We start from the raw sequence: 72,089 nt of genomic DNA on the forward strand, positions 1-72,089 counted from the left end.
GTTGCCCGCATATTGCTGAAATAATTTTAACCCACTTCTTGCAAACCTCTTTACAAGCCCCCCCCTAACAGTTTTCTTTGAATAATAATATATAAACCGGATTCCCTCCCTCGTTTATATTATATATATTACCGCACTATGAATCCCCAAACCTTTGAACCCTACCCATTTTTTAAAATATAAAAGATAAGAACCATATTTTAAGGTTATTAATTTAATATACTATATATATACAGCAGATACGCCCATTTTTTTTGTCATAAAAATGCCCGTCCCAAGGAGTATATAAATAGCTTCATAGTAAAAATATTTAAATTTAAATAAAATTTAATATTTTTATACCTCTTTTAACTTATTTGAAACTGTAAACAAACCAGTGTTTCCAAAAAAAACTTTTTGATGGATTTTTAAAATTTTTAAAATCTAAACTTTTACTTTTTAAGCAAATTATACGTATAATTCAAAATCTCATGCAAAAACTGATGGAAAAAAAAGTGACGACTTATCATACTGCTGAAATGTTGTAAGAATCTTTGTTTTATGTTTCGATATTACATCAAAACGATTTAGATATATAAAGTATATATATATACTTTGAATCCTATTTTCCTTAAGATTCATTAAAAAAATCGATATCTTTCTGATTGATGAGAAGGGCAGAAATCAAATACATGTAAGGATCCCTCACTCTATCTTTTAAAGTGATGTAAATTGCAGAATTTCACAATAATATTTACAAGATTTTCCAATAAAATTATGGCCAAACTGTTAATAGTTCCGTGTATAGTTTAAGCTTAATCAGGGTATTTTCAGGTGTGATTCATGGGGGGGGGGTATCCTCAGATTCTTCTCTTTGCCAGCCTTTCGACGCGTTAAATATAAATTGTAAAGGTATCAATTTTAAAACAAACTCAAATTTACCAAGTGGGGGTTTCTAGTCACCCATTCACTAATCCAAATTACTATTTCCCACGTCAATAATTTATGGAAAAAATTATAACGATAGCTTTTATAAAATCTGTAAAGTCACTTTCACCACCTATATGTTGGACAATGTGTAATAACTTGCATGAAACTTTAATAATTATAGAATTTTGATTTTTAATTTATGATATATAAACTGAACTTACCCATAATAATTTTATGAGAATGATGTATAAGCCACCGTTAAGTAAATGCTTCCTCATTTTTTTTTCGTTTGTATAATTTGTAAATTTATAATAATTGAGATTTAAAGAATAAGTCAGAAGATTGCTTTTTAGGAGGAGTTGGCGAAATGATAATTCATTGGTCTGTTTATAAATTTGTCTTTATAATTTTGGTATATTTCATTATTGATGATTTTATAAAAAATTTTATGATCATTTCCTCTTAAATTAAGTGGTTGGATGATTGGACTCACTCTTTCTTTAAAATACGTCAAAAAGAAATTCCCTTTTCCCAAAAAGGATAAATATATTTTTTAAAAAATTTTTACGACTTATAAAAATAAAAATTTTTTGATCTTAGTATTTCTTTTGTCGCTAATGAATCTAGCAATCAAAATAAATTATAAAAATTTAAAATATTTTATTTTATTTTTTAAAATTTTTTTTTATGATTTTATGTAATAACGAAAGTAATTATTTAAAAAAAAAGGGAAAGCAAGTCATACAGCAATGAGATTAAGAGTAAAAAAAAGGAGAAGAGAAATAATAAATAAATTTATCTATTTTATTTTTTTCAAAAGAAATTAATATTTTAAATTTTAAAAATATACTTTTATTTTATTTTTTTAAAATAAATTATGTAAGTTTATGATGATTATGATGGCATTAAGGGAATAGGAAAAAAGTCAATAAATAAAAATAAATATTAGAAATTAATTTATTTCCCATTATTTCATTTTAGACAATCCTTTACTGCAACAAATCATAATATTTTTTTTATTTTAAATATTTAAAATAATTAAAAATATTATTTTATTTTTTTTTAAAAAAAAGTATATAATATTCAATGGTATTACAAAATTTAATTTATATAATATAAATAAAGTAAAATAAATAAAGCTTTAAAAGGTAAATTTATTATGTGAATAGAGGCATGTATATATAATATTATTTTCAAAATATATAAAACCTGCAGGGTACCATCTGCAGGGCCGGCCCGGCCCGAATTAAAATAAATTTTTCGGCCCTGCCCGTGTACCCGAGCCGGACTTAGGACGGGACTAGGCCTGCTAATGTATATTATGGAAACCTTGAAAATTCTAAAACTCAGGAATTTATTATTAATTTTTATGAAGCGCACTGGTTCTAAATATTTATTATTTGTCAAACCCGAGCCCTGCCTGACATTCTTTAAAGAAAAATTAAGGCCATTCGAGCTTGAACGTTGGACTGACTCGAAGAGCACTACTATATATACCTCATTTTAGTACATAGTGTCACCTTTTCAATTATATTAAGAGGAGTAAAAATAATATACCATGTTACTGAAAAAATGGCACTATTATGTATGACTATAAAAAAAATTAAGCCATTTCCTTGTATAAAAAATTTTCCAATTTTACGGGCAATTTTTAAATAACGAAAAATAAATAAATAAATTAATTAAGATAAATAAGAGATCTGAAATTCTCTGACCCTTAGGCCGGGTATGTCTTATTTTTTTATTTAGGTCTTACGGCGCAAAAAAAATGACCGGAAATCATGGATGTCCATAAGTTTATTGCCTTTAATGGAAACTGGTTATTTTTCCATAGGATATATTTTTGGATTCTAAAAAATCGGGCCCGACAACTTTAGTAAAATAAAAATGGGAACCGAGTAAAACCTGAACAATTATGAATGGGCCGGATGAAAACTAAATTTTAACCAGGCTGGGCTGAAAATTTGGCCATTTGCAGACCTCTAATACATATTAAGAGTAGTTTAAAAGTTCAAAATTTTTGAAATTCACAGAGTAAATATTCTATACATCCTTTTTATCGCAATCGCACAGAGGCTGAAGCCCCCTGGAAACTTTGGAAAACCTTATTTAAAAAAAAAATTTGCATGCAAATTTTATTTTTAAAGTTACCTATTTCTATATACTAATTTTCGAATATGTACAAAATATGAGCCCTACTGAAGTTAATATAGGTTTGCGTACGCCACAACTGCCCATGCTAGAAGTCATATAAGGTAAAAAAAAAATTTATAATTTAAAAATAGAGCTTTATAAATCTTCACATCAGGAATGGAAAAGTCGTGATTCCATTAAAATTTATTAATATGTAAAAAATATAAAAAATTAATTTTTAAAATTTAAATTAGGTGTGATTTTAAGAGTTCCAAAAAAAAACCACAGATTTGTTTGTTCCTCCCAGGTTCAGAGCAATAACCATTACCATTATGTACCACCGGATCTTATTTATTCGCTTTCTGCAGCTTTTGTCAACATGGCATTCTCCGACTTTTTAAAATATATTCCAATATCAGCTCTAACATTTGATCCCCTCAAAAATTAAACTTTAACTCTTTCTTATTATTTCTATTTTCACTTTCCTTTTTTTTTCATTTCATTTCTTTATTAAATTATTTTTGAAAATAATTTTTCAAGTGTCCCGTTTTTTTTTGTGAACCGTTATAATAAAATATATATATTAAATAGAAAAAGAAGAAGAAAAGGGGGGAAAAAAAATATTTTAATAAATAAATGCAATAAATCCTAAATAATAATAATAAATATTTATATTATAGTTACTACTATACGTATTAAAATAGATAGACTATAATAAAAAAAAAAATTTTTTTAAATATTTATTACTGACAATTTCTAGGAAGTACATCGAACCTTTTCACTTATTTTATATTTATATTTAAATTATCACATACAATGGATCAAACTTTAAATTATATCTTTCCTTTTTTTATTATAACTTCATCCCCATAATTTAAATTTTATTTTTAAATATTGTAATATAAAAAAATAAAATTATTTTTATTTAACATTTATTTATCTATTTAAATAAATTATATATAAATAAAATAATATTATTTTACAATTATGATATAGGTATACAATAATTATTAAATTTTTTTTTTAGGCAAACCGAAGAGGAATGTCCGTAAAAAAAAAATTGGCTAACATCAAAATCCCATAATATTTTTTAGGTTGAAAGTGCTTTTGAAGAAGGTCAAGCGCGATATTGAAAGAAAAACTTGAATAGCATTTTTTTATTTTATAGTGTGGGGGGCTAATGTCCGTAATATTATTCTTTTTCTTTAATTTATATATCAGATCAGTTAAAATCAAAATCTTCATTTATTTTTTTTTAGGTGAAAGTACTTTTGACGAGGGTCAAACGTGTAATTGGAAGGACATTCGACTCCTTTTTTTTTATCAAACATTACTTTTTCTTCCATAAATACACATATATAATTATTGCAGGTGCGATAACAATTTTTTCCTTTCTCTTTTTTCTCCATTTATTTTATACACTCTTTAAAAAACAGTAATTAATTTTTTTATTTTGTTATCTTCCAATTTTTTTTAAAATAAAAATCCACTTGTACTATACTTTTAGAAAATCCTTTTCATATCTCTTTTTTTTCACAAATAGAAACGGTATTTTTTTTAAAAAGAATAAGCGTTTTATTTAAGTTTACGTAATCATCACTTTTGCGAATCCATGCGATGATTTATATAAAGACTTTTTTTTAATAAAAATAATAATTTAAGATTGAAGAGTGACGAAAAATGGAGTTAAACAGAAAAGGAGTATATAATTTATAATATATTATGGTGCTCACATAATTATAATGTAGATTAGTAAGAAAGAAAAGAAATAAATAAATAAAAGGTTTAGACTGCAGGAAAAACTAATCATTATAGTTGTATTATCGATTCTCAGTCCAGTCGGTCGAATAGTTCATTATTCATTTTATTTATAAATACGACATTTCATTCATGACTCTCAAGACTCCACGTGAGCTTATGATATTGAACCTCTCTTTCCCTACTTTGGTGACTATTAATTATAAAACAAATACTTACATACTTGCTTACTTTGTATGTTTACTAAAAGAGTTCTCCTTGAGATTTTTATGATGCAATTGATCGTACCACCTCCCCCCCCCCAATATCGAGCCCTTACTAGCTAGAGGTCTGCATTGGGCGGGGTGGGCGGGTAAAAAAAATTTCGAGAATGGGCAGGCGGGCGTGTTAAAATTTGAAACTATGGGCCGGCGGGTTAAGAAATTTAAACAATGGGCGGGCGGGTTAAGGAAGTTTGAAATTTTTGTTCAAAAACAAACTAAAAAAAATAATTGTTTAAATGATCTATAACAATATTTCTTTTTTTTTATTGTACCAATCGTTTTTTTTAAGTGAAGAACATTTACCTAACTATATTATGTAATAAACACAACAATAAAACTTTTTTATTAGAATAAATAAACGTTTTTGTCTATTAAAAATTTCCTTTTATGGGAATGTAATAAAACTTTTCTAGTGCTTCTTCCGAACGCGGATTTAGCATTGCTAGAAGATTTTTAGAACGAAGAAGAACGTGTTTGAATCCAGAAAATGTCGATTCATTATTATTTTTGCATTATAATTACATATAATATTAATTTTACATTTATATTTTTTTTCCATAAATATTAAATTTGATCAAATAAATTGTCCATAATTTACATTGATTATTTTTATACTTATATTAATTTCCTAAATTATAAACTTTTTGTAGAGGTGTGATGCTGAAATATTATTATTAGATGCTTAAAAAAATGAAAGAATGACCATAATTAAATTTTATAAGCGGGCTTGGGTTAAAATTTTTTTATAAATATTGGGCGGGCGGGTAAAAAGTATGGGGTGGCGGGTATATATTTTTTTAAAAACTATGGGCGGGCGGGTTATGTTTTTTTAAAACATTGAATGGGCGGGCTTTTGGTCAAAAAACCCGCCCAATGCAGACCTCTACTCCAAGCCAATCATATAATTATTAAACCTTACATAAATACTCTTAAATTGATCCTTTTTTTGTGGAAAAAATATGCTTTCCATTATATCCAAAATATTTGTTTTCAAATTTTTCAAGTAAAATTTCTAATGATACTTTTCTTTTGTTAATCAATCAAACTTCATTTACACCATTTTATTAACTTTTCTTCTTATGACACTAGGAAAGTATAAGTGACTCCAAAATTTAAAAGAAAATTAATAATACAATCTAATGAGTAGACGCAATATAAGATTAGGTGCTGGAAAATATTATTTTTGGTGGATTTAGCAAAAAAATGATTACAGCATTTATCTCAATATAGAAACCATGGGTAGTGGAGGTCAACATCCGGTTCTATAGGTCTTAGACACGGACCATACCTATTGAGGGACAGATCGTTTCTTTGGGAACGACAGTCCGAATCGGCCTTTTTAATTTTTACGGTCCTTACTTTTATTACTAGGCGAGACCGGGGTAAAACGATTGGTATTATGCATTTTTACCATAATATTTTGAAACATTAACAAAATAGAACAAATTATATATTTAAATAGTTAAATACCTCATCAATATAAAAAAAGACATAGCTCTCTACCTATAATACTTTAGTAGCTGTGATTAATTATGTGAAGTGTGCACGTCGTTTTTACCTCATACCCAGGGTAAAGTAGCTAAGTATCAGGGTAAAGTGGTGAAAATAAAATTGAACATAATTATGTTGTTTAATTAAACAAAGTATTGCAATTTTGACTATTCAACATTTTTAGTATAAACTAATCAATGCAATGGATGTAAAAAATTATATCAAAAATAGCACATTTTGAATGTGACCATTTTTAGGTACATAGTATATTTCAATTATTCTTCCCCTTTGCCACTATTCATAAAATTTCATTCCAAATAACATATACACTATTTATTAATGTTTATTTTTGCACAAAAGTATCTTTTTATATGGTGTAGACGTTAGTATATAAAAATTATCTTTTTACAGCTTAAATCAGACGGAGCATTTTAATCGTTTTACCCATACCAACTTTTACAAACTTCTGTTAAATTTTATTTTATAGCCATCGATTTAAGGAACACGTATACAAAAAATTCTGAGCCTTAATATATTTTGCTAAATACGAATATAACTAGAGGGTGATTTTTATAATTTTTGGGTAAAAAACGGTTTTTTAGCAAAATATGTCAAACCGGAAAAGTTTTTCAAAAAGATAAACATAGGTAAGAAATTAGATATAAAAATACATCTTCACACCAAATTTCGTCTTTAAACTCAAGGGTTGAAAAGTTATTTGCCTTGACATTGTTACCCCGTCAATCGCTTTACCCCGGTCTCCCCTATTTAAGTTTGCCTTTACTATTCAATAAATATAATTTTTCATACCTAATTTTTTTGTATATTTCAATTTATGTTATTTTTTCTAAAGGAGTTATTTTAGTTTTTGTAAATTTTTTATTTATTTTTATTTTGCACTTATAAAACTAAATTTGTCAAAGATGCATTTTACATATTGTCCCAATGAACAATAATTCGGTCCTGAACCGTTTTTTTATTTAGGACCACTGATCCTTTTTTAAAGACCGTGGTCCGGTCCGAGTGCATTAATCCCGTCTTAAGATCGGATCGTGATCTTCTCTAGTTCTGAGTAGAGTATATTGTTCCCCTAAGAGGACAACCCTATTATAATAATTCTCCCATATTTGAAGAAAATTAATAAGTGTATTATTACATAATTAGATTTTGCAAGGTTTGTACTAATATTAATTCATATCTGATTAAATTTAATCCCTTCTCTAACTATGGTTGGTTTTAATTTATTATATATACATAATAATAATACTATACATGTTATATTATTTAAAAAAAATGTACGATATAATAATTTTTTAAACCTTCAAATATAGTTAGGACATTAAATGTAATATTATCAATCAAGACAATCATATCTACAAAGTTAGTTCCATGAATATAAAGATATTATAATCATCAAAAAAAATTGGGGGCAAATAAGCTTTATTAAATTATGTTTAGGGGTAATGTAACAATTATAAACTAAAAATATCAAAAAAAAAATTAATAGAATCAATATTTTATTTTTTGACATTTATACCAAAAAAATACATATTATATATAGTATATAAAATATCCTTATTAATTTTTCATTCATTTTACACAAAACATAATATTAGGATAGGAAGACCAAAGGTGAATTCAACTTTCTTAAAATAAATGTATAATGCGAAAAATTAATTGCAGATATCGATGGGTTAACTAACCTCATAAATATGACATTTAAATTGTCGCAAAAATTATTATAAATATAAATATTAAAGGATATTAATATACATATTACTATTACATGATAATATACATCATTTGTTATGTAAATATTAATAAGTATAAGTGAAAAGATCGAGATTATCTTATTCATGATTGATACTTACTTATATATTACTTACATTTATTTCTTCTTGTCATTTTAAAGTATTTTCTTTATATTTAAAAAAAATATTATGTTTACATTATAATGAATTTATAATTATTATGAAAGAAATTACATCTTAATTTATAAATTTATTTTAAATATTTTTGCCTTATCTAAATCATAAAAAAAAATATATTAAGATGACGGAAATTCTATTAGTTATACTGAACCCGGATATTAATCAAAATTCGTTATTGTGAAAACCGAATTTTAAAATCCGGTCTAAAGTAAAATATAAGATATTATCCTTAGTTAAAATTATTGTGAAATCCTCGTTATTGTTAAAATTTACGTTAATTTTACAAACTACCCACATCAGTCTTATTGGGTGTTTTTTGAATGTATTTTTATAAAAATATTAGATAACGTCGTAAAGTTTCTTCTTATATATACAGAAAAAATTATTATTTGGAGTGATGGGTGTGTAGATTTTTTCTTTTTCTCCTTGAAAAGGTTAAGAAGGCTAATGTTAAATCAGATGATTAATATAATATAAAGAATGGGTGTTATTTTTTTTAATATTACGTCATATAACCCCCCCCCCCACCCCCTAATAATTTTTAGTATATTTTTTTATAGTGAACTATCAGAGACTTGCAAGCCCGGCCCTGGCCATAATTCGATTTTTAAATAAACCCAGGCAGGGCCTAAAAAATTTTTTTTTAAAAAAATACCCGGGCCGGACCGTATATTTTAAAACCAAATATTTTTAATCGCCATTATTATCTACAAGTGTTATAAATAAATATAATATATTTTAAAAAAGTTCGGGCCGAGCCTGAAAATATAAATCTCGGGCCGGGCCGAAAAAATTTTTCTAAAAATGATCCGAGCTGGGTCGGGTCGTGCAAATGGCATCTCTGCAGGTCTCTCCTATATATTGAACATAGTGTTATTAAATAGTAGGGTCTGAACAATCGCTCGTATTGATTCGAATACCGAATTCGATTTAAGTTGGGTTCCGTTTTAACGATTAAACCCGAGTTGGGGCGTTTTACTCGATACTCGTCCACGTAATCTTTCTCCATAAACAGATGCTTAGAATTTAAAGCAAAAAAAGAGATCGATTTAAACTAGGGATATGGAACGGAATGTTCCGGAACTTTGAATAAATTTATAAAAAAGAAACAGGAACTTGTATTCCGGAATCTTCCCGGAACATTTCGGTTATATATAAATTTCTTGTTTATTTCTATAATTAAAAAAATAAAATTTTTTGATCCATCTTAAGGTGCATAATATATTAAATTCTCTTTATTTTCTAAATCCTTACAATTGGTACACCCTAAAAAAGCTTTGTCCGATGAAGATTGTAAAACTGTAGAAAAATGGTGGCCTCATTAAAGACGTTAAAGGAAGTAAGCTTAATGTTCCAAAAAGAGTGTATTTTTATATGTCAATGGACCAAATAGCTTCAAAAATGAATTCCCTATTATCACAAAACTTATTCAGCTCTCAATAAAAGGGAAAAAATGCTAATAAATTAATTAATCATCTCTGCCTTATATCTAGATTCTAAGTTTAAATATTTTTAGAACGAAGAGGAAAAGTTATAAATCATTTATTGGCATGGGAACATATTGAAAATGTTAAGGATGAAGATTTAAATATAATAAGTTCAGATAAATCTTCTGAAGAAGGACAAGAATATCAGGATTTAGAAGTGTTTCTAAGATCCAAGGATAAAAATGAAAAACATGACAAAATTTACAAACAAGATGATATTCTATCAATTATAAAAAAAATTCGAGCATTTACAAGAATACTGGGAATCCAATAAAATAAAAAATTTCTCCTGTATGAATTGACCTAAATCATATTAGCAATTCCATATGTAGCCAGGTAACTGTTAAACATTGTTTTTCGACACTCAAATTTATACTAACAACATCACAAAGAACCAATATAAATGATAATCTTTTAGAAAATATATTAAATATTGATTCATTTAATGATTAAATAAGGAATAATTAAAATGTGTAGATTTAAAAAATATATTTAGCGATATTTCTAGGAACGTTACGAAAGGTGGAACGGAACTATTTTTTGACAGGAACTGAAACGGAACGGGGGGGGGGATTCCCTTGTTGGGTCCCTGATTTAAACTATAATCCATAATAGTTTGCCCCTATTTATTCATACTACAACAAGAGTTTCTTTGGACACAAATTTTTTTGTTTTATTTGATCCATTTTTTTCGCGCTGAGGGTTAGGATAATATTATAGGTCTATTCATTTTAGATGGTAAAAATATGAAATGGATATAATATATTTAAATACTTCTAGTTCCCAGAGAAACCATAATATTGGTGGTTTGGGTAGTTGTTTGGAAATTAACTAAATAATGATTTATTTTATAAAACCAATTTTATATATCTCTCTTTTTTTAATCCTACTATGACAGAGGTTATTTTCAAAAAACAGGTAATCTAACCAAGATTCTGCTGCGCTTTAGTCTCTCATTCCAAATTTCTAACTCTCTGAAATAGAGATGTCAAAAAAACGATCCATTTTTTGAATGCGTCAACCTACTACAAGCCATTAATGCGATGATAAAGGCGCCCCTCGCAAATTCCAGATCCCGATCGTCAGTGAGTAATTATCGCTAATGACAATGCAAGATTTATAGCTGGAAGCTCTGAGAGCCCACCTATCTATCCACCATATCTGATTCAGATATCAAGCGCTTTCCCGTTGATCCTTTAAACTTAAAACAAGAATAAAAAAACGATGTCTCAAGCAGGGATTTAACCCGAACCTGAACCATTAAACCGGTATTTTTTATCGAACTTGAACCGAACCTAAACCAATAAAAGATTGCTAAAATACCTGTGAACTGATTCTAACCACATGATTATTTGCTTATAAAATAGTTTGAAAGTTATTACTAGTATATAGCTAAAATCTAATTTTTATTCAAATTGTTTTGAAGATTATTATTAATAAATTATGATTGATAAGTGTCAGCCACATTTTTTATTACCACTTTAAAACATTCTTAAACCTAAAATACCTAGAGATAAATTGAATCCAATGTATAATTAATTTACGTATAGTTATTATATATGAACATCAAAATGTAATATTACTGAGTTCACAACTATGAAGGGGTACCACGGAGCAAATCTTGAGCATCACTAAAAAAGAAACCACCCTTTAGAACTCAATAAAATCAAAATATCACACCTTTTAGAGGTTCGAACTGAACCGATATTTTAATTTTTTAGGAACCGAACCTGAACCTTAAATCGTTAGTTTTAACTAAACTTGAACCTAAACCGAACCAAGGTTAGGATTCATGGTTTCAAATAGAGGAAACATCTTTGAACCAAATGCCCAGCCACCCAAAAAGACATAAATGATAAAAAAAATTCTTAGGAAAAATTGTAGTAAAAATAAACCTAAAAAGATATGGTGGTAGCTGACATGACACTATCATAAGCTTATACCAACCCCGATATCATATGAAAAACTCTCCCCTAATAAGTAAGTTAACTAGATAATACTACTATATTAAGGTAAAGTATGATAAATGTCTAATAACAGATAAAGGGAATTGTTTTATGATTGTGAAGGACAAAAAATATTGGAGACAATTTTGAAAAAAAAAAGGAAGTGATATCTACTAGTGATCTACATTGGGCCTAATTTTTTTTAAGCCCGGCCCGATTCTGTACAAATTTTTATATTTGTCCCTAATTAAAAATAAAAATTATTTGTCCACAAGGCTCGGCCCGAATTTATTTAAATATAGAAATGAACAGTTTTACATTTTTACACTTGAACTTAATCTAGTTTTTGATAATTCTATAAACAAATGAAAAATAAAATAATATTGACACCCAATGCAAAAATTTTAAAATATAATCAATTTTATTTTAAAATTTAAACCCGACCCAGGGCGGCCCGAAATTTTTAAAAGAAATATTAAGCACTACCCAGTTCGAACCAATATTTTTGAAAAAAATAGCATTATCCGACCCGAAGCCCATTCTGGCACACTTTAGCCGATCTTTTATATACATCAAATACTTTATTTATATTCCTTATAAAATCTCATCGGATGATGTTTTTTAGTGGAATTTAAAAAAAACCTAAACTTGAAGATTTTATCCCTTTTTTTATTATATTAATTTAACTTATTTTTCAAGATTGTGAGATGTAATAGTGCCTTTCAAAATTAAAATGTAATATTTTTGCATGTAAAAATATAATAAAGCTAATCAAATTAAATTATAATCCAATATTATTTTAAACTTTGATTTTAAAAAGATATAGTATATTATTTATGATTTCAAATAAAAAAAATAGTTATTAATATTTTTCACACGCTTAAAAGTTAAGAAGAAAAAAACGAAAAAAGAAGAAAATATGTTATTTATTACATCAAGACTTTCCACTTCAACATTTTGGTGAGATAGCAAAATAAAAAAATAAAACAAACAATCATTATTGAAAGGAAAATAAATATTGAGAGTTTCCATTGATGTGCTTATATTTTTTCATTCTTTGATCCATCTTTTTATATCTCATTTTTAATTTTGGGAAACTAATAAATCAAAATTATTAATAAAATTTGGATAGATATTTATATCATTTTAATATTAAATTACTGAAAAAATGGCAGGTATATTATAATATCTAAGATGTTTATAAATTATGAGCTTTTAGCAAATTTTAAAAAAGTATTTCATTTATAACCCATCCTTTTCGCTTTGAAAGACCTTACCTTATTTTTATCAGAAACGTTATTCTAGCATAGTTATGGAGTATCTCTCCTCAGACAATCTCTTGAGGTAAACTTTTGGATTATGGTTTCAATTAAAAACAAATTACCGTTACAACAGCTGATTTATTTATATTTCCATTCGTCTATTTATAATTTATGTAACTTATCAAATTTGATTGGTTAATCAAAAATAATTAAAAAAATATTTTAAACCTATAAAATTCCTAGTGCAGGTACTTCTATAAACGGTGGAATCGGTTTCAACAAAATCATGTCTTTTGCTTTGACAAAACAATGAGTCAATAAAACATAGCCTCTAATTAAGTAAACACCTAAGAATATGACTTAAGTCTACCGGCCCGGGTCGGGCCTAAAATTTTTTTAAAAACCCGAACCGGGCCTGAAAATTTATTTTAAAAAAATACTCGGGCCAAGCAGTAATTTTTAAATTGTCATTGTTAGCTATATAAATTAAAAATAAATAAAACATATTTTTAAAAAAGCCAAGCCATGCAAATGGTACCTCTGCAGGTCTCTGCTAACATGAATTTTTGTTTTTATAAAGATTTTTTTTTAGAAAACATTTACGATTCTAGATCAAAGGTTTTGTCCTAGCAATTTTTTTTAAACTATCAATTACTTTATTTTATTTAAAAATATATAATATATATTCAGTAATATAAATAAAAATTGCGTAAAATAAGGGAGTTTTTTAAAAAAATAGCCTTAAATCGCGTTTTTAGTTTATGATTATTCTATTAATAGTCGCTGCTTAAAATAATGGAATTATACTATCAAACGTTTGTTTTCTATTCATAAATATAAAATTATTATTATTCCTATGTATTATATGTGTATATTTTTACCAACCAAACGCCATGGTTAAGGTTTTTTTTAAACACTGATTAGATAAATTAAAGTTTATCAACCTTTCTTAGATAAAAATTATAAAATATTTATATCGTTTTAAATTTAATTTTCAGTCCAAATTGATAACCACACCATACAAGTTAATAAAGAAAAATTGAGCCATTATATTATAAATCTATAAGGTATACAAGTGTTCTTTGTATAAATATTTTAATTTTCTAACGAAATTGTTGTTTATCAATTATATAATTTATTTTTTCATTAAAAATTTTTTTTTTAAATTATCTACAGAAAAATTGAAATGTGACAAATACACGGGCATGTCAGATAAATATTATTTCGTTTAGGTCATCGAGACCCCTCTTGAAACTTTTGGTCCACAAGTCACAGATCTAATAAAAAAACTGGGTAGAGTAATTTCGGTGGTGAAAACAGAAGGCTTCTGCCTTCGTTAGAGACTTGCAATACAGGTCATTAAATCAAATTTCCGTTATCTTATATTCCTCTTGATTTTCTGTTATTCTGATTTCTCCATATAATAAATTGTATTAATTTTTTTATCACAATTTTACCCTTACTATATTTTGTTTTATTCGTCTATTTTCACTTTTAAATTCTTGTTAATATATAATTTCTATATATAGATAGTTTTGCCATATTTGTTAAATTTACAATTAAATAAATAAGAGAAGAAAATCGTATCATTTATATTTTAAAATTAAGAAATTATTAAATATAATATTAACATTTGACCTAAGTGTAAACCAAGTGGGGGAGGGGGGGGGGGTAGACAATTCGATATGACCAACTTTCTCCTTTAAAAAAAGAAAGAAATTTACCCTTAATTAGACCAAAACGAATGAAATCGTACACTCTAAATCTACAATATATGCATATTGGGATAAAAAAAAATATTTTTATAAATTATTGTAATAACGTAAATTAGCGCACTCAAGTGGATTTGTTTTGGCAGCTCGTTCGGATAAGGAATTATGTACACATGTAATGTTTTATAAATTATTATATCTTCATAATCATGAATTTTTTAAAAATAGACTTTAATTATTTTAATATATTTTTTAAAGTAACTAGAATCCCAACTCCATCCTAAGACCAAAATTCGAAACCCATTGATCGTATTTATAAATGAAATTCTTCAAAATTTTATTACAATTCATTTATCAACATGATTGGGTTTTAAGACGTTACAAAGAGGTTAATCTTTGTTTTCGCAGCATTGATTTCCAAAGTTTTCTATCGAATACTTTCTGAAACGTTGAAATTGTTAGTTTAAATATATATTTTTTTCAACTAAGTCCAGTTTTGTTCAGATCTTCCTAACTTTACTTTTATTTAATTTTAGCAATCCTCTCTCCTCCATAATAATATCTGAAGTTTAGTGATGTGGAAGACTTCGGGAAAATATTTAGATTTCCTTTTTCAGCCATTTTATTACAACAAAAATTATAATTAGCCCGCAAAAAGTGACCCCACTTACCTAAAAAAGGGAAAATGTATATTTCAGGTATAAAACCAAAGATGTATACCCTGGTGGCGAAATATACAAATTATGATATAAAAATAATAATTTTACATTCATTTTTGAATATTCGCCGCGAATTCGCGCTAACTGTGAACTCAGGGTTAGATCGTCTTAATCCTAAAAATAAAGCATTCTATTCAGAAAAGCAGCTGTGGATGCTGTGTCCTGACTTGTCTTTTTAATTCTGAATAATGTTTTTCAGATTTAAAATAAAATAAGAATAAGTACACATTTAAGCGTATTTCAAAAATATTATCATCTTATGTCAAAAATGAGAAAAAAATCACCGGAAAAAACCCTTGGAAAAAAACCTCCAGGAAAAAAAACCCGAATTTTTTTTCGAATTTACTTAAGACCTAATAATATCGGTATATTTTTATTTGGATTTAATAAGGTATAGACAAATTAGTATTTTAGAAAAAAATATTATAAAAATAAAATTTATTAATAAATTTTTTTAGGCCCCAGTTCATTACTTGAAGATTACTCATATACCCTCCATAAAAAATGCTTAAACAAGAAAAAATGCTGATGTTCAAATTGGTACTGGGGAAAAAAATATCCCATTAAAATAACCCATGTATTACTTATTTTCGTAAAAATTATTTGCTATAGTAATAAATACAATATCAAGTAGACTAAATTTGACAAAATTTGCAATAAGATCTGTTTATTTTATTGATAAATCATTATTATGTATATACAAATTTAATAATTTAGAATAATAATTATATGGGTTGACATAGAATATTGAAGAAAATCGCCCTCATAAAATCTGGATGGCTTGGCCCCCATAACGGTATTCCTCGCAAAGTTTCTTTAGCCGAATCTGGGTATTGTAACTCTGCGATTTTATTTTCGGTGTCCAACTACCTACACGCCATCGTTCAAGTTTGGTTTCCGGCATTAACCTCGCATTTCATTTTTTTAATCAATACCCAGATTGATGGGTGTTTATTCCCAACCAGATTAGAAAAACGATGATTCCAACCTTCGCATTGATTAAACGTGCGTTCTTCGTCGGATAGTGCTCTCATTCACGTTCCAAGTTTCTGGAGGAAATCGAGGCCCAATTCGACGTGTCTGGGATTGAGAATTGCTTCTTGTGACCTCCCTTGATACTCCATTGATGTAATTTTTATTGAAATATTCAAGAATATCCTTACCATTACTCGGAGTAACCGATCTAAGGAATGCCATTGCATTGCCCATATCACATAAAGGAACAAAAGCTAAGTAGTCCATTATGCCACAAAAGAAGCTTAGGGCTTCATCGGTTCTGTATTGGCTTTCCAGACCTAGCTTTTGAATTTTTCTATCGGTACTATGACACAAATGGTAAAAGCATCCTTTGATTATGATGTGATTACTTAATTGAATAGCATATTAATAATCATACCAATGACAGTTTAAACCGCGCTCATAGCAGACTTTTCGAAATCCATGTATATATATGGATCAGGAAATAAATTCCGTTCTTAAATTTAGACATTATTACTTCGAATATTTTTTCGTAAGTATTTTGTGTTTTTTTTTGAGTTTAATAGCTGTTAATGAATGTCATTCACTTATAAAATTATTTATCAAAATTAGTTATAGCTGGGTTATACTAAAAAAAATTAAGTGAAAATTGAGAAAATATCAGAAAAAGATTAACAATGTCTCAAAGCAAAAATGGGAAGAAAAATATAAATTGAGAAAAAAATTTAAGAAAAATTGACAAGAAATTTTTTTTAAAAAATAACGATTTTCTGTTTTTTAAATTTTTTTTTCCATGGGATTTTTTTTCTATTACCGTCAAATATCATTTTTTTTAAAAAATGGCGCCTACGCTGCTTTTGTAAATAAAATTCAGAAATGAGAACAAAAATTAAGTCGCGCAAGCTGTTGGACATCTTTTCCAAAAATAAACTCTTGATAGACAGCCCCCCCCCCATTACTAAAAATATGTTTTGGGTAGAGCCATAGCTGTGTAGAAATTAGCGGGACTCAATTCGACTCAGTTCGTAAAAATAAAATTTTGCACAAGTTGTTGGATCCGTTCATATAAAATAATTTTGTGAAGGAAATAATTATAAATATAAATTCATCTAATTTTCGATTTTTTTTTTCAAACGAAATTTCAAATTTTTTAGATCGGGAACCTGGTTGTGCTGAATAGTAATCGTGATTCGGTTAATTCATCGCTGCGTAGTTTACAAATGCAATTAAATGATGGGTTTAATTTATAACGACTGAGCGATGAGATGAAACGAGTTACATCGCTATGATGAAATTTGAAAATCACATGAGGCGATGCAATTCCCTTGAGCGAAACACGCTTACTATAAACGAGACCTAAGTAGCTGCTACATAATAAATTTATGATCGATGTATTTACATTTTTGGTTATTCTTTATTTAACTGGTCAATGCAATATAATAGATATAATAATGATTCATTTAATAATTCTTGTATAATGTGATCAAAAAATAATAAAATTTCACTATTTTCAGATAATTATATGTGAGATAATTCTATTAAATAAAACAATATAAAATAAGTTTATTTGAAAAAAAAATAAAAATTCATAAATTTAAAATATGATAAATAATACTAAAAAAAAGTATCACAGGTTTTTATAATAAATAGCATAATTTTTTTTAAATATAAGTAATAATTTGTTATGAAGATTGCATAAATCTTAAAATATAATTCTAAAATAAATTTTTATAAATATAATTTTGATATATTAAATATTAATACTAAATATCACTTCAGTTGATTAGAGCGTCAATTAGAAAAAAATATTTTCTTGATAGGTGAAGACTAAAATTCGTTTTAATAAATGGGATGAATGTTATAATAAAATTAATATATATATAATTTAGAAATAATTCCTCAAAAATTTTGAAGCAGTTTATATTATATAAGATATCAAAGATCTTAAGTGTGCTAAATATTGACATAATTTTCTATTAAAAGAATGGGATAAAAAAAGGATAAAAACAAATCACAACAACAACCAATTTTCTTCCTTTGTTAAGATTGGAAGCGATTTTTCTCTCTTTTGAGCAAATATCATTTCACCGGTTTGCGGTTCTCCTTTTGAATATCGAAAAGGAGCCCTTCCATAAATTATCGAACCCCGTTTTATGACGTAATTAATCAGCTGATCGTGATTACCCAATTGATATATCAGATGTTTCCAACTTTTCCAAATAATGTAAATGAATATAAATGGCTAATAGAGGAGGGTTTAATAGTTAAAAGGTAATGTAGATTAATTCGTGATTTATAAGATAATGTTTGGATAGGATTAAGTGGGATTAAAACGGCTAAAGCTCAGACCACCATATCCGATTACTCTATCTCTTTCTTTCCTACTTTTTTCCTTTCATTCGTTCTCTTTTGATGACTAGCTATAAAAAAATTCATTACATTTTAAAATAATCATAGAAACAAGTTTTTATTTAAAAGACACTCACTCCGAACAATCTAGTACGAGTAAATCTCCCATTTTATCCCTTTCTAGGGAACCATAATCTTGCGACATATTCAAGGAAGCTGCCGCGTTTAAGGTGGAAGCGACTAATGATTCTTCTAGCGTCATACCCATCGTTACGACCGCCGTGTACATAGCTATAGGCTTATATATAAATTTTTTATTATTAGATTATAAAGAAACTATATCTTAAGAGATATATTTATTATTAAATAAATAATTATTTTGGACCACCCCATGTTAGGCCACTTATGTTTAAATATTCCTCCATAAAGCGGATTAATGGAGAAGCTATGATTAGAATCCATCATAGGAAATAATATATCGCAAGTTTTTACAAGCCTTTATCAAGATAGGGCCTTATATAGCAGAATTAATTTTTTTTTTTTAAAACGAATGTTTTACATAGGCGCAAGGAAAGAGCAGGCCAGAGCTTCTAAATCCTTTATAAAAAATATATAACGGACAGAAAGTTTCATAAGATTTTTGTGCGTAAAGGCCTCAAGATATATCTATGATTTATAATCAAATTTTAATTTTAACCATATTTTTATGGGTAGAAAGATTTGTGAAAAAGTTTTACGAAGCAATAATATATAATAAGATTTTTTTATAACCATTGAATAACAATGGGATGAAGGATTAAAATCCGTGCCTAATGCAACGGGCACATCGTTTTGAATCAACTGTCTAGCAGGTGGCTTATTTTTATCCGTTATTCCCAATATAAATTTAGTTAAGGGTAAAAGAACGGCCACGAACTTGCAATCTTTAGCTAGAACTTCTATACCTTTTTAAAAAAAAATAAATAATATAAAATAATTTAAATCTGTCCAGTATAATATATTAGTGTATTTTTATATTCAAACAGAAAAGTAAGATTTTAGAAAATCTTCAAATCATTATGGTTAGTAAATATTACATATAAATGCGAAAATTATTTAAAAAAAATATTCATGTTGTAATCGATAGATATATTTAAGATATAAATGATAATCATTTAAATAATTAATAATTATATGTCGTCAGTAGTGTCGTTAAAAATTCAAGTTCTTACGACTTGAGACTCGAGTCGTAGAAAACGGCTCCGACTCAAGTCGATCAAGGAGCCGACTCACTTAGTCGGCTCGTGTATTCGACTCGTTGGGTCTGCTCAATTGTTTTATTTTTTTATAAAATCTGGTAAATTGCTAAATTTTGGGAAAATGATTAATGTGAACAAAATTATAATAAGAATATTTTGTTTTAGTTTTTCGTATTTTTTTGACGTAAATGGGCTAAAATAAGCATTGCTAACATGTTTAAATAAAATTTTAGTGAAGATGTACAGTAGAAAAGTGACAATTGACATAATCGTTGTTTTTAAAGTTTTTCCAATTTTTTTTGACGTAAATGGGTAAAAAGAGGATTGCTAACATGTTTAAATAAAAATTTAGTCAAGATGTACAGTAGAAAAGTAACAATTGTCATAATCGTTGTTTTTAAAGTTTTTCGAATTTTTTTGACGTAAATGGGCTAAAATAAGCATTGCTAACATGTTTAAATAAAATTTTAGTGAAGATGTACCCTAGATACAGGGTTTTAATAGCCTTAATTCGATGATAAGCCTATCTAACGTTCTATAAATTTTATCTATAAATAGAATGGCCATTCCAATTGTAGGGGATTTTTCTGTACATATTTCGCATGTAATTTTATAAAATGGATATAAAAATATTTCGAGATGCTTCAAAAATTCACAATCATCAATAGTTAAATTAAAATTTTCTTCTCCAAAAATTTTCTTCCCCAAATCCTTGATAGCCTGGATGTGCTATATAAAATAAAATATTATCGAACATTAAATATTATTATAATACTTTATTAATACTAGATAACATTATGAATTTGCTATTCCATCTAGTTACCACATCCATTGGAATTCGTGTACCACATAACTTTTATAAATTCTTGCATCCATTTCGGACTTTTATGTAATTTTCTTACAAATTTTTCTACCATACCTTGCTCTTTCGAAAAGAAATCTATCCCTTCCTTCACAATAATGTTTATAACATGCGCAAGGCATCTATGACTATTAATGCCCTTTTTATATTTTGATTGAAAATTTCATTTATTAAATCTAGGGCAACTATTATATTGGAGCCATTGTCATGTGTGATGGCTAAAAAAAAATTTCTATTTTAAAGTTTTCAATTGATTCTATAATTAGCTTACAAATATCTTCACCTTTGTGAGGGTAGGGAAACTCTAGAATATCTAGCAAAAAAATTTTTAATATCCAGAATTCGTCAATAAAATGTACGGTAATTGCACAATATGATATGGAACTTTGTGACCATATATCCGTGGTTAGAGAAACTAATCCCGTGACATTTCTTAAAATTTTAATTATGCCATCTTTGGCGCTTAAGAATATATTCGATAAATACCTTTTTGCAGTTTGGCGACAAACTATCTTTTATATTTTTATTTGGATATTTGAAAATATCTTTAAAGGTTCGCTCTCCAAAATATTGAAAGATATATTATTCTTTATAAGGCATCTTAATACTAATTTATTCATATAAAGATTTTCGGTATCAGATAGTTTCCTGGCTCCGAACAATGAATCAGGAATTGCAATAAAATTGGTGAATAAAGCTTCAGGATGCATAGACTTCATATGCCTTCGTAAATTTGCTAAAAATATTTATATAAGTAATTAGATAAATATAAAATCTGAATGGGGAGAAAAAAATGAAATTTTTAAAATATTAAAGATAAAGATGGCAGATAAATCTATTCTGATTTAATTAGACCTGTACCCCGCCGTTAATTTTATATACGCTGGAACAGCCGCCGATTTCATTCAAGCTCTAATTTTTTGTTTTTTAAATATCTATTTAATTTATAAAATAAATTTAAAATATAATGGGGCGAAAACAAGGATTCGAACCCGAACCTCGAGGAGAAAACCCGCTAACCAAACCTGGGCAAAAATTTTGCAGGGTTAGCATCCCTGGGCGATAATGTTTTTGCCGCAAAGATTTAATGTCATTTGATATAAACATTAAAGGAATAACTGATTTTCTAAAGTTTTAAAATTTAAATAAAATGATTATTAAAAAATTAATTGTCTAAGAAATATAAGATAATTATTTCTCGTCAGAATAGAAATTACATAAATGTAAATTGGTGTGAGACAGGAAATAGTTGAAAAAATGAATTAAACCATATAAACAATGTGTTAAAAAAGAGCGCCTAAATAAATTATAAAAAAATGTAATTCATTAAAAAAAACTTTTTAAATAAATTTCGTGCCACCGTCGCCGACAATTTAGTAGGCGGTGGCAAAATCCGCACGTCGCAGAACGCCGATGAAAAAATTATAAATCGCCGCGGTAGATTGCAACATCGGCGCTGCAATTCATGATTCATTGTTCGGAGCCAGAAAACTATCTGATACCGAAAATCTTTATATGAATAAATTAGTATTAAGATGCCTTATAAAGAATAATATATCTTTTAATATTTTGGAGAGCGAAACCTTTAAAGAGATTTTCAAATATGCAAATAAAAATATAAAGATAGTTTGTCGCCAAACTGCAAAAAGGTATTTATCGAATATATTCTTAAGTGCCAAAGATGGCATAATTAAAATTTTAAGAAATGTCACGGGATTAGTTTCTCTAACCACGGATATATGGTCACAAAATTCCATATCATATTGTGCGATTACCGTACATTTTATTGACGAATTCTGGATATTAAAAATTTTTTTGCTAGATATTCTAGAGTTTCCTTACCCTCACAAAGGTGAAGATATTTGTAAGCTAATTATAGAATCAATTGAAAACTTTAAAATAGAAATTTTTTTTTTAGCCATCACACATGACAATGGCTCCAATATAATAGTTGCCCTAGATTTAATAAATGAAATTTTCAATCAAAATATAAAAAGGGCATTAATAGTCATAGATGCCTTGCGCATGTTATAAACATTATTGTGAAGGAAGGGATAGATTTCTTTTCGAAAGAGCAAGGTATGGTAGAAAAATTTGTAAGAAAATTACATAAAAGTCCGAAATGGATGCAAGAATTTATAAAAGTTATGGGTACACGAATTCCAATGGATGTGGTAACTAGATGGAATAGCAAATTCATAATGTTATCTAGTATTAATAAAGTATTATAATAATATTTAATGTTCGATAATATTTTATTTTATATAGCACATCCAGGCTATCAAGGATTTGGGGAAGAAAATTTTTGGAGAAGAAAATTTTAATTTAACTATTGATGATTGTGAATTTTTGAAGCATCTCGAAATATTTTTATATCCATTTTATAAAATTACATGCGAAATATGTACAGAAAAATCCCCTACAATTGGAATGGCCATTCTATCTATAGATAAAATTTATAGAACGTTAGATAGGCTTATCATCAAATTAAGGCTATTAAAATGGCCTCGATGAAGATGCTAGATAATGCACTATATATATATCGCATATGACGAAATTTGAAAGTAGGTTTTTTCTACCGAGTTTTATTAATACAATTGGATACTATGAAAGATTGAAGAATTTATTTTAGTACGTATCAAGCACCTTCTTCTCAGCAATACCATTTCGAGGAGACCGAATCTAATTTGATGTCGGTAAATATTTTGAATGAGTTGAGAAGGTAAATATAGAAATTAATCCTAATTATTTATATATAATCATTCATATTTTAATTTAGAGATGCCTATATTGTGCCTGATCCTGCTTTAGAAGAGATTGAGGATTATTTGGCGGATCTAGTGGCAAAGACAACAGTGGATGTTCTTATCTGGTGGTCTGGAAATGCCAAGAGATTTCCAAAATTATCGAATATGGCTAGAGATTATTTAGGGCAACAAACAACATCTGTTGCCAGCGAAAGAGTATTTTCTAAAGCTGCCGATACCTTGACGAACAAACGAAATAGAATGTCCTCTTCAACTCTTAAACAATGCCTCTCGCTAAATTCATGGGACATAAATATATTAAATTTAAAAATAGAATAATTTTTTAGCATATTTTATTTATAGATTATTATAATTGAAAGTGTAGGTTTTTTATAAATAAAGGTTATATATAGTAAAAAAAATGCGTCCTTATTTATTTTTTTTTAAAATTTATAAATTAGTTTTATCAGAGTCAGATATAAAATAGATGTTTTAACTAAATGGTCTTTAATAAACAAAATTATATGTACTAGGATTTTGTAAAGAACTAAACTAGCAAAAATAATTATCAAAAATGAGAAGAAAAAATAGATAAATGCTCAAAAAAATATAGATCAAAAATGAGCAGATTGAAAAGGTTAAAAATGTATGCAAAAGATTAAAATGTATAAATCATAAAAAGAATATTATATATGTATGTATGATGAAAAAAAACGTAAATTGTTAAAAAAAATGGACCTAAATTTATAAATTGAAGAAAAATAAATTGAGAGAAGATATAGTAAGAAAAATAAAAGTAAAGAAAATCGCAAAAGGTTAGAAATGAATTGAAAGATACAGTAAGAAAAAAAACGTAAAGAAATCGCAAAAATTTAGAAATAAATTAAAAAGGAATAACTAAAATTTTAAGAAAAATTGACAAGAAATTAAAAAAATATTATGATTTTCTTATTTTGAATGGGAAACCCTGTATCTAGGGTACATCTTCACTAAAATTTTATTTAAACATGTTAGCAATGCTTATTTTAGCCCATTTTCGTCAAAAAAATTCAAAAACTTTAAAAACAACGATTATGACAATTGTCACTTTTCTACTGTACATCTTCACTAAATTTTATTTAAACATGTTAGCAATGCTTATTTTAGCCCATTTACGTCAAAAAAATTCGAAAAACTTTTAAATCAACGATTATGACAATTGTCAATTATCTAGGGTACATCTTCACTAAATTTTTATTTAAACATGTTAGCAATACTTATTTTAACCCATTTATGCCTAAAAAATATGAAAAACTAAAACAACATATTCTCATTATAATTTTGTTCACATTAATCATTTTCCCAAAATTTAGCAATTTACCAGATTTTATAAAAATATAAAAAAATTGAGCAGACCCAACGAGTCGAATACACGAGCCGACCAATGCGGCTCATTTAGTCGACTCGAGTCAAAGTGGTTTTATCGACTAGAAACTAGGCTCGAGTCGCAGATAAGTCGACTCGGCTTAGCCGTTTAACAACACTAGTCGTCAGTCATAATATTTTTTACAAGATGAAAACAAAGACTGATAATGGATGGATTAAAAACGCAAAATAAAATATTTGTTATGAAATACAAAAGAAAAACCATCATTGATTTATAAATTACATAGACTTGAAGATATATTCTGAAAATATGTTGAAGACTAGAAAATAATAAAACATTTGGAGTAAATAGTTGTAACACTTCAAATGAGATTATATCAGAAACTATGTTTGAATATACCTTCTTGGCTGAGCTCCTCCAAATGAGAAATGGAATAGTAACGTTGGTCCACCGAATATACGTTACAACTGTGAGCGTCTCGTCTTAGCATATCCACTAACTTGTATAAGTGACAGAGAATGATGTTTTATTAAAAAATAATAATTAACTATTAACTCTATATTCACAGATTTAAAAAAAAATTACCTAGTAGGAAATAAAACATACTATTTTAAAATCTAGGAATAAGTTAGCAATATCGGAAAAAAAATATACCAATGACTTGGCGAGATCACACGCCGGAAAGATTTCAAGATATCATAGATCAGAAACATAGTATTAACTATACTAATTTAGATAATGAGAGTGATGAGAATATTATTATAAGCGAAAGAGTCCTTAGCTGAAGTCATAACAAAAGTTTAAAACGGAAACCGCCATAGTATAAACCCGGGAACTTTTAAAAGTTTACGGAAAAATATAAAAACGAGAGTAATTAATACATTAAAAATAATACGCAAAATCCATTATTAGAAGGTTTATTTATTGTTTAAATTTCATTTTGATTTTACTTTTTAACTTTAAAATCGGAAACCGGAACTAACAGCGTCCAATCTAAGATTCAGAAACTAGAACTCACATTTCAAAATTTTAGGAACACTGGAATCCCATGAACCGTGCCAATTTTAGGAAACAGAAACCAGAACTCACTTTTTAAAATTTTAAAAAACAGGAACCATTCAGACTCTGGTTATAAAGGTTAGAGAATGAAGAGAATATTAAAATTGGATGTCCAAAGATGTTAGCAAAAATAAAATAAAATAAGAATTTGGATCGTCAAGATTCTGGTTGGAAAATAGATTCTGGATAGTTTGACCCACAAGGGAAGTGGAGAAGGAATTATATATTAAAAAAGGTTTTCGGTGAACGATGTGAATTAGAGATCTGCAAAAGTAGGCCCTGCCTGAAAGGGCTTCGGGTCTAATATTTTTTAAGAAAATTCGGGCGGGTCGGGCCTTAGAAAATTTTTAAAATAAATTTATCAATTTTATGTTGAATTTTTATGTAAAATAAAAATATGTGATATTATTTAATTTTATTTTTGAATGTAGTATTTTAATTTTAATTTTAATAAAATATCAAAACAAAAATTTTTTAAAAAAATACTTTATAAGATCCAATAGGCGTCAATTCATCCCCATGAACGTTAATATTGAACCCGGCCCTTCTAGCAGCTTTCAGGATTTTGAACGAATTTTCGACATCGAAATAGCCCGTTTCGCAAAAAACGTCCACATTTTGAAGAGATATTTTATTTTCTAGGTAAGCGTCTAACAGAAATGGTATATGGGAGTCCGCTATTTCTTGGGCAAAAGTCGTAACGTTGGTGTTACTGTGAAAATATATTTAGATTTTACAATATAGCACGATTTATCCCAACTTTGATAACTGAAGAAGGGGGGGGGGGTTGAAATGGTATTTGAAAGTTTCAAAACCTTGGTACGGCGTGAGCTCCTAGATAGGTGATGGAAAGTGTGAGAGGCAATTCGTCGTTGGCTCGTTTAAGTATAGTCAAAAGTCTCATTTCTTGCTCCAATCCTAACCCATATCCGCTAAATTGTGGCAAAATTATGTTAAAAGAAAAATATAAATAGATAACAATTACTTTGGGCATTCGTAACGTTTTAAAGTGTCAGCAAGGATTGAAAAAATAAAATAGTAAAAAAACAAGATGATCTTTTAAAATTATATCGACAGAGGGATGATTGGAGGCACATCCGGAAATAAGGGAAAAAACAGACACTTGACAATGGCCATGAGATGTGCATGTGGGTAGAAAAAGTGTTACGAAAAATTCCATCCGATGCATGAGCTGATAAAGGGTACAAAAAAGATGTGATGAGAAAGGAAGCCTAGATATCAAGCACGACATTTATCTGTAGAACGTGTGTAAATGGAAGGTGAAATGGATATTGATGATGAGGGTATTTTGGAAAAAAATGAAAGTTTTATTATCTGGGTGGCACGCAGAACGCATATAGAGGTGTAATTCAGTTCATGTGGTCAGATCTGCGTGAAAAAGATGCCGAGATATGGCGTCTAACATATAAAATTGAGGGTACAGTAAATCACCTTTATATTTTCAGGGACACTAAAGGCCGCTGTCAAAAACTGAATTAATATTAAATGTATACTATTTGAATAGTATTTTTAAAATTTATAGTTCATTTCTTATTATTTTTAAATGATAAAAAAAAAGTATAAGAAAAATGAAATTAATTTGACAACTACGATTAAGTTACATCTAAGAAATGTAACGAAAACGTATAAGTTGTAAAAGTAACGAGTTTTACCTATCAAAATAATATAAATATATTTTACAAGGTCCTTACACATATAAGATTACCTTTTGCATTCAACTAGGGTAGTGCCGGATTTCATCATATGATACAATCTGTTTTTGAGCAGGTTGTACAATTTTTCATCGGAAGCGAGGTCTGTCTCCCTTACCGTTTTGTATATCCCGCCACCGCTTAAAGTTATTTCATTGTATGTAGCGCCTTTTTGCTAAAAAAAAAAGTTTGTTTTAGAAAAATATATTTCTAATGCGATTAAGAAAAAAAAAGGAGATAAAAAATGAATGGCCATTGTTATATTATTTTTTTTTTAAAGAAAACGAAATAAAAATTATGTAGAATGTAAAACGTTATTAACAAAATGATAGATAGTATTGTTAGCAAAACGAGTAAACCTATTCTCCATATGAATAAAGAGAATTTTTTTATGGGAAATAATAGAGAATCTTAATTATGAAAAAAAATCCATATTTTAAATTAACCGAAAGCATTAATATCTGTAAAATAACGCAGCATGCCAAACAGGAAAAAAATAATACAAATAAACTTCATTTATTATATTCGACATTAGAAAAAAAAATCATTTCCAGTAACTTTGCTTTTATCATCGTTGCCGATTTGAAATCGAATCAACTTGGTTTTCTTAATCATTTCATCAGTAAAAAAAAATTATAGTTATCGGACTTAAAAATTTAAAGTATCGGTAATGTATAGTTTTTCGAATAATATATTAGGGTTAGATCTCTGCAAATATCCGGCTCAAATATATATATATATATTTCTTTAAAAAATTTTGCAAGAAACAAGGCGCTAATATTTTTTTTAAAAAAATATTTATTTGTAGAATGATCGAAAACTCGAATTATGTTCAGCGTAAAAATGTAAAACTATATTAAAAATTTCCATATTTTAAGTAAATTCGAGCCGAGGCAAGAACGAACAATAATTTTTAATTTGGATCAGATCTTTTCAGAATAAATAAAAAAATTAGGGAATCGGGTAGGACGAATTTCGGGCCGACCTGGGCTTGAAAAATTAGGCCCCATGCGGATCAATTAAAATTGTCCAGTTGGATAGTTGCGCCTCTTAATACATTATTGTTTACGAAAAAAAAATAAAGCTCTTTTTTTTTGGTGGCGTTAAATAAAATTCTTTGAAAGAGAGAAAAAAAAACCTTCATAGCAAATTCCTCGACTCGATCTCCAGCCCATATGGGATGCGTATGAGCGTCTATTAATCCTATATTTTATTTTTTTTAAATGAGTTAGACACTTATTGACCAACAATTATGAAGCATTTTAAAATGAGTTAAACGAGAAGGTAATAAGAATATATCGCGTCCGTTACACTTACATTTAGGATGGATTGCCATGGAAATATAAACCAAGAAGGAAAGTTTAAATGATAGAAAAAAATAATTTAAATTTACATCGGAAATGACATAATAATTTAATATATATATTTTTTTTATTCGTTCCCATCCGAAAATATTAGCTTATTTAAAAACAACATTAATAACTCGATTAAGGTTATATTTTTTTTTAAGAAAAAAATCGGTGTTTTGATTTTCCTGGGGGAAGGGAGGGGATTTATAGAAATCCATCTTTCAAAATTAATTATAATGGTATGAGATAGAGTCAAACTTTGAAACCTGGACTAAAAACGGTTTTATTTCTGGTTTTAAATGTTATATCAAAATCTGGTATTTGTTAGTCCTCAGAATTTGAAGCGGTTTCGAGAGGAGTCTGGTTCCAAACTCCTTTAGCAATATTTTTTAAAAAAATATTTTAAACACTAAATAATCCCATCTAAAATGGTGCTCATAAGGGTTTAATCAATACGTATAAATTAGTTCCAGTTTTATTAAGAACCTGTTCCGGTTTATGAATTAGATTTCCTCTATTTGTCGCGATTTTGATGGTTTCAAATTGTGCGAAGGACCAAAATACAATATAAATCAAAAAATAAAATGTAACCTGGTAAGATGACCAAACCCTTGGCGCATAAACTTTGCTCAAAAATGGCGAACCTAAATTGGCATTTGATTTGGTCATCGAAATCAACGGCCTCGATCCTTCCTGTCCTTGATCACCAATTTTTTTTAAAAAAAATTTAAATAATGAATTTCATTTGAAAATAATCTTTCAATCTTTATTTTAATCCCTTTCTTTAATTATATTTCAAGTTTTTTTTTTTGTAATTTCCCTCTTTTATTTTCTTTTATTCTATCTCGAAACGACGTCGAGTTAAGATCCATTTGAAGGATAAATTCCAAACTAAATCTGAATATAAGGTCAAGATAGGCTTTTTGACCAATAACATATAATACTACTAAGCAAATTATTTGGTAAAATGTTATTTTAGTCTCCAGAGTAAAATATCTTATATCAAAATTATATGAAAACTATAAAAAAAAATTGCTATTGGAGAAAAACTAAAAATGGTGTCACAATATGAATTCAAAGACGCTTCAAAGATGAATGAATCGTTACCGGTTTAACTAGTTAATGTTTGAAAATAATTCAAATATTTGCTAAAAATTTACTATTTTAAAAAACTTAAGAATAAATACGTAAAAAGATTAAAAAAATTTTTAAATTTAAATTTTGAATCGATTATCAAATAATTTTAGACCAGACAAAAATTAGAATAGACCCCCCCCCCCATCCTTACCATATATCCATATGAATAAAGTTTCAATTAAAAAAAAATATAGATAAATTATCCAAGTGATAAGTTTTTATCAGAGGTATGTTTTGGGCAAATTTTAGCTAATTAGCCCACCCACTTAAAATTTTCTTAACCTGCTCATTGTTAGCCCAAAAAATATTTTAAAATTTAACTGCCCACTGTTTTAAGAATATTTAGGAAAGCCAGCCCATTTCTGACACAACCAATATTTCTTGATTTATCAATTTAAGCTATAAAGCATGTTCAATCAACCATAATGAGACTTGAAATTATATTTTCATGTATTTTTTGTTTATACCATAATAAAGTTAATTCTGAAATAACTTTGTCTGAAAAAAAAATTAAGTTAATTTTAAAAGTTTAAAGAAATAGTGGGGGAGGATGGGGGAGAGTTGGTAGCACTATCTTTCTTATTGGTTTATAAATTTGTAGATCAATTTTTAAAAAAAAATGTATAAGGATTAATTATCATTTTTTAAGTATTAGTCTATGTTTAAAATATCATATATTAGCTGAGCAATACTTAAAGACAGAATGAGTATTGACAAAATATCAATACTCATCTTTTTTTTAAAAAATATTTATTTAAAAAAAGAGTATTCATTTTAATAAGTGTTATATTGTTAGACACTATTGTTTTAACAATTTTACTATTAAATAAAATAAAATTGGTTAAAAAATTTGTGAAGTACTGGTCCTCTTATATTTAGGACAAGATAATATATTTATCTAAACAACATATAATTTTTAATATTATCATTATTTGATGATGTATTACAAGATTAATATATTTTTATCAATATTGCAATTTTTGTATCCTAAATCAAAAAAATAAGTTAACATAATTTCATAATTGAAATTATAATCCATTGTGATTTGTAAAATATTGCTTAATACTTTTAAATAAATTTTTAAACATTTAAATATATCACTAACATATCTATCACAATTGATAAACCAATCGTTTCCCCATTATCGCCAAATTTTTCATTTAAAATAATAGGTTGGTCTTGTTTTATCCCCTTTAATACTTCTTCACCATTTTTTGATATTTGTACAATTTGTTTAGCAGAATATATTAATAATTTATGAGTTGTTGGTCTAGACATGCTTCACATATGAGAATTTTTAAATCTATGAATGAATTACTTGGTATGCCTAACTATGACAATATTGGTATAAATAGAGATTAGAGACTAGAGATGGTATCTGCTATTTGGAATTAGACGATAAATTGTTAACACTTAAAATTTATTTCAAATAATTTTTCAAAAGTAATACTTAATCATAATTCATTTTCAATAAAATCATTTATAAGTGAATTAGAAGTCAAATGGTCATATTTGAGATCAAAACTTACTTATAAAATAATACATTTATTTTCTAAAAAAATTATTATTCTTGATAAAATCCTCATAAAATTATTCTGTTAAAATTCTTCTCTTTAAAATAATTATTTGTAAAACTATGTAAAATGATTCTCTGAAAAATAATTCTCTCAAAATAATTCTATAAAATTTATTCTCTATAAACAAGATTCTCTATAATAGATATTCTAATTCGTTTTATTTCATTCAAATAATTTAAATATTTGATGAATAATTTGAATATTTGATGAATAATTTGAATATTTAACAAATAATTTGAATATTTGAATATTCGAAATAATTATTAAGTTGTTTTTTAAATAACACTTAACATTTTTTCATGATATACTGCCAATCCGACGTGCTGTGATTAAAAAGGCTTATTTATATATCAACTGCTTGTGAAAATCTTCACAGTTGGAACTAATTTGCTCTCAAGAAATCGTGTATCTTATAAAGAAGAAACAATAAGAAATCATTACCTTAAGAATAACTCAGCATTATATATTAAATTAATATATATCTTAATCTCTTCAATAACTTAATTTTATGTTCTTTATCATTAATTTTATTTTTGATTTACAATTAAATATGCAAAAAAAAATATTTCAAATGAATACTGACAAATTATTTTTAAGGGTTATTTCATATCTAAAAAAAACGCTTGATTATAATTCAAATCAAACATAAATAACAAATTTTATTATTCAAACGAAAGCAAAGCTAATAAGCAAATCAAATAATTTAGTATTTAAAGTTTTCTAAGAATATTTGAATGTTACGAGTTCAATTTAATTTAATTTAGAATAAATCAAAGTTACGAGTTTAATTTTATTTAATTTATTTTAAAATTTTACATCTGTCTTAAAACTAAAATATCATGCTTATATAACAATTTACATATTAATATAATAATTTATATAAAAAAAATCAATCTTCACAATTTATAAAAAAAAATCAATTTATATAAACATGAAAAAAAAAAAATTTAAAGGTTAGTATATCGGTTATATCAACAGTATTTTATTAGTATTCTTTTTTAAATACACTTAGGTTGTGAGTAGCCATAGCGAAAAAATTCGTGGTGTAGATAATCTAAACCTAGATGGAGCAAATATTGTATTCAATTTGTAGTTGAACCTATAGATAGCTGGCAGTGGTGCCACTAGCCGTCTCAACTCAGAGGTGGGAAGCTGCTATTATTTTAAATTTCCAACATTAGCAAAATGGAGGTAATTCTCTCTTAAATGTGTAAGAAAAATATATTTTATATAATTAGCACATAAAAAGCAATCACAAGATTTTCAAAAAAAAAGAAATTATATTTAAAAGTTCTTCAAAGCTGTTAGGAAGTGTGACTTCCTATGTACTATACTGAATTGACCAAGAGGGCATTTCATTATTTCATTAATTTTGAATATAGTAAGGACAGAAAAGCAAGAAGCTATCAAACAAAGGAGAGGGTGGCTTGCCCTTACCATAGATTTAAAATCGATACTATTGATTTAATTGTTAATCTTCAGAATCAAATTCAGAAAGGGATTAAATTGTATTTAGGGTGATTAATTGCTACAATCCCTTCAGTACTTCTTAGGTTAAATCAAACTTTGAATATATCATACACCTTACCATTGATATTATTTTTTTTGTTAAAACACAAAGAATTTTCAAATATGGCAAAAATATAATCAAATTCATAGACAAAATTTATTTAACTAGTTTTTTTTTATTTTAAATTGTTAGAAATTACGTTTAACTTTTTTTAAAGATGGTTTGGGCACCGGATCTGAGCTAAGAATGAGATCCCAAGAGGGATACTACAAGATGGTTAGGGCACCGGATCTGAGCTAAGAATGAGATCCCAAGAGGGATACTACAGGTTCCATGTCAATTCAGAGAAACTTTTATCATGAATATCGTTAATCGCGAATGGATCTTATAGCGAAACGTTTATCGCGAATCCAATTAGCGAATACTATTGCGTGAATACTATTGCGCGAATACTATTGCGCGAAGACAATATCGCGAAACAAATATCGCGAATATATTACAGCGAAATTTTTACTGCAAATCAATAATTGCGAAAATTTTATAGGGAAGTTATTATCGCGCAACCCAAATCGGGAGGACATTATAGCAAAAATTAATTCGCCAAGTTATTATAGCGATTAATATCACGGGATTAATATCACGGGATCAATATCGCGATAATTGCTAATAGTGGCTATTTTATTTTGAAGCATTTATTTTTATGACCATATATAATAGTTTTTGAAAAAATAGACAAAATTGATTCAATGATAGAGTTTTAAATTTTCTTTTTGCCTGAATAAATTATTATGATGATTAATGAAATGAACTATTTGGTGTATGAAATTTATGATTAAGATTAAAAAAATTTGCTATCCTTCCCTAAGCTTTTCCTCCAAATCTTATGATATAAAAATCGCACTCAATGATTAATATATTAATTATTGAGTTCATTAGTTAAATCTTGATCCTACTTTGCGAAATTGATATCTGGGTTGCGTCAATATTTATTTTCTGATGTAAATAATATATATAAATACATCAATCAGTTTTTCCAGTCACTAAAAAAACATTGTTATTTTAGACTGTCTTTATCGAATTTTCAATGGTGGTTTACAATAAATTACACCATTCAAAATAAATCTTATGATTTTACAATCTTTATTGATATTCTTTTTATCTTTTCTGTTAACAAAAATTTGATAGGAATCTGAATCTAATATTAAGACGCAGCTTAAGCATGGAGTTTGTCAATTGGCAGGTATAATTCTGAAGCTCAAACTAATGTAATGCTAATTACAAAACATGTAGGTTAGTGGTACAGCATATATTCTTTTTTCTCCTTAATTACTCAGAATTAAAATTACTTAAAGTAAGTTTTACTGAATTCCCATAAGTTGATTTTGCTAAGTAAAAATTATTAGAAAATATATCACTCAGAAATTTTTACTATTTCTTTTATTTTAAGTGCGTAAGCATGATTCTTTAAGTTTTAAATAATCATTATTTAATCAAAATGACATAGCGTTATATGTTTTATATCTTACAATAGTAATTTGAGGAATATGTTATGCCAACTCCTTTACCTGAACAGTGAGAAGAGACCAGGAAGAAATTAGAAATTTATTTTTTCAAATCAGTTATCGGTTGCATGCTTACTTAATAAACAATAAGTAACAGAAAATTCGTAAAACATTTAGCATTTATGATTTAAGGAACTTTTATGGGAAAATTAAAATTAAAAATGTTATTTCCTTTAAATAAATTCATTCGCAATATATTTATTGTTTCGAGGTAATGCGCTCGAAATATAACTTCGCTGCAGAAAATTCACTTACAGGGTTGCGATATTCCCGAGTTCACGATAAAAGTTTAGCTGACATGTATTAGCTCTAAAGTATTCGTGGTCAAGGCTTCGCAAAAGTAAAATCTCGACAAAGGGTTCGCGATATTGTCTTTTTTATAAATGTTTTGATGAAAAAAATTCGGGAATTAACTTCGCTATAAAATTCTTTTAGAGATAAAAGTTTCTCAGAATTGACCTAATACAGTTACTACCTGCATCAGAGGTTGGCTAGAACCATAATAAAAGCAATTATCTTAGCTTTATATTATCAATGAAAGCGACCCTCTGAATGGTCATCTATACTTGGGATATGTTTAGACTACTCAGCTCTCAATAAAGAACAAATAATATAAACATTGCCCCCAAAACATGTTACATCTGCCCATAATTCCTTTTAATTTGTCATCGTTGAGAAAAAGAATGTGTATATATATGTGCTGCAGATTATTTATTATTGTTAATTTACAATTTTTGTATTTGGAACACATTTTTAATTTACTACTATTAATTAATATATTTCATACTTGTATAATATTTTTTTTTTACAAAAATTCCCTATTTTAATTAAAAAGAAGTTACCAATGACATATATTGGAAGTTACTAATAAACAATTATGGTAGTATAACTTACAATTAAGCATAAAAAATCTCTTTTATAAAAATATAGGGAATATATATTTTAAAGAAAATTACTTTAATATCAAATAATTGTTATATGGAATTATCAAGTACAAAATGTAGCTCAATAATGACTCTAACTGTTTTTATAGAAATGTTGATAGAAGTTTATTATCATTAATTAGATCGATGATAGGTGCGTTGTATACTAAGTAAAATAGCTATAAATGTCAATAAGGAAGATTATTATTTGAACAAGAAAATATGAGTGTAAACCTTAAAACCCCTCTCCCCCCCCCCAAGTCGTTTTCTTAATATTTACTATCGGGAATATTCTCTAAAAATATTTAAAATTATCATGAATTTAATAAAATACAGGAAAATCTTTTCATATATAACTGTTTTTCAATAATATTACGACAACAAACAGTTCGCAATTATCCTTTCTTATTAGTATTCTCATTTCAACCTCGATTTTGAAAATGTGATCTTTAAAATTTATTGCTTATCAAAATAAGATTCAGTATAACATTCTTATTGGGGATAGTTGGTAATTATATAGCAATTTTTTAAACTACAACCAAATTTGTTAAACAACGACCAAATTTTATTAAAATGCTGTGAGAATTTATTTTATTATATATTAATGGAATCACGCGGGTGCTTTTTCTATATATCATATGCTGTAGCGCGGTACTACCTTTGACTTGGTCCTAGTTAGATTCAAATCCAGGTCGAGTTCTACAAAGTGCTTCTTCTATAAACGTCTATAGCAAGTGAGCCACAAATTCTACTCGAAAACCATATTTCTATTTTTGACATTTTATTATATACCCAGGGTAAAGTAGCTAAGCATCAGGGTTAGATGGTTATAAAATTGAGTATAACTATATTGTTTAATTGAATAAAATTTTTTGATTTTGAAATCTATTCATCACTTTTAGTTCTATGCAGGAATGTAAAAAATTATTACAAAAATAGTGCATTTTGATGGTCATTTGAGGCACATCGTACATTTCAAGTACTCTTAACCTTTGTAAAAATTCTTAAAATTTTATTCAAAATAACACAAAATTTATGAATGTTCCATTTTGCTCACAAGGGGCTTTATATAGTGTATACGTTAATATTTAAAACTTATCTTTTTACGTTTAAATCAGACAAATTTTTTTAACCGTTTTACCCATAACAACTTCGCCTCAAGGTGATATATATTCTACAAATCGTTATTTCTTAATTGTTAAGTTATAAATTTTCGATAAATTTATTTTATAGATATGGCTTTAGGTAACATGTAAATAAATTATTAAATTCTGACCCTTAATACATTTTGCTAAAAGCAAAATAAACTAGAGGGTGATTTTTATAATTTTTGGGTGAGTTATAGCAAAATAATGCCAAATCAAGAAGTTTTTCAAAAAATGAACATAGGTATGAAATTAAACATAAAAATACATTTCACACTAACTTTTAGGACTTTATGCTCAAAGTTAAAAATTCATACATGTTAAGATTGTTACCCCGTCAATCATTTATCCCCGATCTCCCATTACCCTTCTTCAAAGGATTATCTTTTTTTATATCGAATATTTGTGATTTATAATCAATTAATTTTAAAATAACATTATATTTATTTATAATTTTTATTTATTAGAACACTATATGAAATTGAAACACTATTAAAATAAAAATACAATTTCATAATTGTGTTCCCAAAATGGAACTATATTTATATATATATAAATTTTTATTTGAATATTTCGATTTATATATTAAAATTCTTTGGCTGATAAATTATATTATTAATGTAATCGATTTTTTTTTAGATATTAGATAACTGAATGGTATTGTTGTCGATGTTATTTTTCGATTGATTGAATATCATTCATCCAAGTTACATTATATCAATACTATTAATTAAATCTTTTTTCATTTTATTGCTCGTTTTTTTGACAATGCAATGATTCAAAAAGTCGTTAATTATGTTTAATTAAAAAAATTTAAATAATTTATAAATACTAATAGACTGAGATTTCTAATTAATTAATTAATTTAAAATTTCGGGACATAATGATGATCTCCTTAAATTCAACGTCAATCCAGGGGTAGAATAAACTTTTTTATTGGGTGTGCTAGTAGCCGGAATACAATGAATATTTTGGCGAGTCTAGAAAGATTGGGAAGTTCACTCTTCTTTTCTCTTCAAAAATTTAGTACATCCATATCTTGCGAATGTCGTTTTCCAAGAAGAATGTGGCATTCTTATTCTAAGTCACCTAACGTGGAATCATAATTTGTATTTCTTAAATGTTTATTTGCCAATTTTGTCAAATAACTTGAATATAATAATAACTCTTAATCCTCAATAGCTATATTTACCTGAATATCATCATTCTCTATAAGTTTAAGATGTTTTATTATAAATTCCGAAGCTGAGCAATTTTGCTCTATTATATACTTTGATACAATTGTCAATTTTTAAAACCTTGGATCCAAAGAGAAGCCAATATCTAAACAATTTTTTAAATAAAATTTAAATTAAATAAATTAATATATTTATATATTATTACTTGAAGATCACAAACCGGAAATCGTTATGCAAGTTTTTTTAGCATACTTTTCTTAAGTGATATGATTTCAGAACTATCACTTCATTTACTATTAAATGTGTTCCAATTTCACTTAAAAAGTAACGCCAAGTTTAACGTAGGCCCTTTTTGTGTTGAAAGAAATTCGATAGTTTCTTTAAATTTTGAAAGAAATGCTAATAGTTTTTCTACCAGATTCGATTCATAGTTTGATAATTTGAAAAAGTGTTTCCCAATTCTTTTCAAAACCTTATTAATTAAATTCTTATTTAATCCAGATATGCTTTCTAACACAATTTATACACTATGCCAGCGTGTTGGGACCTTTAATTTTAAGGTTTTCATATACGTTGAATTATTGTTATTGTTATCATTGGAATTGATAATTTCAAACCGGGTATAAGTGGTGTTCTATTCAACTCTAACACCCTTTCTATCATTAGGCCCAGCATCTGTGACCATTTGTACTTTTTTCTTTTTTAAATTAAATTCCTCTTCTATTTTATCAATCTCATTCAGAATAGTCTCACTCTGTTTTTGGGTTATATAATGAGTTGCTAAAGTAAAGTAAATCATTTAAAATTAGCATTTATTAAATAAAGTGTAAATGTAATATAGTTTCTTCTTCTGTATTGATCTGTCTACATATCGAATGTAATTGAGCAAAATTTTGGCCCTAAGTTAATTTGTTCTAGTAGTACATGTGCTTTCATTGATAGGTAGAATCATTAACAGCAGTACAGTAGTGTTGTCTTGCCTGGCAATCAGAATTATAACTTGATATTTCTAAAATAAGTGTTTTGAAATTTATAGCAAGAAATTATTATATCTAAACTTATATTAAATAACAAATTAGAGACAATTTATCAAAAAGAAATAAATTTGTTAAAAATTTATTCTGGGTTGTAAAGTTACATAGAAACAGAGATGATATTCAGGTTAATGTATAATCATGTTGCCCTTATGAAATTCATTGTAAACCTTCTTTAGCATCCAATGCTATTTCAATAGAACAAAAAAGACATAGTGGTAGATCTATTATAGATAATATACCAATTCCTATATTATCATTTGATGCCAGCAGAACATAATAACACATAGTTTCTTGCTAGAAGCCATTTTTTTGAGGTTATAGAATTTGTCTGGAATTTTGGTTTGGTTATAAAATATATTTCTAAATCTTGCTATTTTGATGAAGTATCTTCTTTAAAATTATGATCAGAAATCAAGTGTTTTAACAAATTTCCCGTGTTAATGTAAATTGAACAGTTTTGAATTTTATATCTAGATTATATTTTATAAAACATATATTTTAATTTATTAAATATTTTGGTTTAATATGAGAAAATAATATTTAAAAAAAATATACTGTGAAAAGGGCTTATTTGAATTATCATCGTCTACAATAGCCTTTTCTAAGCAACAATTGCAGTAAAATTTATCAGAATTTATGGAATTGTTTTTTTAAGTGTAAGAAACCAAAATTTCCACATAAATATTTTTAACTAATTTATTATTTTTTTAAAATTTTTAGATATTACGATTTAGCTTTTTTTAAAGAGTTGTTTGAGTCACCGGATCTAAACTAGGAACGAGGATTACTACAGATTTTATGTCAATTCAAGTAAACTTTTATTGCGAAACACTTTTTCTCGAAAATTTTATCGTGAATGTAGTTTTTAATGCTTATGGTGAAACTTTTATAGCGAATCCATAACGGATACTATTCCGCGAAGAAAATACAGATAAACAAATATCGCGATTTTTTTTTTATAGCGAACCCCTTATCGCGAAACTTTTACCGCGAATCAATAATCGCGAAAATTTTATAGCGAAGTTATTCTCGCGCAACCCAAATAGCGAATTTCGCGAAATTATTATAGCGATTAATACAAGATCAATATCGAATTGTAAATAATGACTATTTTATTTTGAAATATTTAGTTTTATGATCATATATAATATTTTTTAAAAATTAGACATTATTGATTCAATGATAAAGTTTTTAATTTTCTTTTTAGCCTTAATAAATTTTGATAAAGATTAATGAACTATTTGGTTTATAAAATTTATTAATGGGATAAAAAAATTTTGGCATTTTGCCCTATACTTTTCATAGAAATCTTATGTTATAAGAATCACAATGAACTTAGGCTTTATTAATATATTGAATTCATAATTAAGCCTGGTTAGTTAAAATTTAAAGAAAAATATAAATTATTTTAGCCAATAGTGCAATGGCTAAGCCCATTGAGTTTATTAGTTAAATCTTGATCTTAATTTACGATATTGATATCTGGGTTGCGCCTCTGAAGTACTTAATATTTATAAATTCATCTATCAGTTTTTCCAGTCGGTAATCAAAAACAGTGTTATTTTAGACTGTCTTTATCGAATTTTAAATTTCGATTCAAAATAAATTACACCTAAGTGAATTAAAGAATTTCCCCAATTCAAAATATTTTGAATCTTATGATTTTACGATATTTATAGATATTTTTTTTTTCTATTCTTGTTAACTTAGATATAAAATATAAGTTCAAAAAATTTGATATGAATCTGAATCTAATATTAAGACGCAGCTTAAAGGGAGTTTGCTAAACTTTGGCAAAAAATCCTTAATTACACAGTTTTCTCAGATTGAATTTCTTAGAAAATGAAATATATCGCTTAGAAATTTTTACAATTTCTTTTATTTTTAAGTGCGTAAGCAGGATTATTTAAATTTTAAAATTAATCATTATTGCATCAAAATGACATGGAGGTATACCATATGGGGGTGTATTATTCATCACAGTAGTAATTTGAGGATTAAGTTATGCCACTCCTTTACCTGAACTAACCTCTGGACTTACAATCATTAGTAAGAAGAGACCAGGAAGAAATTGGTAAATTTATTTTTGTCACATCAGTTATCGGTTACATGCTGACTTAATATACTATAAGTAACAGAGAATTCATAAAACATTTTTCATTTACGATTTAAGAAACTTTTTGGGTACATATTATGTTATTTTCCTTTAATTAATAAATTCGCAATATATTTATTGTTTCGAAGTAATGTTCTCGAGATTATAACTTCGCGGTAGAAAATTCGCTATATAGAGTTGCGATAAATGTTTTCCTATAACGAGTTCGCGGTAAAAGTTTCACTGAAATATATTTGCTCTGATTTGTGGTTATGGCTTAGAGAAAAAATTGTTGACAATTGGTTCGCCATATTATTGTCTTCTCTATAAATGTTTTGTGGGAAAAAATTCGCGGAATTGGTCTCGGGATATTAACTTCAGTATAAAAAATTTTCGCATAAACGATATTCGCGATAAAAATTTCGCAGAATTGACCTTAGTTACTACCTGCATCAGAGGCTGGCTAGAAACATAATAAAGAGCAACTATCTTATATTATCAATGAACGCGACCCTGTGAATGAACATCTATACTTGGGATATGCTTAGACATAGGTATAGCCAGGATTTTCCTAAAGGGGGGGGGGAATTAAAAAATTTCTGGGTTTCGCCGCCAGACCCCATTTTGGGGGTTACCTTAGTCCATATATAGTCATAAAATATTTTTACGATATAGGAGGTTATTTTTAATAAAAAAAATAAGCCTGGAACAAATATGAAATATATTTTTATTAGATATAAAATATAATAAATTATTTGTATATACATTAATATAAAATAGTAATAATTTATTCCAAACAAGTATAAGAAATTTATTTATAAAAAGTCAGTAGACAGTTGATATTCCTCTATTTATAGAATAGCTTACAAAATACTAGGAAATTCTACTTTTACAGACATTTTTTACAGTTAGAGAATATATTACAGTTAATTATTTAACAAATTTTACTAATCAATGCTCTTGATAATAAATATAGCAACAATTTGCATTCAATTATTTAACGCCATCTATTAATTATAAATAAAAATAATATTATAAATTAATTTTTATATTATTCATCCCACAATGTCTTTAAAAGATATTTTATGATGTCCTTATCAATATTTTATAGTTTTCTGTAAAATATATAATTCGCTATATTGGTAAAAATTATTTGATTGTCATATGATAATTGATAAAATTAGATATATTGTAAATCTACGACATGTAATATTTTGTATTGTGCTTTAATTTTTTTATTTAATTTATGATTTAATTTTATCAAGTTTTATAATTATATTTTACTTTTATTAAAATAAATAAATTAAAATTACTCACTTTATCGTTGAATTCAAAGGAATTATCCTAACGTCCTAAAAATTTAAATAAAATTATTTTCATGCATGATTACTATAAAATTATAAAATTGATTTTGAATTTATAATTAGTTTTCTTTTCAATAAAAATGTAAAAATATACCGATATTATTTAGTGTATATTTTTTTACATTTAATTTTGCTTTTCTTAAAAAAATTCCTTTATCTTACTATAAGCTCCTTTTAGAGCCATCGATATTTTTAAAATATACATTCACTTTTAATATATATATATTCATTTTTTTATTTTTATATTTTGTTTACATGTTTTAAAGATAAATGAATAATAAAAAATAGTTTATATTTAAAAAATATAAAATATTTACATCAATAATATATTTAGATTAATTAAAACCTTTTTACCAATATTTTATTTCCCTTTCATAATAATTTAGTTTATTTCTTATCACATAAAAGCATCATTTTATTTTTAAAAAGAAAGGGATAAAAATAAAAAATGAATGTCAGCAATGTATCATTCTTCAATCAGACAGAACGTAGCTTTAAATTAAGTGTAGTTGAAGACATTTTATTATGAATTCGCAATACCATTAATCACGCTTCACGGGATGATGGGCACTTCTCATTGGCCTTTCTGATAAGGTTCAAAAGAACTAATTCTTATTTCTTGTTAGTTTTACTGCGGCTAATAAACATCACCCTTTTATGCATTAATCTTAGCGATTTATTTACATCGGGAGCAAGATAATAATCACATATGAAAACACCATTTTCATTTGGTTCACGTTAATAGCCTGCGCTAGCCAAAACTTTAAAAGTATTCCATATATTATTGATAATGGCGTTTAGTGTGGAGAGATACATTATGAAAGGTTATTTCCAGTGGCACAGAATTTATTGCGTGGTGGGAAATATAAAATATGTGGCAACCCTCTTAATAATAATAAACGTTAGTATAATGTTTCCCGTATATACCAATTACATCCGCATCTCCGTCGACTTATTCTCCTTTAAGCATAACATAACGGGCCAACAAAGAGACTATTTTTTTCCGCTTGTTCAAATATACAATCTGCTAAAAATATCATTAAACATCAGAATATCTTAATTCCGTGGAACCAGAATCTATATCTTCTAGTTCTATATTATCTTCATCAAAAAAATTTATTTCTTCAATTTCATTTTCAGCATGAACGTTGCTCAATTTAATAAAATGGGATTACGCAGGTATGCTTGATTCTTTTCTTACCTCGGATCACAAATTAACACTTAAAGATATAAATTTCAAATTTTACATTTATAATACAATTTATAATATAATAAAATACAATTAAAAGTTTTTAGTATTCCTATTTATTTGAAATCGTAATCAAACACTTTTTATTAGCATTTAAAATACAATTCGGCATACTGCCCAACTCTGCCTTTTCCTGTAAATTTTCCTGAGACCAAATTTCAATAAATCTAATCTTAATTACTTAAGCATTAAGGGGCTGTAACGGGGGGTTTTAGCCCATAGTTTTGAAAAAAATATTAGACCGCCAGCATATAGTTCTGAAAGAAGATTATTGTCCATCCGTTTATAGATCAAATTGAAATGTTGCACTCACCTACCAGATGTTTATAAATAATTTGATAGATTAGTTTAGTTCTTTTTTATTTGGTTTATATATTTTTAACATAAATTTATAAAATAAAAATATACAAATTTTTGTAATAAACAATGTTTAATAAATATTCGCCCTGCGTATCTCACCCGTAAAATATTATAAACTAACCTGCCCACCCACTGTTTATTTTTATTAAACCTTTCCGTTGTAGACCCCCGAATAACTGTAAAGTTAAGTTTTCCATAGATTACCAATATGAGTGAACAGAATCCATAAACCTAGCAATTCACAAAATCTTGATATTTTTAAAACGATTCTGAATATCGATAGATAAATTGATTCTCTTTCTTTGCTGTTTGAAAATCAATTTTTTTTAACTAGCATTTAAATAAATAAATTTTATGATTGTTGCAAGTTTTTTATTTAATTTTTTTGTTTAAAGTACTGTTAGTCTAAGCTATATGAAAGACCAGGACACAGCGGATCGGATTCATATTAACTCTTCTAATATTGGGAATAAATAAAATATTGCCAGCCACCTCAAACGGTAATGATTAAATGATTTATTTAACATATATAAAATGTAATTACTTTTTTTTAGAAAATTATTTCTATTTTTCAATTGAAAAAACCCTGGCAGTTAAAGAAGTTTACATATGATCACAAATATGATTATATCAAAAAAAAATTTCAGTTATAAAATATTATTTAAATTTTATTGATAAAAACAAGTCCTGCGAACCCCACTCCGACGTGCCCCTAGTCCTCATTCTTGATAAAAAAAATAAATAGCTAGATGAAATTGTGACATAAAATTTCGACAGGTGATAGAAGAGAGTTTATTTTATGATATATTATATTAATATATGATATTTAATCTTTTAGTTTTATTCCAAACAAAATTAAGTTAACATAAACTCTTAAAATATTCGCGATAAAAAATTTAAGAGCGATTTTAGTGAGTTAATGGAAAATAAAATTTTTGAGGTGAATATCATATTTTTCTATTATAAGGATTAATTCAAACCTTAGATTTAGTAATTTCTAAAATAAATTTGATTGGTCTCATTTGCCCTTTGTTTCGTTAAATATCATATTTTTCTATTATAAGGATTAAATTTCAAACCTTAGATTTAGTAATTTCTAAAATAAATTTAATTGGTCTCATTTGCCCTTTGTTTCGTTATTCCTTGGCTTTTCTTACTAACATTTATGACAATTTCTCTTTATTTATGCATCTACACAAAAACTAATTAGTTTCCAAAACACCAGGGCAATAATAGACGACGTCAGCCAACATATTGTAATTTTCTAAACGCCAAAATTTTATTAAAAGTGCGATAAGGTCCATTTTAATAAAATATTTTAACGGATGAATAATGATTATCAGGGTTTCGTATTTGACCGGTTAATTATAATTCGGTTAATTGACTGATATTTTACCGGTCAAATTCAAATATATGTAACTTAAATTTGCATATTAGTAAAATGAATCTATAATATTAATTTTATAATATTTTTTAAATTCATTGTCATTCAATAACTAATGTTTCACTCTCCGTGACATAGCCTTGTTATGATTCATATTCAATATTATCATTTTCTTTAATATATTTTAATAAACTTTTCTGTTGTTGAGATCTTTAATCAATTTCTTAGTTAAAATATTACCTCAAATCGATAATTTATTTCTGAAGAAGAAGTAGATCCAGGAATTGTTAGTAAAATGTCACTTCTCACAAAGTCCATTCCATTAACTTGAGGCCTGAATCTGATTGTTGCTTATGAAAGTTACTGCTTTCCACATAATTTGCGATTAAACATGTGGCAGTTACTTCTGAAATTTATGATATCACATGAAATATTTTGATCATCACCACTTTGAAAATTGCCTAATTCTTGTAATATATCACTTCATTATATTCGCTACTGAGATGTTCCCCTTAATGTTGGAGACCCAATAAATAAGTAGAACGATAATTTATTATCATGATGGAGAAGAAAATTACCATCTTTATCAAAATATTAAAAACCAATATAGATCGAATTAACTATAGAGATTTTGTTGATAATTATATATAATCTGGCGACACTACCATTCCTACATCAATGAGAAAACAAAAAAAATCGTAAATCAATTTATATAATGTCGAAGTTGAATTAGGTTTTAACTCGATGAATTAAATAGCACAAAAAGTGAGAAATTCACTAACTTTGAAACATATCTCAGATTTAATGGTGATATTTTTAATAGGTAAACGTTTATTGGATTAGGATGCCCCACCTTTTGTAATATCTTGGTTAAATAATCATAAAGCTGCCACAGACACACGCGTTAACTATAAAATATGAATATAATAATCAGCCATATCTTTAGAATTTGTTGGATTTAATATATAATTTTCAATGTAAATATTAAATAAAAATTAATTGAAATTTACAAAAAAAAATTGAGATATAAAATAAAGGGCAAATCTAAGAATAAAAATTTGATTAAAGTGAATTGAAATTTAAAGAATTTTTCTAGAGAGTTCTTTGTTAAATATTTGGCAGCACTGTTATATCTACTTATAAATTAGCTTTAGAAAATACCTGTTCCCGCCTGAATTCCTCTAGCAACTGAACTGCACACACCATTAGAAAATAACGACTTTTTTGTTAATAAGGATAATTTTCGACGTTATCTTATATATTTATAAAAATATATTAAAAAATCAATAACTATTGACGTTATATATCAGTACTCCAAATATAAAAAAAATTATCCAAGCTAATATTTAATTTTAGGGTAATTAATTATATACTAATTTATCTACCAGAGAAAAAATTAAAACGATCTGATAAAATAAATTCCTAAAAACTTATTAAATCTCTAATCTAATAATATATGGCCTTTTGCTTTATTCATATTACGAATCAAAAAATATAAATAAAAAATAAATATTGTATTCTAATGAGTAAAAATATACGATTAATAAAACAATAGAAATTTTTAATTAGATTGATCTAGAAGAATGATGTTTGGCTATTTCATATATATACGAAACTAAACTTTTTATACTCATAATATAACGATTAATATTGATGTGTTCGTTTTCTGAATGGGCTCCATCTGCAGCATATGATAGGGGTATTAGTATTAAACTATTATTTGGATCTTTTAGATATTTCGATAAGTATACCGCAGCTGGAACTGTACCTCCATCTCGGGTTAAATCCGGATACCTACCATATACCCTTTTAATAGCTTCAGATGCCAATTGAAAATTATAATTCTTATAATTTGTAAGCCACGAGTCAACCTCATCCTCAATTACTACATTGAGAGAATTTCCAGTGCTACGTTGCTCGTGTAATCTAGTTATATAATTGATAACATTATTTTTTATCTTTTGAACGTTTTGGTGAGAAGCAACCCTTATCGAAAATTTACCTATAACCTTGTGAGGTATAACTGTTTTGGCACCAACCCCAGAATAAGCTCCTTCTATACCGTGTATACTTAAAGATGGCTCTCTCCATTTATACGACAGTTCCTCTATTTTTGAGAAATGTAATAGGCCTAAAGATCTTACTGCATTTTTGTAATCTTCCAAATTAAAATCAAAATTGGAGTAAGCTTTTATTTCATCAGCGGTTAAGGATTTAATATCATCATATATTCCTGGGATTGTTATCCGGCCGGTTGTAGCATTACTCAACTTGGATAAAATGTCTACTAGCTCAGCCATCGATTCATGGACGGAACCCCCGTATACTCCGGAATGTAGATCTTCTGCTGCGCTTTGAATTTGCAGGTAAAAATAGATTAAGCCCCTGAGTCCATAAGTTAAACATGGATTTTTTATGTTAGGGCAAAAATTATCGGATATCACAGCATAGTCTATCTCTTTGAAAAAACTTGATTCTTGCTTTAATATTCTTTCCATACCAAATGATCCTGATTCCTCTGCTGATTCCAGAAAAAACTTTATTTTCACGGGTATGCAAATGTCAAGATCAATCAATGCTCTAATAGCATTCATCCAAGCCAAAATAGGACCTTTGTTATCGGTTACACCGCGCCCATAAAAATCGTGTTTAACTTTAGTCAATATAAATGGATCCGATTTCCATCCATCGGATTTGCGTGCGGGTACTGTGTCTAAGTGGCCATATATGAGGAGAGTTATGTTATTAGGTTGTGAAGATTTCGAATTAGGTAAGGTGCTGAATAGGAAAGGAGGGCCGAAAGTTTGAAACGATTGATTTTGTCTGTAACGCAATTTGGTTAAATGTTTGTGTGGGTTATTCCTTCTTATATTGTTCTCCTTGATATTGTAATTTATAAATTTAACATCAGATTTAAAGCCCATACTCCTTAAAAATGATTGAGACCATTTGACTACGTGTATAAGTTCTGGTTTATATTCGGGAAATGCAGAAATACTATGAAACCTTATAACTTCTGATAAATCTTTAATATAATTTACTTTATTATTATTGATGTGATTAAAAATATATTGTAAACGTTTTTCATCCATTATCTGGCAATTCTTGTTTGAATTAGACAATTCATATTTTTCAAAATTATTTTCTCCAAAACAAACTATTTTTATAATGACATATTTACAGATATATATCCAAACTAAAGCAGGTAGACAGACGCGGAATAATTTAGCTAACATATTTTCGTTGAATATCTATATAATTAAAATAAATTTATTTAATATTTTATATATATTATTAAAATTATTAATGATAGTGCATATGTAGATCATAATCATCTACAGGTTATCCTGTGGTAAAGAGCCTAAATAATTTTAACATTTCAAATATTAACAGACGGGCTGGAAAATTTAATTAAAATTGATGAATTCACAGAGGACATTAAGATTAACTCTATTTTTAAATAATGTAATAATTAACTTATAATTATATATTGAGATATTTATCAGTGTTAATTTTTTTATATTTCATTCTAAATAATATGTTTTTGATTATTTCATTTATAGTGTATTGTGTAAAAAATATATATATTTCACTTTTTTAGGAATATGTAATTAACTATCTTTATTCTTTTAAATTAAAATATTAGTCAGTTATAAATGAAGAATATTTTCGGTTAAATTTATACCAACAAATTTTATTTATTTATTAATCGTTTTGTTATATTTTTGAAGAGATAAAAATATTTATTAATTTAATAATTATACCTTAGAATTAACATTATAATTAAATGAAAGCTCAACCCTTTTAATTAGGTAGAAAACAATCATATATGATCTCCAATCATGACTTAACAGTGTAATATAATAATGATTGTGTTAAGTTATTTTTTGTAAATTATTTATTATTAAAATATTTTCATTTTTTTTATAAGTGAAAAGAAATGGAGAGAACTATTATATATTTTTTTAAAAATAATAATATTTAATAACAAAGCTCTTGTTATTGATAAATAAAATTCCCTGAAAAGGGAACTTCGGAGATAGGCCATTTGATTCATCAAATACTTTTGTTTCTAAGTACTAAGCCCTTTATCATAGGTGTAATGGAGGAGGGGATTTAAAAGTTTTCGCTAACATAAATCTCTCTGACATAATTACCTTGAACAAAAACTTGAAAAAAAAATTGTATAACAATTTCCCCATATCTGACCTATTTTTAACCCTTGACCACTTAAGAAATGATAATTTTTTTTGTAAAATAAACTTAATATAAAAAATTTTGGGGATTTTTTTTATCAAAGGAAGCAGAATCTGAAACCCTCGAAACTGGGACAAATCCCAAAACCAGGAACCCTCTTTTATGATTTATAGAAGCCAAAACGATCTAACCAGTTTTAAACAAGAGTACAAGTAATCGATATAATATCTTGTCAGTGGTGTAGATAATGTAGGGGGGGGGGAATTAAAACCTCTCGCATGACCCCATCAAAAAATATTTAGAGGCATTGACAAGGGGGTGTTCGAGGGTTGAACCCACCTTTCCTATGAAAACATAAGTTAAAATGTATGTGTTCACAAAACATTTATATATATATTAAATAAAAATTAGCTTTCAAATTAATAACACCCCCCCCCCCCTCCCATTTAATTTTATAAAATAATCTCAGAATTCTATTTCAAAAAAGTGCGTGAAAAAATCTTAAAATACGGATAAACAATACTTGGAAACTTTTCATTTTATAATCATATTTTCACATAAAAAATTTGTTATAAATTATATTAAAAAATGGGATGCTTCTCCGCTATGATTTAATGGGATCGGTATTTGACCTTTTCTGTTTTCAAATGTAAAGGCGTACTTGTATTATTTTACTAAACAATCGTTTAACCTTAGTGCTCATGTGTAAAAAATCATTATAATCATTTTCGCGTAAATAGTAACCAAGCATCTTATTTTGATATCAAATTTTCTAAAGACGCCATAAGTCTATATGTCTACTTTTTTAATGCTAGTCTGACCTTTATTAAATGTTATAAATCTTTAATTAAATTATGAAACAGCTAAACAATACTTGAGCCAATATACAATTATTTTTTTAGCCATGCAGTTTTATCCTGATAAGTTGATTCCGATTATTATAACATTTATGGACCGATAATTCATGCAATAAAATAAATCTTGATGAGCCATTGAACACATAACCTGGTGAAACGCCATTTTATTATCCTATATAATAATATTTTATAAACGGTTAATCTATGACTTTTATTTACGATCTGAATTGTATTAATTTAAAAATCATGAATTAAATCACTCTGGATGCTGGGAGTATTGTATGCCAGGGATTCGCACATAATCGTTCAAAGATTCTCTTAGGCGGTTATAATTTCTTTTGCTATCCTCGAAAAATAATAAAATAGTTGATAAAAATTTTTTAAAAATCATCTTTAAATTTTATTTTTTTAATTGTGAATTAAAAATGAAATATGCCGATTTATGAAAATAGGCCACAATCATTTAGCTCGTTTCAAGCTTTAAAGAAAAATTTATGGAGGCCTTTAAAAAATCAATATAAGGTTCGATCAGTGGAAGACGAGATAAAAGAGGATTATATTTCGTTAATTATATTAATGTATTATGATAATTCTATAATTGAGTTTAAAAAAGGATCTCGAGGTATGCGCGTTTTTATCAGAAATTTATGATTAGGGTAAAATTTGGTAAAAAGGCGACCCTTGGGCTATAATCGGGAGCCCATCTATCTTGCTTGAATAAAAATATTAGAGGGTATAATAATTTTTTTGTAAATTTTAGCATTATATATCCATATATATTTGTTTTTAAATCACTCGATTAAATTTAAAAAAATACTGAGGAAATTAAATAAATATAAAGTTTCATAAAAAAAACGAGTGACGTGTGTTTAGAGTTATATATTTCAAAATTCGACGTTTTTTGGCCCTCTTGTAAATTAACCTTATTGGGAATCTGTGTTTTCTCCTTACCTCTTTAACCTAAAAGGCATTGTATAATTAGTGCTTGAAAGTAAAAAAAATTCCCTGCTAACTAAATTCTAGTCAGAAATTAAAGCTGAAGCAAACACTCCTATTTAATAACTATAAAATATTTCGACCCAAAATAATTTTAAGAAAAACATAATTGAGTGCTTAAAAAGGAATGATAGTTAAATAAGAATTCCATAGGTTCCAAAGTTTGTAATTTAATTTTGGGAGCTAAATTTTTAAAAAAACTTAAAGATGATGGCAGCAAACTATAAGTTAGTAGAAGTTGCAATTAGCGAGAATATGAAATTGCTGAGGCCTTTGTAATTGTTTATTTTTTTAGTCTCAGGTAGAATAAGTAGTTTACTTTGTATATTGGTGGGGAAGGATAAGATACATTATTAATCCCAAATAAAGCCTTTGCCCATAGCCCATGAGATCAGGGTTGCCATGTCTCCCTCCATCAGCCGGAGACTCCCGCAATTTTTTAGTTTACACGCAGACAGCTCTCTCCCGCAAAACTACCGCAATTAGAAATCTCCTGCAAAAATCTTCCGCAATTTTTTAATTTCTCCCGCATTTTTTTTTTAGTATTTTAACGTTTTTAATATATAAATAATAATTTTGAGAGACATTAATTGATTATTTTTATATTTTTAAAATAAATTTTAAATATTTATTCGAAAAACATGTCTAGTTTGTAAATTACTTTCTATCCTGTTTTATTTTTATCCAATAATAAATCTTGCATTCATATAAGAGTACACGGGAGTATATCTACATCGATTGCAATACAAAAATATTCTCAATAATAATAAATAATACAGATGTAACTACATTTGCGGAAATCGTATACATCTATCATGTAGTCTAACATTCACAGAGCTATATCATCACAATGTGGGTCGGTCGAATCTTTTTCATGATATTTAACGACTCCAATATAAGTGCAAACCTTACTTATGGCAAAACAAAAATGAGCAAGGCTATAACAAGTGTTTTAGTACCTGAATCCTAGAGGTCAATTCTAGATGATTTTAAAAGATGGGCATCCACATGCAATTCTAACAGATGCATTTAATAAGGGAAATATTAAAACATTTCCCTCGATCCTTCGCTATTTCAACAAGAATAAGAACATTTCAATAAAACTGTTAAAATTTTTTCCTTGGAAATTAAAAAATCCAACAATGTAGCTAGCCACATTAAATATAGCTGATTCAGGGTTACAAATGATTTGCATGTCAGCTTTCTGCGCTGATAATGCCTCTGTAAATTTTGGCAAAAACCAAAGTTACCGAATTGAGGCAGCACAATAATAAATTAATACCAATTGGCTGTATATGCCATATACTACATAATTCTTGCAAGAAGGCAATGAATATACTATCTGAGGATGTCGAAAAATTGAGATGAAATGTTTTAACGAATTAAATTTATCAACTAAAAGAGTTAATGAATTAAAAACTTGGAACGGTATGAGTTGTTGCGAAATATACCTATCAGGTGGTTGTCATTAATACCTGCCATCGATAGAATTTTAAAATTTTACAAACCTTAAAAAAATACTTCTTAAATAGAGATTTAAAAAGCTGTCCTAAAATTTTGAAAAATTTTTTTGATTATGAAATGGCAGAAACATATTTGGGGTTCGTTTCACATGTAGGAAATCTACTTATTGCAATTAATATTCCTTTGCAATCAGAATACTCCTTTTAAAAAAGATTCACAAAATATGCCATAGCTCTGTTCATCTCTACAGTTAAAAATTGATAATAAATTTTATGGCGCTATTGCTAATATTATATTAAAATGTTCAAATAATACTCTTAATACATTTTTAAATGAAGCAGATATTTTTATTAAAACAATTTTAGAATATTTACAATCAAAATTTGATTTTAATAACTCTATTTACAAATGTATAAATATTATGACCTTGGAACAGAAACCATCAATTGATGGTTTTATAATTTAATAAATATATTAAAAATACCGAAAGACATTGATATCTTGTTTGTAGAGATTGTAATTCTATTTTTCGCCAAAATACTTAAAATTAGATGGTCTAAAAGCAGAGGAGAAATGGGTAGAATTTTTTCGTAATAACGATAAACCCCATGCTTGGGAAAAAATATGCGAGTATGTCTTCTCCTTACCTCATTCTGATGCTCATTTTAAGCCTGATGAGGACTGCCTGGAAAAAGGAGAGAAATCGGATTGCTTTAACAAGATTAGAGGCTGAGCAAATATATAATATGTCATGCCAGGAATTTTATAAATATCTCAATAACGACGATAAACATTTAGTTCTATTATTTACATTTCAAATAAAATATAATTAAGTTTTGGCAATGGCGCCATAAAATTTATTGAATTATAAAAATAATATATTTATAAATAATAAATTCCTCTCAAATAAATATTAAATTAATATCAATTAAATAATAAATTAATCTCTCAAATAAATAATATATTTATAAAATAAAATACATTGCCTAAATAACTAATTCACCCTGCCTACCACCGTAACAAATTGCCTAAAAAAATCAGGCAATGTGTACATTGCCGAAAATAACACATTGACGCTAACATATATAAGAATTAAAACTTAATTTTGGTTAATTTAATAAACATTTGGACATAAAAATAATAAGGATCTTAAGGAAAGATTATGATTTATTAGCATAAATACTAAATACCAATCAAAAACGGCAAATTCTTTCCAAAATTTTGAAATTTTTTGTATTATTAACTGCCTTAATTGGCATGTATGGTTTAGCAAGCTCCGCTATCTCTAAATTGACAAATTATAATTGAAATAATATCTAGATATAATAAATGCTCATAAAACCTACCTAAATTATAGAAGAGTGTTATACTTTGCTAAAATTTAATTTACATATAAATAATTATATATTTTAATAAAAAGTATAATTCTGTCATGTAAAAATCTTTTGAGAATTCGTCAAAATTTTATTTCTTAAATAAAATTTTTAATAATTAAATATTTCTATAGATGTTAACTAATAAAAACTATATTAGGATTAAATTTTAACCTTCTGGTGTATTCAATTTTAAAATGAGATTAATTGGTTAGCCAAGCCCCGGGGTTTACCTAAACCCAGTCTCCCCTATTGTTGTTGGTGTTATTTTTCGATTAATTGAATATCATTCATTCAAGTTACATTATACCAATACCTTTAATTAAATCTTGTACATGCCATTTTATTGTTCTTTTTTTGCCAACGATTCAAAAAGCCGTTAATTTTGTTTAATTAAAAAAATTTTAAGTTATTTATGAATAGTAATTGACTGAGATCTCTAATTTATTTAACATTCTAACTTATGTTTTATTTAAACTTTGAGAGAATTTTTTTTTAGTACATTCAATTGAGGGGAAAAAGGAAAATAAATAAAATATAGGTTTTATCGACTAGTAATGGTTCTCCCCGGATTATTTTTAAAATTTATTTTTTTAAAATTTGGCGATGTTACGTTTTTGTAAATTTATTAAACTTGGATTTTTTTATTTTTAAAAAAATAACTCAAAATTTTAAATAAAGTGCGAGTATATTTTTTATAAAAATGGATTTCAAAATAGAAATATGAGAATCGAATAAAATATTATCTATCACGTGTTTAATTTTTAGGTCCCTCCGGGATATATATGAGTGGGCTTCATAAGTTGGCCGGAAACGTAGCCACGTCCACGGAAATACTCCGAGATCGGTTCAAATTAATCTTGACAAGTAGGTGCGGCGGATCGAAACGGTAAAAATGATTATTGGTGCTCCTCGGATGTCGGGTCAAATGCTGGAAAATTTTTTCAAAGCTGATAATTTTTTTAATAAATATATCCGAGATAATTGATATTTTTTAAAGATTTGCCAATAAACTAAGATTCGCAAAAAAACCCGACGACTTTATATAGCAATTATATGATCGTTATTAATAATAAATATTCATAAATTTATTTGTAGGGAGGAGGGGAGAGGCAAATAAATAATTTACCAAAAAAAATCTGTAATTAAGATAAAAATTTGTGAATGGGGCTTACCCGAATTTTCTACAATGATATATTTTATTAGATTAAAAATCCTTTTTAACTATATTTTTTCCCCTTCCATATAATAATTTAATTTTTTTTCTCATAAAAAGATCATTTTATTTTTAAAAAGAAAGGCTGAAAAAAAATCAAAAATGAATGTCAGCAACATTTCATTCTTCTGCTTCAATCAGACAGAACTTTGCTTTAAATTAAGTGCGATAGAAACATTTTATTTTGAATTCACGATGCCATAAATTGCCGTTCATGGGATGTTGGGCAATAGCTTCTCCTTGGCCTTTCTGATAAGGTTCAAAAGAATGAATTCTTATTTCTTGTTAGTTTTACTACGGCTAATAAACATCACCCTTTTATGCATCAATTTTAGCGATTTATTTACATGGATGATGAGCAAAAGCATAATAATATAACGGGTCTAAAACATATACAAGACTATTTGTTTCAGCTTGTACACATATACAATCACCAACAAAATAAATATGATGCTAGCACGAATATAGTCTTTCAAGCCATTTTCATTATCGTATTGGTATGTTACTTAACTATATCCTAATACTGCTTTAATTAGCAACAGTGGCGTCAGAATTTTCATAAGAGGGGGGAAATTTTTTTTGGGGCTTCGCCCCCAAACCTTCCCTTAGTTGGTTTTCGGCCAGCGTTTTTCGGCCTTAACGGGGTCATATGTTTGAGCTATTCTTTTAAATTATTCATAATTCAATAATAATTATATTAATATTTTTGACTTTATTTACCAATTCGCGCTTATGGATATTTTTTATTATTTTAAGTTAGGTATATTAAATTTAATAAAAAAATTTTTTTAATATAAAATTGAAATAAAGTTTAGTGACTTTTTTTTTATATATAATTGGCTTTGAAAACTAGCCTCAGCTTAAATTTTCACACAATATAAGCAAAATAAAATATTTTTTATTGAAAATACTAATTGTAATATGTATAAAATATTGACTAGAAAATAATTTAAATAACAACGTTTATAACTTTTTATCAAATATAATACTATAATAATTATAATGTGATTTTTAATTTTCAAAGGAAATTTGCCAATTCATCAAGAATTTTGTTTGTCTTTGGAACCAAATCTCTGTAAATATTTAATAAAGCTAACTCATCTAGCCGAGATTGGGAAGTAGTATTTCGTAAATAAGTTTTCAACCTTCTTAAGTTGGAGAAGGTCCTTTCATTCGTACTTATTGTAATAGGCAAACATGCAAGAATATAAAACAACTTTAAATATTTGGAAACTGAGCTTTCCTTACACCGATTGAGCACATCAATAGCATGCTCAGGTAAAATAACCAAACGTAGTTAATATTTATACCACAATTCGAATTCACTGATTAATTGATTTCAGTATCAATATCATAGGAATAAAATTTGGCTAAATATTTAATTTTACCAATAGTGAGAAAACAAAGAAGGGTCTTTAAAATTTAAAGATTGCTTATGACTTGTTTTTTTTTTATCTAAAAACCATATTTTTATTTGATAAAAATTTGTATGAAGAATGAAAATGATATTTTAAAATATTATTCAGTTGAGTCAATATTTATAATACAACTCAATAATTGCTTAGGTGCTATACGAGTTATAATTAGTGTTATATCATAAGATTTAGCTTCCGATTCAACGTCTAGTTAAATATTATGAAAATATTCGTCTACATTCTATTGTATTTACCTTTTCATATATATTTTCCGTCAAATCAATAACCTGAACCAAATCTAAATTTGGTTATTACAAATTTTTACAAAGTAGTGAGCTAAGAAAAATAATTTATTAATGCAATTAGCAGCAAAGATAAACTGATTGATCTATTGAATTTAATAATGATATCACTTCTGAAGACACATTAAACTTGCCATTTAGTAATTTAATATAAATATATTCTGATCATCTCTTCCAGTTCTATAAATGTCGAAATTGAATCATGACGTATAATTCATCGTGTAGGGCATATTTTTTTAAAATTTTTGATGATGGGTTTCTGGTTGGAAAATTTCAAATATTTGCAAAATTTTAACTGAGGAGGGGGGGAATAAGATTTTTATTAGAATTGAAATTGATATTTATGAAAACAGTTTCCCCCCTCCCATTGACGCCTGGTTAATAATGAAGAATGTTTTGATGAAAACAATCTAACCGACAATCTTCCACTAGCAGGGGAGATCAATCACTGCTTTTGGATCGATCAGATAATTATTTCAAGCAAAACAATACAATTTTATTACAACCGAGTCAGAGATGAAAAGATTTATAGGAATTCTTATGCTGGCTGAGTATCATTAATTACTGCAAGAAATATGTATTGGTCGAATAACAATTTCTATACCAATCTTAGGAATTCAATGTCACAACATACATTTCGCGATATAAAGAGAAATCTACATTTATCTAATAACTTAACTCTTAATGAAGAAGATAATCTTTATAAAGTCCGACCATATTTAAATTACAAATAAAAAGTTTCAACAATTTGGTATATTACATAATTTATACATAGATGAGCAAATAATACCTTATTGAGGAAGTCATTCATGTAAAATATTTATTAAAAGTAAACCCATTCGATTTGGATATAAATCATAGACCCTTGCTTCCTCCGATGGATATATATTTGCATTTAATATATATCAAGGTAAATATAAAATCCAAGGCTTCGAATCTTGGATTAATAGTTACGGTTGTTGCAAACTTACTCAAAGTTGTCCAAGTACCTTCTTTGCATTCTAGTTACTTCGCTAATTTTTTTACATCTCCGGCGGGACATATTGTAGAAAATATTTTTTAGGGCCAGACCGAAGTTTGGAAAATGTTTACGAAGCTGATAATAAAAGAGAAAAAATTTACCTCCATGCCCACCCTACACTACAGTCAATATTTTTGGCCTGGCCTGAAGGATTTAGATTTTTCCCTTCATAAAATTAGCTTATTTTAAAAAGAAATTGAAGATAAATGAGCATTAAAAAAATGCCAAATTATCCATTATACGATTTGCCAGATGATTAATTTATTCAAAAATTTTAATCAGAATTTTTTTAGGCGCGGCTTGCCAGCAATTATTTTTAAGCCCAGACAAGATTTTTTATAAATTTTACCGTTCGCTCTGGCAGGCTTTAAGCTGCGTCATTGGCAGGTACTAGAAAATTTAGGCTTTGATTGATAGACCCGGATTTTTTTACAGAAAAATTTTAAAATTTTGAACTACCTAATAGCGCGCGCTTTTTAGCTTTTGAGAGAACCATTTATAGATATAATAAATGCTTTCTAATCCTGGAAATTTCAGCCAATTCTAATCTTATTTTTAAGAATTTTTTTATCTATATATATGTAGTATTAGAATAGCCAATTTACGATTATTTGGGATCTTTCGATTTTAAATTATTTAGTAAAGGATATTTTTTAAATTTGAAAAAATAAATCTGATTTGATCGATATTGTATTATAACATGTAGGGTTATACGCACAGTTTTAAATTTCAGATAATTTCTGTGATAAACATTTGTATATTAGAAATTTATATAAGTTATGATATACTTCTAATTCCAAAGTTCAATCTAAAATTGTCTGAACACAGTGTGAATGCTATATATCTTTTGGAATATATTTCTAAATCCCTCTTAGTAAATTATTTGAAATTGGAAGATGAGCAGCCTATATATAACAGCGGCTCACGGCTGGCGCATAAATTTTTGAAAAATAATGCATATTTTATGCCTCTTTATTTTAATGATTGGTTATGACAATTTGGTGGTTCCATTTATGAATAATTGCAATAATGTCACTTAAAATGAGTAAATGTCCACACCAGATCGCATAGTATATTTTTAATTTCGAAAGCATATTTGGAGTTAATTTTGAAAGGAATTGGAAAAACTAGGAGAGAAGAATAGTTTGGTTTATTTAGGGTTGTTTAAATCTTGTAATGCTTACAATTAAAGAAAGAAAGAAAGATATGTTAAAAAAATTTTGCCTTATGAATTACAGTTTGCGATCTGCAAGTAATAATATTTTAATTTATTTAATTTACTTTACTTTTATTTGAGAAATTTATGAGTTGGTTTATCTTCTAGAACTAAGATTTTAAAGATTAAAAATTGTGAAAAAATGTCTAATCGAACAAAATTTTAAAAGCAACTTAAACTATAAAGAATATATGATGATATTAGAAAATTAAATATAGAAATCGAAATCAAATACAAAAATTACTTGACTGGCTTGCAATAAGTATTCTATAACAACACAAATTATGATTCACCTCTATGTAACTTAAAAGAGGAATTAAATAAAATTAATTTTATGCATGTTAACTATAAAATTACAAAATTGATTTTGAATTTATAGTTTTATTTTCAATAGAGATGTAAAAATATACCAATATTCTTTAGTGTATATTTTATAAATTTAATTTTGCTTTTATTAAAAAAAAATTCAATTATCAATTTAAAAAATAAATATTATAGTAATTTATGCAGGTGCGCCGATTTAAGCTGCCTATGTTGTCGCGGTTAAAAGGAGGCATGCCGTACATAGTTTCGCCAGTACCCTTGTCTATAAATAGTTAAAGAGTGCAAGAATGTCTGATATTCGAAGGGTATGACCCTATATAATTTCGGTATAAATGAGGTGTATAAAGATTTTTTTTTTAAATAAATCCGCCCCACGAATGATTTATATTATTTAAGATTTGCCAATAAACTATTCCTTCGGCGACATTATATAGTAATTTAACATTATCAAATATGAATCAAGGAATACGAAGGATATGATATATCATCAAAATCATAAATAAATAATTGTAAATTATGCGATTATATTTTTATAAAAATGGATTTCAAAATCGAAATATGAGAAGCGAATAAAAATATTATCTATCACGTGTTTATTTTTAGGCCGCCTATATGAGAACACTGCAAAAGTTGCCGGGAAACGTATCCCAGTCATAGGGCCTATAATTCAAAAATATTCCGGACTCGGTTCAAATTAAATTTATCAAATAGTTGCGGCGGACGGGAATGGTAAAAATGATTTTTGGGGGAGGGGGCCAGTTTGGAAAATGTTTTCAAACCTTTTGATTTTTTATTTATAAATAAATTCGCGCTACAAATTCCTATTTTTTAAAGATTTGACAATAAACTATAATTCACAAAAAAAAACCGACAACATTATATAGTAATTATATTATCGTTATGAAAAATAAATATTTAAAAATTTCGTTGGGATCTGTAGGGAGGTGAACTAGTATTAAGGAAGAGATGGGGAGGGGGGGGGGGTCTAATGAATAATCTAACAAAAAAAATGTGTTTTTAAGACAAAATATACTAGTGGGGCATCATACCTTATAAATATTTTCAACAATAATATATTTTATTAGATTAATTAAAATCCTTTAACCTATATTTTGTTTCCTCCCTCCATAATAAATTAATTATTTTTTTCACATAAAAACATCATTTTATTTTTAAAAAGATTGGGAAAAAAACCAAAAATGAATGTCAGCAACGTTTCTATCTTCAGTTTTAATCAGACGCAACGTCACTTTAAATTAAGTGGGGTGGAGATATTTTATTTTGAATTCGCGATACCATTAATTGCTCTTCACGGGATGTTGGGCAATATTTTCTCCTTGACCTTTCTGATTAAGATTAAAAAAACGAATTCTTATTTCTTGTTAGTTTTACTGCGGCTAATAAACATCACCCTTTTGTGCATCAATTTTAGCGATTTATTTACATGGATCGGGAGCGAGATAATAATCAGATATGAAAATACCTTTTTTATTTTCATTTGGTTCACGTTGATATTCTACATTTTAGAATCCCTGGCCAAAATTTGAAGATGTTCCATATCTTAATGATAATGGCTCTTTGTGTGGAGAGATACTTTATGATAGGTTATTTCCAGTGGCACAGAATATATTGCTTGGCGGCAAATATAAAATATGTGGTAACCCTCTTAATAATAATAAGCGTTAGTATAATATTTCCCGTATATACCAATTATATCCGAGCCTCTGTCGACTTATTCGCCTTCAAGCATAACATAACGGGTCAAAAACATGTACAAGACTATTTGTTTCCACTGATACACAGATACAATCAACATCCAGAAAATAAATACGATGCTTGCACGAATATAGTCTATCAAGCCATTTCCTTTATCATTTTGGTATGTTACTCAACTAAACGTTATTATAGTCACCGCCTCAAGTTTAAAAATTATTTTAATGGCTGGTTTGGCTCCCATTTATTTTAATTAATTAAACATATATATATTATGCAATATTATAAAATAAAACTACTATTTTTAATAAATTGGAATGTGTTTTGATTCTTACGCTTGAAAATATTAAATTTCACTATGCCAGTCAGATGCTTAAAATTTTCTTTTTAATCCACATGCACCACAAATATTTTTGAAAACTAGATTACGCCCGCCCAAAGTATATGCCATTTTTAGAAAAATTTAATTTATTTTCATCTTTTTTTTTTATAATTTGAATAAATTAAATAAGACATATCAAGGCTACATTTTAAAAACAGTATCTATAGCTCATTTATTTTTGAAAAATTTATCTACAAGTAGTAAAACTGCTTTTTTTAGGCAAAGGTAGTGACAGCATTGATAATTTATATAAAATAAAATATTTTTGATGAACTTATATAAATATTAGGAAATAGCTTTGATAGAAAAAAGATAGGAAGAAAAAGTAAATCCAGGTAGGCTAGATGGAAAATATTAAAAACATTTTGGGGCATATTTAAATTTAAAATGTATAATAATAATTTAATTTTTTTTTAAGTATTGTTTTTAACAAATTGCGCAGCTAAATTCCATTATTTTTTATTATAGTTGTATATTTTCTATATTTTTATCGAAATTGCTAAATATAATAGGTCATTATTAATATTAGCTATAATATCGCGTTAAAGAGATTCGTGTATCAAAGGAGTCGTACCACGCTATCCCGCCGTGCTCTGTTGAAGGAAGGCAAGCTCAATCAAGCATTGTTGGTCTGCTTACTGGGTTTCAAATTCGCGAATATTGTTCCCATCCATTGCATTTATTTAATCATAATCTTCAAAGACACGCTGCCAATAAATCCTGAGAAAATAGAAATTTGGTTGAAAATGCCGGAAATGTTGTATTATTCGAACAATTTTTACATTTACGCCATTTATGCTCATCGGCTTATGCACAAATATTTAAAGGTATTCAAATTTTTGTACGGAAATTAAGAAAAACACCTAATTCCATATCACCAGTCATGTTACGTCTAGACATAATAAGCTCCATAAGGAGATATTAATTTTTTTCTATTTATTGTTTTTATAAATTTATATAAATGTAAAATGTGTAATAATTACTTTAAAAATAAATTTTTTTATTTTCTTTTGAGACATAAATATAATTTGCAAATTGTTCATTTTTATATGTAATCAAATTGATTGAATTTCATTCAATTTGATTTGTTTTCTCATATTTTATGTATCATGAATTTAATAAATGAAAAAAATGCATATTTTAAATATTTAATTATTATTAATTAAAATATCAAAGAGAACTTTTATTTTCGGGACATTCCAGAACTCATTTAAGAAAAATTAGCTAAATTTTTTCTATATTTATTATGTAATTTTTATTTATTGGTTTTTCGTAATACAGATTCAATTATTACCAGCATAAAACATTTTGAAATACAGGTTCGGTTCTGGAAAAAATTATAAAGGTTAAGGTTAGGTTCAAGTTAAGGAATTGATTTTATAAATGCTTAGGTTCGATTCATATTTAAGATCCTTTAAATAAAAGTTCAGTAATAATTTATTTATACAGGATAAAGATATCCATATATTTCATAAATATTTTTATTGTTCTTCTAATAGTTTTTTTTTAAAATGCAATTATTGTTTATACAATATAGATTAAGTTATAGCATTCCTCGAGGGATCATATTAATTGATTGTTAAAATTTTAAAGATTCGTTTTAAAAAAAGGCCAAATTTGATAAACCTTGCGATATTAAGAAAGGAGGCCAAATAGTGTTGTTAAAAGCCCGAATGACTTTAGCCAAAATAATATTATGTAAGCCTGTAGATTTCTCTCATAGAGGGCAGAAAGATCTGGAATTTTATTTGCCAAATCTTGAGGCTAACATAATTATTTTGGCTAAAATCAATTGGGTATTTTTATAAATACCCAAATCGAATCGATCTTTTAACAACCCTAGGCAAATGATGATATAAAAAAAGGCCAATTTTTACAATAGGCAGCCCACGCCTGACAAATTATTTCAACAATTATGTATTTTATTAGATTGATTTTGCCATATATGTTACTGAGAAGGATAAAAACACTTGTAATTCTTTCTTAGAATTTCAATTTGAGTTTTCTTTAGGGAAAGGGACTCGTTTTATACCCCTCTCCTTATTGAGATTTTCTTGCCCAATTTATTTAAAATTTTAGGGATTGGGGGCCGTTCCTCAAAACACTAATGATTAAATTGATAAAAATAAAAGAATTTATGAGGGATCTATATTTATTCCATTTTATAATTTTTTGAAGTTATAAAATGTCTTAGTTTCTTTCTATTATATCTCTCCGTGCCCTGTTGAAGGAAGGCAAGCGCTACCAAGCATTGTTTTCTTGCTTACTGGGTTTCAAATTCACGAGTATTATTCATTCTTTGCATTTATTCAATCATAATCTTCGAACACACTTTGCCATAATTCTGAAAGGATAGAAATTTTTGGGAAAATGCCGGAAATGTTGTATTATCCGACTAAATTTTACATAAATGCTATTTATGTGCATCGGCTTGTGCCCAAATATTTAAATTGAGAAAATTCACTAATTCAATATTATCTGTCATTTTGGTTCTAGACGCAATAAGCTTCCTAGAGAGACAGTTATAAGACATTGTGCGTCACAAATATTCTTATAATATAAAACGTAATATTATCTTTAAAAATATTTATTTAATTTATTTTTTCCTTTGAGACATAAATACAATTTGCAAAATGATCATTTTTATAAGTAATTAATATAATCGAATTTCTTGAATCTCAATCAATTTAATCTGTTTTATTATATTTTATAGATCAATAAGTTAATAAATGAAAAAAAATGTATATTTTAAATGTTTATTATTTTTAATTATATATCAATGAGAACTTTTGCATTCCTGTCTATTTCCGGTCAAAATAATAAATCAAGTTTCCGCTAATTTTTATTTTTCCTAACGTTCTGGAAAGCATTTCTGAAAAATTGCTATTTTATTTTATCAATAAATTTTATTAAGTCCAACATTTTGAAATATAGGTTCTGTTCTGGTTCCAAGAAAAAATTATATAAAGTCGGCTCGGTTCATGTTAAGGAATTTGATTTTATAAAGGTTTAGGTTCGATTCAACTTTAAGAACCTTTAAAAGTTCAGCAAACAAGATACCTATATATAACATAAATATTTTAATCATATTTATTTGATGATAAATTAAAATATAGATGAATACGAGGAACAAAACAATTAAAGTTATCCTAAGATTTTATTGTCAATTTTTATTTATGTATAAAATTATGATTACAAACGTATAATTAAAATATATTCTCCAATATATCTTTTTCCAATTTTATCTCTTTGATGATAGAATATATTTCAATTCTGAAAACGTTTTTTGCAACTAACCTGTATAGTTGGGTCAAGTATGATTTGTCGCTAAGAGGTAGACCTCTGGTTGCACTAATTCTTCTTTGACAAATATTCAAAAATATTGATGTTTCGATCCGAGAATTTATAATGGTATTTATTAATTTTTATTGTCTTGAATTGTATGATTTATTTTGACTTCTGTTATTTTATTACATTTGCAATTAGGATTGAAAATAATCTTCAGAGTTGGGATAATTATTTTAATTCAAACTAATGGGAGTAGGTGAACTAAAATCATGACCTATTCCTCAATTAAAGTTTATTTAATATGTTTTATTCTGTTATTTTGGTCATCTGATAATAATAATTGATATCTAATATCAAGATATAGATACGTAGAGAATGTGTTATTTTTTAAGCTTTATCTCCCTTGTAATTTGGCAAAATATAATATTTCGTTTCTTTATTTCAATCATGCATTTATAAGAGAGAGATAAAAACATTGATATTTTATGCATGAAACATTATTTTGGGATCTTTGAATATGCTGAATACTAGACGCAAATTTTTAAAAAAATTATTTAAAATTTGGTTAGTATCAAAATTTTTATTTATTATTTATATACCTTGAAAAAAAATCTGATATATTATCTTTTTTCATCTGTTATCTGTTTATTCTCCTTTCATTTTCTTTATTCCAGGCTATTGTTTCAGAGAATTAAGATTATTTTAAAAGAAAACTTTTTTAATAATTTTTAAAATAATTTTAACAGAGTTTTATTATGAAATTCGATAGATAATATTAATATGGTTATCAAATTAGTGTTGATAAATGTTTTTCGACATTCAAATTTTTTTAACACCACAGCACAAATATAAATGATAACTTTTAGAAAATGTCTTTACTAATACCACGTAGTGTAAAAATTGGTATAAATATTATATAAAAAAGTAAAACATAAATTGGATATTTTTAAGGAGATTTCTGCAACATTTCGGAACATGGGAAGGAAAGGGAACGGAACCTATTTTCATGGCCGAAATGGAACAGAAACCTTAAAATACCCTTAGCTGTATAAGATATAATAATATAAAATTAATATTAAGGTCAACTATTGCCTTGTACCTTCTGTGTCCCTATAACATATTTCCCTAATATATATAAATCTATAAATACCATATAAAAATATGCATCCTAGCTATATCTGCCATATTGTATAAGTCATTTCGCAGGATTTAAACTAATGTTAAAAAGTCGGACTGCGTGACATAATCACCACATATTCACATTTAACACGTTTGTATGAAATTTTTATCTAAATATAAATTTATAGATCTTTTATTTAGCTCCCTGAAGTTGACCACGATTGAAAGCATCAACGATGAATCATATGTCCTTTTTTAGTGTTTCGTTAATGCTTGTTAGTGTTTCAAACCGTTGTGTAGCCGAAGTGAAGGAAAAAATTATAAGCAAAAACAAAAACTTTGGCCAACTTCTCGCTTAAAAGTAAACTGAAAGCACTAACGATGAAACATATATTATTCTTTAGTGCTTCGATAGTAGAGGTTAGTGCTCCAATCACTTTTATAGCCAAAATTAAGAATAGAGGTTTTCCGATAAAAAGAAAAAATAATGGCAACATGTCAAAACAAAAACCATGAAAATTTAGTTTTCACCAATTTTAAGTGCTTAATTAATATATTTAAATTCCTTTCAATCGTATTTTAATAGTTATAATAATAAAATGAAGGGTATCAAAGCCTTAAAGACTAAGATACGCATTGAATATCTTATCATTGGGAAAATAACAAGATTTCAGTCGAATTATGGCATTTATTTTATACTCATAATATTTACTTTTGCTTATTTAATTTCTAGCATTTATTTCTTTTTATCACGATAGATTTTATAACCTCAAACATAATGTAGATTTTATTTATTTTTCACTTTATATTTTCTTGAGAAGCTAGCTATTAAACATAGCATTTTGTAAGTTAAATGTATCCAAAAAGTCTGAGTTATTGACTCATAATGTTCCCCCTCCTGCATTTTTTAAATCCATATTGAGGAAAGAAAGTAAGAAAGAGAAAGCCCCTCCTCATTTTTTAAACTTGGCGATATTGCGTTTTTTTAATTTTTAAAACTCGAATAGAGTTATTTTTTAAAAATAATTTTAAATAATAAGCTGTATATTTTTTATAAAATGGATTTCAAATGAAAATATAAGAAGCGAATAAATTGTTAAATTATCTATCACGTGTTTATTTTTAGGCACTTACAGGATATATAAGAGAGAGCTACAACGTTGACCTGAAACTCGGTCGCCTTCGGACCTAATATTCAAAACATATATTGGTCCAGGTCAGGTTTATTTTTCCCTCATAAAAATTATCTATATTTTTAAAAGAAATTGAAAATAAATGAGCATTATAAAAATGCCAAATTATTTATTATACGATTTGCCAGATGATTAATTTTAAAAAAGTAAGCATTACTCCTTGTAATTAATTCTTAGACGTGGCTAGCCATAATATTTAAGCCCAGCCCAGATTTTTTTTCAAATTTTACCGCTCGCTCCCGACAGAGATTTGAGCGGGGTAATTGGCAGGTGTCTTAGAAAATTCAGGTTCATGTTTAATAGACCCGAATTTTTTTTACGGAAAAATTTTAAAATTTTGAATCACTTAATAGCGCGCGCATTTTAGTTTTTGAGAGAATTATTTATAGATATAAAGCTTTCCAATCCTGGAAATTTGTGCAAATTATAATCTCATTTTTACGATTTTTTATCTATATATATATATATGTATAAGGCATTGGGATATGCTATCTACAAGTATTTGGGATCTTTCGCTTTTAAATTATTTAGTAAAGGATATTTTTTTAAATTTGAAAAAAATCTGATTTGATCGAAAATCTATGATAACATGTGGGGGTATGCACACTAGGATAATTTCTCTGACAAACAATTGTGTATTAGAAATTTATATAAATTATGATTAACTTCCAATTCCAAAGTTCACTCCAAAATTGTCTGAACACGGTGTGAATGTTCTATACCTGTTAAAATATATTTTTAGTCAGATCAGATTCTTCAAATTTTAAAACAGCTCCTAGTAAATGATATGATATTGGGAGAAGAGCCGTCGATATATATAAGAGCGGTTCACAGATACCACATAAATTTTTGAAAAATAATTCTTATTTTATGCCTTTTAATTTTAATGATTGGTTATGACAATTTGGTGGTGACGAATAATTGCAATAATGTCATTTAAAATGAGAGCATTATTAAATGTCCACACCAGATCGCGTAGTATATTATTAATTTCGAAAGCATATTTGGAGGTAATTTTGAAAGGAATTGGAAAAACTAGGAGAGTAGAATAGTTTGGTTTATTGAGGGTTCTTTAAATCTTGTATTGTTGACAATTAAAGAAAGAAAGAAAGAGAAAGAGAAGAAAGAAAGAAAGAAAGAAAGAAAGAAAGAAAGAAAGAAAGAAAGAAAGAAAGAAAGAAAGAAAGAAAGAAAGAAAGAAAGAAAGAAAGAAAGAAAGAAAGAAAGAAAGAAAGAAAGAAAGAAAGAAAGAAAGAAAGAAAGAAAGAAAGAAAGAAAGAAAGAAAGAAAGAAAGAAAGAAAGAAAGAAAGAAAGAAAGAAAGAAAGAAAGAAAGAAAGAAAGAAAGAAAGAAAGAAAGAAAGAAAGAAAGAAAGAAAGAAAGAAAGAAAGAAAGAAAGAAAGAAAGAAAGAAAGAAAGAAAGAAAGAAAGAAAGAAAGAAAGATAGAGAGAAAGAAAGAGAGAAAGAAAGAAAGAAATGTTAAAAAAATCTTGCCTTATGAATTATAGTTTGCGATCTGCAAGTATAATAATAATTTAATTTACTTTTTTTTGAGAAATTATTTATGAGTTGGCTTATCGTCTAGAACTAAGATTTTAAAGATAAAAAATTGTGATACTAATCGAGTAAAATTTAAAAAAACAACTTGAAATTTAAAGAGTATATGATGATATTAGATTATTAAATACAGAGATCGAAAATCAAGATGAAATATCAAATGCAAAAATTATTTGACAGGGTTTGCAATAGCATTCTATAACAACACAAATGACCTTTTTATTTTCCGATAACTAGCACCCTTAGTGAAAGAGTTTTTTTTATACCCCTGGATTGACGTTGAATTCAAAGTGATTATCTTTACATCCGAAAAATTTAGATTACTATAAAATTACAAAATTGATTTTGAATTTATAATTAGTTTTCTTTTCAATAACGATGTAAAAATATACCGATATTCTTAGTGTATATTTTTTTAAAATTTAATTTTGATTTTCTTAAAAAAATTCAATTATCAATTTAAAAAATATATATTATAAATAATTTATGCAGGTGCAACTGCGACTAAAATGCGGGGGGTCGCCAGCTGCCGATAAGATTTTTAAAACTAGCGCCGGCCGTCGATAGTTTCGTTAGCGTCCAGGTCTATAAATAGTTAAAAATTGCCCGGAGAAAGTGTCGGATATTCGCAGGCTATGACCCTATGTGATTCCGGTATAATGAGGTGTATAAAGATTTTTTTCCTAAATAAATCAGCGCAACAGATGATTCATATTTCTTTAAAATTTGCTAATAAACTAAGATTCTCTCGGCGACATCATATAGTATTATAACATTATCAAATATGAATCAAGGAATACGGAGGATATAATATATCATCATAGTCCGAAATAAATGTTTGTAAATTTAATAATTTTAAAATTTAGATAATGTGCGAGAATATTTTTAAAAAAATGGATTTCAAAATCGAAATATGAGAAACGAATAAAATGTTATCTATCACGTGTTTATTTTTAGGTCCCATATGAGAGGACTGCAACAGTTGGCCGGAAACGCTGCCCCGCTCTTCGGTCTAAAATTAAAAAATATTCTGGACTCGGTTCAAATTAAATTTGATGCTGCGGATGGGAATGATATAAATAATTTTAGGGATCCTCGGGGGACATGGCGGGCGGAAGTTTTGAAAACTTTTTAAAAGCTGTTGACTTTTTTTTTATAAATAAATTCGCGCTACAAATAATTCAAATTTTTTAAAAGATTTGAAAATAAACTAAGATTCGCAAAAAAACCCGACGACATTAGTATATGTTAATTATTTGATCTTTATCAAAAATAAATATTCATAAATTTCTTTTGGGGGGAGGGGAAGGGTGGAGAGCTAATAAATAATTTACCAAAAAAAAATCTGTTAAGAAAAAATTTAATGGGGCATCATACCTGATAAAATATTTACAATAATAATATATCTTATTAGATTAATTAAAATCCTTTTTACCTATATTTTATTTCTCCTTTCATAATAATTTAATTTTTATTCTTTCACATAAAATCACATAAAATCATCATTTTATTTTTAAAAAGAAAGGGGGGGGGGGAAATCAAAAATGAATGTCAGCAACGTATCATTCTTCTGCTTCAACGAGATAGAACTTTGTTTTAAGTTAAGTGCGATGGAAACATTTTATTTTAAATTCGCGATACCTTTAATCGCGCTTCACGGGATACTGGGCAATAGCTTCTCTTTAGCCTTTCTGATTATGATTAAAAAAACAAATTCTTATTTCTTGTTAGTTTTACTGCGGCTAATAAACATCACCCTTTTATGCATCAATTTTAGCGATTTATTTATATGGATAGGGAGCACGATAATAATCACATATGAAAATCCTTTTATTATATTAATTTGGTTCACTTTGATGTCCAACTTTTTAGAATCCCTGGTCAAAACTTTGAAGGTGTTCCATATCTTATTGATAATGAAGCTGAGTGTGGAGAGATATATTATGATATGTTATTTCCAGCGGCACAGAATTTATTGCGTGGCGGGAAATATAAAATATGTGGCAACCTTCTTAATAATATAGAGCGTTAGTATTTTCCGAAATATACCAATTACATCCGCCTCTCAGTCAAATTATTCGCCTTTAATCATAACATAACGGGCCAAATACATGCACGAGACTATTTGTTTCCGCTTGTACACATATACGATCAACATCTTAACAAAAAATATGATGCTTTCACGAATACAGTTTTTCAAGCTATTTTCTTTATAGTATTGGTATGTCACTTAACTAAATGTTATTATGGTAACCTGCCTAATGTTTAAAAAAATATTTTAATGGCTGGTTTGACTCTTTATTTTAATGTATTTTAATTAAACACATATAATATGCAATATTATAAAATAAAATTATTATTTTTAATAAATTGCAATCTGTTTTGATTCTTTCGTCTGTAAATATTAAAAATTTGCACCATTACTTAAAATTTTTTTTTAAACCACACGCCCCTCCCTTCAAAATATTTTAAACACCGACCACGCCTACCAAAAGTATTAAGAGGGTTGTTTAATAAAATTTAATTTATTTTAAAATGATATTCTTTTTTTATAATTTGAATAAATAAGACATAGCAGGGCTATATTTTAAAAATAGTATCCATAACTCGCTTTTTTTGAGAAGGTCGCCTACATGTAGTGAAACTACTATTATAAAAGATAG

The 72,089-nt window shown here is 27.0% G+C and overlaps 2 protein-coding genes and 1 long non-coding RNA gene across 3 annotated transcripts; 1 reads left to right on the forward strand and 2 right to left on the reverse strand.

Annotated features, from left to right (window-relative positions):
* The first annotated feature begins 9,695 nt into the window (after positions 1 to 9,695).
* Positions 9,696 to 15,118, forward strand: LOC135931968 (uncharacterized). Its single transcript, XR_010573230.1, has 5 exons — positions 9,696 to 10,308; positions 10,891 to 11,057; positions 13,424 to 13,519; positions 14,357 to 14,535; positions 15,012 to 15,118. It is a non-coding gene; the product is annotated as an uncharacterized LOC135931968 (long non-coding RNA).
* Positions 15,119 to 18,223: 3,105 nt separating this feature from the next.
* On the reverse strand, positions 18,224 to 31,705 carry LOC135927346 (probable imidazolonepropionase). Its single transcript, XM_065463313.1, has 10 exons — positions 31,514 to 31,705; positions 29,863 to 29,969; positions 29,061 to 29,125; positions 27,937 to 28,097; positions 27,026 to 27,142; positions 26,697 to 26,922; positions 25,551 to 25,650; positions 19,710 to 19,882; positions 19,076 to 19,236; positions 18,224 to 18,799 (listed from the first exon to the last, which is right to left on the reverse strand). The coding sequence occupies exons 1-10, from the start codon at positions 31,684 to 31,686 to the stop codon at positions 18,601 to 18,603; spliced, it is 1,482 nt and encodes a 493-aa protein (XP_065319385.1). The 5' UTR covers positions 31,687 to 31,705; the 3' UTR covers positions 18,224 to 18,600.
* Positions 31,706 to 47,357: 15,652 nt separating this feature from the next.
* LOC135931246 (cytosolic non-specific dipeptidase-like) lies at positions 47,358 to 48,884 on the reverse strand. Its single transcript, XM_065468224.1, has one exon. It carries the CDS (start codon positions 48,882 to 48,884, stop codon positions 47,358 to 47,360), a length of 1,527 nt encoding a protein of 508 aa, XP_065324296.1.
* Positions 48,885 to 72,089: the final 23,205 nt, after the last annotated feature.

The sequence above is a fragment of the Gordionus sp. m RMFG-2023 genome, chromosome 1, assembly GCF_954871325.1.
Source record: "Gordionus sp. m RMFG-2023 chromosome 1, tfGorSpeb1-WG-v2, whole genome shotgun sequence".
Taxonomy (NCBI): domain Eukaryota; kingdom Metazoa; phylum Nematomorpha; class Gordioida; order Chordodea; family Parachordodidae; genus Gordionus; species Gordionus sp. m RMFG-2023.

What these genes read in the sequence shown, in the direction of transcription:
- LOC135927346 (XM_065463313.1), bottom strand. Translation starts at nt 31,686, where the DNA reads ATGTCTAGACCAACAACTCATAAATTATTAATATATTCTGCTAAACAA. An exon ending in TTATCAATTGTGATAGATAT is followed by an intron (nt 29,970 to 31,513) that starts GTTAGTGATATA and finishes TTGGTGATCAAG; the next exon opens with GACAGGAAGGATCGAGGCCG. An exon ending in TCGAGGAATTTGCTATGAAG is followed by an intron (nt 28,098 to 29,060) that starts GTTTTTTTTTCT and finishes TTTTTTTTTTAG; the next exon opens with CAAAAAGGCGCTACATACAA.
- LOC135931246 (XM_065468224.1), bottom strand. Translation starts at nt 48,884, where the DNA reads ATGGATGAAAAACGTTTACAATATATTTTTAATCACATCAATAATAAT.